Source organism: Pristiophorus japonicus, chromosome 10, assembly GCF_044704955.1.
Source record: "Pristiophorus japonicus isolate sPriJap1 chromosome 10, sPriJap1.hap1, whole genome shotgun sequence".
Classification (NCBI taxonomy): Eukaryota; Metazoa; Chordata; class Chondrichthyes; family Pristiophoridae; genus Pristiophorus; species Pristiophorus japonicus.
In genome coordinates, this window is record NC_091986.1 from 16,876,918 (window position 1) to 16,949,006 (window position 72,089).

The following is a 72,089-nucleotide window of genomic DNA, read 5'->3' on the forward strand; positions in this document are numbered from 1 at the left end:
CTGTATCCATACTGCCACTGTCCCTTTTATTCCATGGGCTTTAGCTTTGCTGGCAAGCCTATTATATGGCACTTTGTTGGTCAATATTTCATGAACTTTACCCCTTTTACTGTTGGTATGTATCTTACTTATATCCAAATTCAAAAGGGAATTGGATAGATACTTGAAAAGGAAAATAATTCAGGGCTATGTAGAAAGAGCAGGGTTGTGGGACTAATTGGATAACTTTTTCAAAGAGTCGACAGAGGAATGATGGGCTGAATGCACTCCTTTATTGCTGTGGGATCCTATGATGCTAAGTGAATTAGTAGGTTTAATCTAAAGTGGGCCTTAATAATTGGCAGGTTTGTGATTATGTAGATGATAAGAAGTAGCAGAAATTTAACCAAAACTCATATTTACATCAAAAACTTATTGTTCGACCAGGGACACAATGTGCTGATGGTCACATAATAAGCTGCAGCTTGCGTGACAATGTAAGAATGAGAAACATTATGAAGGTTTACTGTAATTGTTCCCTTTGGACATATCATAGAAATTAGTCACAAGTCACCTTGTCATTGTGAGATTGCTTTGGCTTTTACCATTGTCACACATCTTTCATTAGATCTATATAGCATTCCACAGTAAAAAAAAGTAATTTTTCCTTCCATCATTATCATTAGTCACAATCATTTTCTCCATGAGTGTGAGAAAATATTTACGACACAGATTGCTGTTTATTTTATAGTTTCTGCAGAAAGTTATATTCCACTTGACAATAATTTTTAGGTCAATTTAACACAGGGTCTATAATGATTGTGATGGCATTAACAACGGGCCGAAAATTCCAGTCTTGCCGGGTGCATACAAAGTGCGCATGGACCCGACTAGGCCTCGCAAAAGCTGGTTTTCGGGCGAGATGCGCATGTGCCGAAAACCGGCTTTTCTGATCTGTCGCGATTTCTCCGTACAGATCCTCCACATCCCCGGGAGAAGGACATCCACGGGGCAGAGATTGGGCTATTTGCCCAACTCATGCCCAGCGAATGTCCTTCAAACTTTTGCGCCTGGTTAAAGCAGGCGCATGGCTTACTTTGATCAGCGTAAGAGTTTTAATACATATAAGAACTATATTTAATCATTCATTTTTATGTTTAAAAACTCTGTCCATTAAAGTAAGTTTATTTTTAGCCGTATTAAAACACATTAAAAACATTTCCAAAAAATGTATATTTTTTCTAAAACATTTTATTACATTTAATTTAAATTAATTTTAAATATGTGAGGTGTTTTTTAATTTATTATGCTGTGTTTCTTGTTATAGGAGTATTTTCTCATTGATAGTAATGGGAACTCATAAAAACGGAGTTCCCATTTCTAACAATGGGAATACTGCATGGTGATTGGTGGTCTTGGCCCACATGACGCCCACATTTCCGTACGTACGGGGAAGTCCTCTTTCCGTATGCTGCACGTCGAATGAAAGCCTCCGACCGCAATCGAAGGCGCCTCCGTGACCACCAGTTATTTTCGTACAATTTTTGGGGGTCGGAGGCATTCATCCGAAGGAAGCCTCATACCGCAATTTCCCCCCCGTAATGAATTTGGGTGATACTTGCTTTCACTTTCATATTGCGACCACTGGTTTATCGTAACAGTAAACCTTTTACACTGGTGAAATAATTAATTTGTTTTAAACAATCCGGGAATTTCCTTGCAGCTGCTCCTGACATTCTCCCACATTTCTGGCAAAGTTACAGCCATGGTGTAGGAGTAACTTTGAGGATATACCTGATTTAGCTTCAAAAGTTTCCTGTTATTGACAGATGGGATCGGTGCATCTCACGTGTGTTTTTCTATAGCTGTGATGTGGGAAGAAGTGAAATCATTCTCAGGGGTCTAAAAGACGTCTGCAATTGATTCCCCAGCAGTTGAACAATAAACTGTAGTTTTCCCCAGACAGTTAAGTTTCACGCTTGGAAATTTCATTTAAATTATGCATCAAGCAAACACAAGCTGAAAGCAAAGTAAAAGAGAAATCCCATTCTCCGTTCAGATCCTGAGTCATCAACTAACTCTTAATTCCCCTAAGGAACAGTAAAGACTTTAAAAAAATGTGTTAGTTCACGGGATGTGGGCATTGCTGGAAGTTCGGCATTCACTGCCCATCCCTAATTGCCCTCGAGAAGTTGCTGCAGTCCGTGTGGTGAAGGTACTCCCACAGTGCTGACTTTGTTGTAGCGGTTTGGTACTGAGTGGCTTGCTAAGCCATTTCAGAGGGTATTTAAGAATCTGGAGTCACATATAGGCCAGACTGAGTAAGGACGTCAGATTTCCTTCCCTATGATGAAGGATCATCGATTCGAAACGTTAACTCTGCTTTCCACAGATGCTGCCTGACCTGCTGAAATTTCCAGCATTTTCTGTTTTCATTCCAGATTCCAGCATCCGCAGTAATTTGTTTCCTTCCCTAAAGGTCATTTGTGAACCAGATGGGTTTATCCGACAATCCGGTCGTTTCACGTTCACCATTACTGATACTTTTACTTAATTTAATTAACTGAATTTAAATTCCCCAGCTGCTGTGGTGGGATTTGAATTCAGATCTCTGGATTATTAGTCCAGTAACATAACCACCAAGTTACCGTACCATACTTAATACACTCTGGACTACAAAGAAGCTATTTTATTTATCTACAGTACAATTATCAATATAATAATCACAAACATAACAGTAAGGCACAATTACCAGAAGTACAGCTGCTCAATCCTGGATCAACTTAACATAGCGTGATAAAATGTAACTTTTGCAGTCAAAATATTACTATAACAAAGCATTCGACTGTCAATATTAACTTTTCAAATTAAAGGGGACAATAGGAAAATGTGCAACAAACATTTGTCATAATTTTGAGTTATTAAAGAATAGTCTTTTTCAACAATCTAATGATGTTCATGTAAGTGGACTTATGATCCAGAAGCTGTAACCTTCTCAAGTCTGTTGTCATAGACATGGCTATCTAAGCAGTCCGAGACTGGGGGAATATGGTGATATCAGAGCTGCATTGATCAGACCAACAGTTGTCAGAGGGGTTTTTATAGCCCAAGGGGAACACCTATGTGTTGTACATTTTATTTATTTTTCTCTCTTTACTTTTGCTTTGCTCTATCCCCATATAGTGCAGCACACAGGGTTGGAAATATATAACTTTACAATGGCTAAATTCAAAGAAATTAGGTAATTAAAACAAATGGATTTGGGAGAAGGTTGTTCAGGAGAAGTAATGGCATAATGTATAGTAAGCACACCCCTAAAATCAACAAGCTCAGGATGATGAAAATTGTCAAAAAATGTTAATAAACAAATTAATGGTGAAACAAAGAGGAAAAATAACCTCTACAAATCCTGCAGGGAGGCAGGGGAAGAGTTCATTGGGATGAATATAACAACATGTCAAAACATATTAATAGGGTGATCAGATGGGCAAAGAGGCTAAATGTAACAGTAAAGCATGCTTTCAGTCCTACAGCAGTAAGAGGGCAGTCAGGGAAAAGTAACACCGATGAAAAACACAAAATAGTAAATATTCCAAATGATGACTTCCGCCACATATTCACAAGGGAAGATATGAGCAGCATGCCCTCCCAAAACAGGGATAACCTAACTAAGGTTAGTGATTTTGATAGAAAGAAGATGGAAGTCCAAGGTAAGTCAAAATAGCTCAGAAAAAAATTTGTATGGGATAGATGGTATTTATCCCACAAAGAAAACACTACCATTTATATATTGCCTTTGGTGACCTCGTGATGTACCAAAGAGCTTTACAGCCAATTAAGTACTTTTGAAGTGTAGTCACCATTGTAATATTGGGAAACATGTCAATTTGCACACAGCAAGGACCCACAAGCAGTAATCAGTTAAATGACCAATTAAACAGTTTTTAGGTTGAAGGACAAATGTTGGCTGGACTCCAGGAGAACTCCCCTGCTCTTCAAAATAGGACCATGGGATCTTTGGCATTCATTTATTACAAATCCATAAGTCTCAGTTTCTTTCATGTAAAATAATGAAATCAATTATCCGAGTATCTGTACAGTATCAGCTATGGGGATTATCTGTAAAATAATAACATAATAAACAACATTCAATATGGATTCTGAAGATAAAGTTTCTGCTTGAGTAACTTGTACAATTTCTCTGAAGAATGAACAAACTAGGTGGATTGTAGAAAGCCCTATAACATGACGTATGTAGACTTTCTAAAGGCATTTGACAAGTTTCACACAAAAGGCTATTATTGAAACTAAACTCAAAGCTGTGGGGTTTCAGCATGAAACTTGGAAATGGCTAAATAACTGGCTGAAGAGCAGATAACCACAGATATTCATTAAAGGAGTAATGTCTGGATGGGAGGAAGTACTGAATGAATTTCCCTTGGGTTTCTAACATATATAAATGACCTGGATTCAGAAACCCAATGTAACGTGGCCAAATTCACATACGAAAGGAAACTAAAAGGGTCACAGGAAGAAAGCTGCTTAGAAATTACAGAATAAGTTTGACAAAAATATATAAGTGGCCAGAACAATGGCGATGAAATGTAATGCAGACAATTGTAAACTACTGTACATGGGAAGAAAAAGCAGGTAGCACACATGCTGCATGAATGGTGTTGAAATAGGTAAGGAGGAAGCTGAAAGAGACCTAGGAATCTTCAAAGATTTGACACTAAACATAATACAAACGCAAAATACTGCCGATGCTGGAAATCTGAAATAAAGGCAGAAAATGCTGGAAACACTCCGCAGGTCAGGCAGCATCTGTGGAGAGAGAAACAGAGTTAACGTTTCAGGTCGACGACCCTTTGTCAGAACAGCTTGACACTAAACACGTCCAGCCAATGCAGAGCAGCAATCATCATACCAATAAAATATTGAGCTATTTGGCTTTTACAGTAGAATACAAGTTGGAAGAACCTGCGATCTAAGTGTAGAGAGCTCTGGTACAACGATATTTTAAGTATTGCATTCTAATTGCCGAGATATAAGAAAAACATTGATGGACTGGGAACAATGAAGAGAAGAGCCACAAGACGGTGGGGTGACTTTAACCCTACTCGCTCAGCAGAAACCTGGCGGACGGGCAGTTAAAATCACCCTGGCTCTTGCCTGTCCAAAAGTCCCATGATTGCAACATCTGCATTTTAACCTGCTCTCTCCTGAGCAGGCAGCAAGGACACACAGCCAGAGTCTGCAGGGTCCTTCTTTACATGTACATGTTGCGGCCCGATGACATCATTGAGGCCCGACTGTAATTCTAACTCGGGTCTGAGCGGGGAATCCACCTGGAGTTAAAATTGGGGCCAGCCAAAGGTCTCAGTTTTGATGAAACACCGTACAGGCCTTACCTTTCCTGCCTGGGAAGAAGGCACCTGAACTATCAGTCAGCAAAATAAATGGAAAAGGAAATTATATGTAATATTAATTTAAGTTAAACTGCGAGAGCACAACACGAAGGTGCTGGTTCAAACCAGTAAAGGTAAAGTGAGGAGGATATCTTGAAAAGCTCCTTCACAAAAATAGTGATCAGTACAGGGAACGGACTTCCAGATAGAGTCGTAGGGATGAAAACCTTGGAATTATTTAAGAAATAATTTGCAATAGAGACGAGGATCTTTCTGGGTGGACGGAGGGTTGGATTAAGTTGGGATAAATGGCCTTTATCATCCATAATGATCTTGTTATGCCACCAGGCCTCCTCTCATTGGAACAAAGGAATGGACAGGACTGGAAAAAGCCATTTTGACAGACCTGGCCAGCCTCAAAGTTCAAAAACTGCTTATATCGCTCAATTGGTTTTCCTGCCTATTCATGTCCTTCATAAAATTATTGATGTTAACTGCCTCTGTCACCTTTCTGGCTTCTCCCTTTCAATCATTCAGCACTCTCGGATCTATCAACTCACTTTACATCATTTGAGCCCTTGTTGGCATTCTTGGGGCGATGTTAAACAGTTTCTCAGATTGCAAATTATCAATATCCTTGAGGATCTTGGATAACTCAGGCAATTTCCTCCCCGTCTTCTCTCCACTAGTGTAACCAGACTCACATTATGCATTCTCTTCTTGTAGCTCATGCACCTGATGCCATGTCTCAGACAGTTAGCCCCTTACTGCACCATTCCGAGTACCACAGTGGTGCTGTAAATTCTACTTACAGAAGCGGTGACTGTTGTGCTGCAAGATTTGGATCACAGATCACACACAGATTACCCAGAGGGTCTTAGGAGTTGTAAGGCATTTTATTAAAGAGCGGCAGTTATAAGCATAATCAGATACAATACGCGATTAAGATAGATACAGTGGACATACAACCTGTGATAGATGAGAACGATCTACGGCTCCGAAATGGAACGGACGGACATTGAGGCAGAACGATGGTCTCGGAACAGATCCCGAGATGCTGGAGGGGTTAGACTGAAGCCAGAATGGGGTCCATCTCAGAGGTTTGAGCTTGACCAAGGTGTTAGGCCAAAGCCTGCAAGAGATCCACCTTGAGCAAACTCTCGCCTCAGCCTGCCTGTTTCTCTCCCTCGGTTGCCCGTTTTTATACCTTATTTCGATGGGATGGTAGATACCTGGTGTCAATCATTTTTACCCAATCCCTGGTCCAATTACAAGGGAGCAGGTCCTTCTGACAACTCCCTCCCATCCTGCTGAGATCAGCCTTCCCTTATCTCTGTTCTAAGTGTCTTTCTAAAGATATTTTGTTTTATATCAAATTCATATCATACCAATAACAGTGTTTCAAGAAGTTCAATGACCTCACATGAGTGGTCAAGGTCAGTGAATGCTTCTTCAAATCCCATATCCTACCAACTGCATCAGTAGCCTCAGCCACTGCTGAAATCACCACACCACCATCACTCACCTAACAACAATTTCCATCAATCAGGACTCAAAGCTAACATTCATCTGTATCACCTCACCCTCACACACTTCGCAATGATGCACCAGTTTGTGCGTGTGCCACAGACACCATTTTGGAGCTTCAAGGCCACTCGTTGCACCCAGCAAATGGGCACTAATGAGCCCAATTTCTCACCGATTGACTTCACAGGTTTCTTACCTGGCAGTCATCATCAGTTGTCCATCCGTAAACCTTCAACTGCGTCCAAAATTGGCAAAAAAATATGTGTCATGCGGCCATAATATTCCGTATGTCATGGAATGAAAATCTCTCCTGTTCAGTTACACGTTAATATTCTCTGCAGGTACACCTGTGGCGCAGTCCGTAACAGCTCTGGTGCTGTTACAAAATGTCGAAAAGCTAATACTGCACTGCATCTCTTGAGCAAGGTAGTAGCAACTTGAGAAATGGCTTTGGACAGTACTAATTGACTGATGCCGCAGTTGCTGCAGAGGTGGTCTGACAGATTCTGCTCGTAAAGCAGGTAAGCATTGCATTTAGCTTCAGTGGTGCTGGAAGTATCCAATTTATGTGGACATGACACTTCTAATCCTTTCGTTACTCCTCACACAGTATTTGCTTATTATATTTAAATCCTCAAACTGTGCATGACAGGCAAATCTATAAAAGTATTGTGATTTCCATAAGTTCTAAGAGATGTCTTTTTGTTCAAAATTTGACCTGGTTTCCACAACCAATATCCGCCTGCTTTTATTAAGTCATACAAATTACTTCAAAGGCAGTAGCCACTTATACTCCATGCCATTATTTATGCCGCTTCAGAACAGCATAAACATTGGTGAAAAAAATTTATATTCTTAAAACAACAGATTTTTTTCAATGTTGTCATGAATTACACAAGATTATTCATTCATTTATTAGCGATTTTTACAGTCTCTCAACTCAACTCTCTGTGGATATGGTTGCACACCTGTTTTCATTACTGTTGTATATGCAAACTTGTATATACCTTGTACAGCCACCAGAGGGCTCATCCCCTGAAGTCCCAAGGGATCACACAATCCCTTGGGAGCACAGATACTTAAGGAGGCCTCATAAGCTGAAGTGGCACTCTGGAGACCTGCGATAAAAGACATAAGTCACACTTTACTTTGGGATCACAGTATCCAGTCAGACTCTTTATTCATACATAACAACTGGCGACAAGATACAGATGACAAACACAACAATGCAGAGAGCTGTGGGCATCCTGGAGAAATTCTCAGAGGGAGATGATTGGGAAACCTTCGTAGAGTGACTCGACCGATACTTCATGGCCAACGAGCTGGAAGGAGAAGCGAACGCTGCCAAATGAAGGGCGATTCTCCTCACCATCTGCAGGGCACCAACGTATGGCCTCATGGAAAATCTGCTTGCTCCAGCAAAACCCACAGAGAGATCATACAATGATTTGTGCACACTGGTCTGGGAGCATCTGAACCTGAAGGAAAGCGTTCTGATGGCGACGTACCGGTTCTACACCTACAAAAGGTCTGAAGGCCAGGAAGTGGCAAGTTATGTCGCCGAGCTAAGACGCCTTGCAGGACATTGCGAATTTGAAGAACATTTGGAGCACATGCTCAGAGACTTTTTCGTACTTGGCATTGGCCATGAAGTGATACTTCACAAACTTTTGACTGTAGAGACCCAACCTTGAGTAAGGCCATAGCGATAGCTCAGGCGTTCATTACCACCAGTGACAAAACTAAACAAATCTCTCAGCACACGAGTGCTGCTACAAGTACTGTGAACAAAGTGATGTTGTTTTCAAATCACAACGTACAGGGCAGGCCCCACATGCCTGCAGCTGCACGTTCGCAGATGTCTCAGAGTCCACCATCAAGGGTGATGAATGCAAGTCCATTAACACCTTGTTGATGCTGCGGGGGGTGATCATTGTTTCCATTCATGCTGCTTCTAAAGGTACATTTGCAAGGGCTGTGGAACAATGGGACACTTCCAATGTGTGTGCAGGCGAGCTGTAAACCCTGTTAATCCTGCAAACCACCATGTTACATAGGAGGACAGATCCACGGCAGACCATGATAAACCAGAGCCTCAGACTGAGGAGGCAGAGGTATATGGGGTGCACACATTTATCACAAAGTATCCACCGATAATGCTGAAATTTGAATTAAATGGACTCCCGGTGTCAATGGAGCTGGACACGGGCGCGAGCCAGTCCATTATGAGCAAAAAGGCTTTTGCAAAATTGTGGTGCAGCAAAGCCTCAAGGCCAGTCTTGACTCCCATTCGCACAAAACTGAGAACTTACACAAAGGAACTGATTCCTGTAATCGGCAGTGCTACTGTAAAGGTCTCCTACGATGGAGCAGTGCACAAGCTATCACTCTGGGTGGTACCGTACAATGGTCCCATGCTGCTCGGCAGGAGCTGGCTGGAAAAAATACGCTAGAACTGGGACGACGTCCGAGTGCTCTCGTCCATTGATGACACTTCGTGTGCCCAGGTCTTAAACAAGTTCCCTTCGCTGTTCGAACCAGGCATTGGGAAGTTCCAAAGAGCAAAAGTGCAGATCCATCTAATTCCGGGGGTGCGACCCATCCATCACAAGGCGAGAGCAGTACCATACATGATGAGAGAAAGGATAGAGATCGAGCTAGACCGGCTGCAAAGAGAGGGCATCATTTCGACGATCGATTTCAATGAGTGGGCCAGTCCGATTGTTCCAGTCCTCAAGGGAGACGGCACCGTCAGAATCTGTGGCGATTACAAAGTAACTATTAATCGTTTCTCCTTGCAGGATCAATACCCACTACCAAAAGCTGATGACCTTTTTGCTACGCTGGCGGGAGGAAAGACGTTCACGAAGCTGAACTTGACCTCGGCCTACATGACGGAAGAGCTGGAAAATCATCGAAGGGCCTCACCTGCATCCACATGCACAAAGGTCTCTTCATTTATAACAGATGCCCGTTTGGAATTCGATCAATCGCGGCGATATTCCAGGGAAGCGTGGAAAGCTTACTGAAGTCGGTCCCGTGCATGGTGGTCCTCCAGGATGTCATCTTAGTTACAGGTTGGGACACAGTCAAGCATCTGCAGAACCTGGAGGATGTTCTTAGTCGATTCAACCGCGTGGGGCTCAGGTTAAAACGCTCGACGTGATTTTTCCTGGTGCCTGAACTGGAGTTCCTGGGGAGAAGAATCGTGGCGGATAGCATCAGGCCCACCAATTCGAAGATGGAAAAAATTAAGAACGCACCGAGGCCACAGAACGTGACGGAGTTGCAGTTGTTTCTACGACTCCTGAACTAATTTGGTAACTTCTTACCGGGTCTTAGTACACTGTTAGAACCACTGCACGCCTTACTGCGTAAAGGAGATGAATGAGTATGGGGCAAAATCTAAGAAAATGCCTTTGCAAAAGCTAGAAAATTGTTATGCTCAAACAAATTGCTTGTGTTGATCCATGATCCATGTAAGCGTTTGGTACTAGCATGTGATGCGTCATCATATGCATCGGGTGTCAAGCTAATGAATCTGGGAAATTGCAACTGGTTGCTTATGCATCCAGAAGTCTGTCTAAGGCTGAGAAAGTCTACAGCATGATTGAAAAAGAAGCATTAGCGTGTGTCTATGGGGTTAAGAAAATGCATCAATATCTGTTTGGGCTAAAATTTGAATTGGAAACTGACCATAAGCCACTAAAATTCCTGTTTTCTGGGGGTGAGCGGATAAACAGGAATGCATTGGCCCGCATCCAGAGATAGGCGCTCACGTTGTCCGCATATAACTATACCATCCGCCACAGGCCAGGCACAGAAAACTGTGCCGATGCCCTCAGTAGGATGCCGTTGCCCACCACGGGTGTGGAAATAGCGCAGCCCGCAGATTTAGTCATGGTTATGGAAGCATTCGAGAGTGAGCAATCAGCCGTCACAGCCCGACAGATTGGAACCTGGACGAGCCAGGACCCCTAACTGCCCCTAGTAAAAAATTGTGTGCTTCACAAGAGCTGGTCCAGTGTCCCAGTGGAAATGCAGGAAAAGATAAAGCCGTATCAGCGGCACGAAGATGAAATGTCTATACAGGCAGACTGCCTTCTGTGGAGCAATCGGGTAGTGGTCCCCAAGAAGGGCAGAGGCACTTTCACCAGTGACCTCCACATTACCCACCCAGGCATCGTAATGATGAAAGCAATAGCCAGATCCCACGTGTGGCGGCCCGGTATCGATGCGGACTTACAGTCCTGCGTGCACAGATGTAACACATGCTCGCAGTTAAGCAATGTACCCAGAGAGGCGCCATTACGTTTATAGTCTTGGCCCTCCAAACTGTGGTCCAGGGTCTGTGTCGACTATGCAGGCCCATTTTTGGGTAAAATGTTCCTTGTGGTTGTAGATGCATACTCCAAGTGGATTGAATGTAAGATAATATCGGCAAGCACGTCCGCTGCCACCACGGCCTGTCTGATGTCCTTGTCCTTGTGAGCGACAACGGGCCATGTTTTACCAGTTCCGAGTTCAAAGAGTTCATGACACATAACAGGATTAAACATGTTACATCTGCCCCGGTCAAACCAGCATCCAATGGTCAGGCAGAGCGAGCAGTGCAAACTATCAAGCAGGGTTTGAAGAGGGTAACTGAAGGCTCACTGCAGACTCGCCTATCCCGAGTCCTGCTTAGCTACCGCATGAGACCCCACTCGCTCACTGGGATCCCACCTGCTGAACTGCTCATGAAAAGGGCACTTAAGACAAGGCTCTTGTTAGTTCACCCTGATCTACATGAACAGGTAGAGAGCAGACGGCTTCAACAAAGTGCATATCATGATAGCGCAAATGTGTCACGTGAAATTGAAATCAATGATCCTGTATTTGCATTGAATTATGGACAAGGTCCCAAGTAGCCTCCCGGCACCATTGTGGCCAAAGAGGGGAGCAGGGTGTTTCGGGTCAAACTTTCAAATGGACTCATTCACCGGAAACATTTGGACCAAATCAAACTCAGATTCACGGACTATCCTGAGCAACCCACTTTGGACACTACCTTCTTTGACCCCCCAATATACACACCAGTGGCAACCGACACCACGGTTGGCCACGAAGCAGAACCCGTCATCCACAGCAGCCCAGCAGGACACATCACAACAGGCAGCCCTGCAAGGCCAGCTGCACAGCAGCCCAGCGAGGGCCCAACAAATGATTCACCAAAACCAGCATTTGCACCGAGACAATCAACCAGGGTAAGAAAGGCCTCAGATCGACTCACCTCGTAAATAGTTACACTGTTGATATTGGGGGGAGTGTTGTTATATCTGTAAACTTGTATATACCTTGTACAGCTACTGGAGGGCTCATCCCCTGGAGTCCCAAGGGATCCCACAATCCCTTGGGTGCATAGGTACTTAAGGAGTCCTCACAGGCTGGAGTGATACTCTGGAGACCTGCAAATAAAGACGAAGGTCACACTTTAATTTGAGCTCACAGTATCCAGTCAGACTCTTTATTCATACATAACAATTACAAATTGCAGACAAAATGTTTGGCGCATTTGGATGAAACACAAGCAGTGTAACTGAGACACAAAAAACAGTTCAGCAGTTACTATAAAAGGCTACCTTCCAACAACACTACAACCTCGAAATTCAGGGGCTTTAGTGCCGGCTGTTAAAGCCTCATTCAGGCAAAAAGAATGATGGCTGACACACTTCCCCCTGCTGCCAGTGGGTCCCGCCGCGGCCGCCATTTTTGGCTGGGCAGTAGCACTGCCGATGTGTGCGCTCGCTATCATTATGGAGATTATGCAGATCGCGGCATCAGTAAGTGTGCAACGCTCACTTGATACCCAATCTGCCATTTTATAGTGTGCCCCTTCATTTATCAGCCTGTCTCAATTGCCACCAGTTGAGCAATGATGACGAGCAGGAAGGAGGAACCTGCAGTGTTATTTAGAGCGATCATCAGCAACAACTTACAGCTGACATGTTGCTTCAGTTTGACTTGCTCTGTGGAACTCTCTGCTACTCTTGGAGCTTTATAAACTTCTTTCAAGGTCTTAAGTTGACATGGAGTGTTGGGGCAAGTGGAGAATGCCTTTGTTTTGATTTAAAGGCTCCTGCTCACAACATTTGCTCACAGTCTTGAGGGCTCCACTGGCAGTCCTCCTCGCGCTCGAGTATCTTCGGGAGAAGATGCGGAGACAGCGAGGAAGAGGAGAAGGTGCTCGCAGAAGAAGAAGGAGGAGGTGGGCCAGCGGGATTCTCAACAGGAGGCCTTACCCACTTCGGGTCTTCTGAGAGCACTTCTCTTATCTCATCTTAAGCCAGGAGCAGTGCATTCGGAGGCTCCGCTTCAGCCAGGAGGTGGTCACAGAACTCTGCAACCAGACCTGCAGCCTGAGTGCAGGGTGACCCAGGGTCTCCCAGTAGCCGTCAATGTCTCTGTGGCCCTCAATTTCTTTGCCAGCAGATTCTTCCAGTCTGCAACAGGAGACATAGTGAACGTCTCACAGTTTGCTATCCGTTGTCGCATCCAGGATGTCACAGAAGCTCTCGACACCAGGAGAAGGGTCTATATTTCCTTCCCTCGGAACAGAGAGAAGCAGGACAAGCATGCATGTGGCTTTGCCAGGATAGTGGGCTTCCCCATGGTGTCGGCACAAGAATTCTGATGAAAACCTAAAAAGGTATCTGAATACCTTTTGTAATCAGAGACAATTATTTCTATAGATGTGCTTATATTCAATAAAGTGGATTGCTGCTTGTAGTAAACACAATTTCCAATAGAAACAAAAATGTACTCCCTGTAATACTATAGATAATTAATATGTGTTCACCTTGGCTCAGTGGTAGCACTCTCACCTCTCTGTTAGAATGCTATTCTTCAAGCTCCATTCCAGAAATTCAAGCACATAATGTACATTTCAGTACAGTAATGGGGGACGCTCCACTGTTAGAAGTGCTAATTTCAGATAGACGTTAAATGTCTGCTGGTGGATGTAAAATAAACTACTATTGGATGAATAGCATGGGAGATATCTTGGCAAACATTTTTCCTAATATTATCAAAACAGATTGACGTACAAATACAACAATGCCAAAACAGGCATCGAATGCTTTTAATATGGCTTGCGGTATCTGCATGTACAGCCTGCATAAGAAGAGTGCCGCCCAAGGCTTCAGTATAAGCATCTGGGGCCCCCATCTGAAACCTTGTTAGGTCCTTTGGATGCACAATTCGGGAGCATCATGCCTGTTTGAGGGAATGCTTCCCGAGTTAGGCTGCCCTGAGTGCAGACTGTGCCGGGCCCACTGTGTTTAGGATTACCAGGTCTACCTGCAACCTAGCCAGTGATCCTTTAAGGGACATCTGGAGGCGATCACCAAATAGGTGCGTTTTAAAAAAACTATGGGCTCAATTTTCCCCAGTGATTCGCGCCGTTTTCTTGGCACGCGCCGCTTTTTTTGGCGTAAGCTAAAAAATGTAAGTTTCCCCAAGGAATGTGCGCCAGCGTAACTCAGTTAGTTACGATTTTTTTAGGTTAGTTTTTTTTTTGCTTCATAGGGGCATAACCTGATGTCTGCGCCAGCTTTTGTCAATTATGAAAGTTTGCCCTCTCAAAATTTCTTCCAGGTCGGCGTATGTGATCACTCCAGAAAAACCTTCGGGTGGGTTAAGAAAAAGCAGCGCGCATAGACAGATCGGCGCAGAAAGTCGCCATTGTTTTTCAGCCAGCGAAGTTTTGGAGGGAGTCAAGAAGACTTAACTATGCATAATAAAGATTTTTCTTTTACCTTATAACGTAGTAAATGGAAGTTTGATGGAATTCTGTAACCCTTCATATTTTTTCAACTGACACGCCACCACCGAACGTCTGCAAACAGGGCTGAAGGGTCAGAGCATCGGCTGGCAGAATCAGTCCCGCACCTGGACACAGAGGCTCGGGGCTCGGCTGAAAAACAAGCCCGGGGAAGGAGGTGGGGTTTGTGGAAGGCGATCGGAAGGCATCAGAAGCCTGCACTACCCATCAAATCAAATCCGGAGGTTTGCGGGGCGGGGTGGGGGTGGGGGGGAGGTGGTTGGGGGGGTTCCCGATCACTGCGCCTGCTCAGACCTTGGTGTGGTCCATACAGACCTGTGGGGATTGAGAACAAAGAACCTTGTCCTGCCTGCCTGCCATTTTGAGCTTCTTGCAAAGGTAAAATTTAAGGATGGGGGCAACACTGACAATGTCATACCTTGTGCAAGCCTTTTGCATGATGGTGCTGCGGAGGAGACAATTGATTCGACGTCATCACATGAGGAACCTCAGAGCACGTAGGGTGATGGGCAGGAGGCCTTACCCACGTCGGGTATATCGAGACAGGTAATTCGTACCTGCACCTGAGTGATGCAGACTGTGTCAGAAGGCTGCATTTCTGCAAAGAAGTTGTAACCAAGATCTGTGAGTTGGTCAAAGCTGACCTGCAACCTAGAAGCATCAGGAGGACTGCTTTGTCAGTTGAAGTGAAGGTTACAGCTGCACTTTCATTCTATGCATCTGGATTATTCCAACTACAACTGGGGATGTGTGCACCATTTCTCAACATGCAACACATGTCTGCATTCGGCAGGTGACTGCTGCCCTATATGCCCGGAGGAATGACTATATAAAGTTCCCCATGACCGCCCAGGCAATGTGTGACAGATCTGTGGGCTTCTCCAGGATTGCTGGCTTCCCAATGGTACCGGGCTGCATTAATTGTACCCACATCGCCTTGCGAGCACCTGTGGAGGATTCCGAGATGTACAGGAATAAAAAGGGCTTCCAGTCCATTAATGTACAGCTCGTGTGTGACGACATGCATCGCATCAGGTCAGTTGATGTAAGATAACCTGGGAGCACCTATGATGCATTCATCCTACGCGAGAGTGCTATATCTGCCATGTTTCAGCAGCAGCCAGAAGGGCAGAGCTGGCTATTGGGAGACAAAGGGTATTGGCCTCACCACTTGGCTCATGACGCCCCTACACGTAACCCGGATGGAAGCTGAACTTGAATACAACATATCGCACATTGCGACGCGCAGCATAACAGAGAAGACAATTGGCATTTTGAAATAGTGTTTCCGATGCCTGGACCATTCCAGATTCTACTTGCAATACTCTCCTGAGATTGTCGGTCAGTTCACTGTTGTGTGCTGCAAGCTGCATAACTTAGCCATCATGAGGCAGCAGCAGCTGGTAGTAGAAGATCCACCTGAGGTGAGAGTGGCTGATGATAATGGGGAAGATGCAGATGATGAGCAGGAGGACAAGGATGAGGATGAGGAAGCCATGCAACTACCTGAACCCGGAGCACAATGGCGGAGGAGGGCGGGCCGTCATGCCCCTTTAACGATTGCTCGAGCCTTGTTCCAGCAGTTCATTCATGAACGCTTTGCTGCCTGAAGGCTCAGTGGACCATGTTTACTGTTTGGACCTGTTCCATAATGTTGTTTTGCGTTACTGGAACAAATGGCGAAAATTATTCTTGTTTACTTCAAAAGTTGCGTTAATAATCGAACAAATAATGGAAATGATTCTTGTTTAGTTCTAAAAGTTGTGTTAATAATGGAACAAATAATGTAAATGATTCAGTTATAATTAAAAAGATATTTTATTTAAAAGTTTAACAAATATTTGTTTGTACTTTAATAAAAAATATTTTTGTATCAAACTTTAAAGTTTTCACTTAAGATCACTTACAAACTCTAAGATCACTTATTCACTTTTAAACTTGTAAATTTACATAACTTACAAAAACCTTTCATTTGAGAACTGGTACAACAGTAACAACAACAGCAACAGCAAAGAAAGTCTGCACCCATCTCTCCTTCACCTTATTCTAAGACCACCCGTTGCACTTGGTCTTGGTGACTCCACCCCTGCCCACAGGCGGTGGCACAGCATTTCCCGGGTTGGTACCAAGCTTATTCTTTCGAACATCTCGGATAATGCGCACTTCTTGATGGGGAGTACGGAGAGGCAGTAATGTGGAAGGCCTGGCTTGGGCCTCTTCAGAGGCTGGTCTGGAGATTGGAGTGGGAGTGGCAGTTGATTCGATCAATGGGCAAGGGGTCTGGGCGTGTTTCCTTATTACAGCAGCTACCTGTGACCAAAGAGTAGCTGACAGAGACATCCCCATGAGCCGAAGCATGGCTAGCCCACGCAATACTTAACATTTAGGAATGCCAGACTGTGGAATTTGTAGGACATGCCCTCTCCCTTGAGTGTGGGCTCAGCTTGTGCAGTGGTTGCTTTTCTCCAGGCACGACCCATCAAAAAAGCATCCCTGTCATCCAAGGGTGTCAGTGGGTGCAGATTTGCCAGGCCTCCTCCTGTTCCAGTTTTTTCTCATTTGTTGTGTGCCACCTTCCTCTGTAAAGATGAAAATATAACTTTTTAGAGAGGGTGTATTTCTGCTGGGTGAGACATGTATGGATGGTCACATTTGCAATTGCAATTCCATTGAAAAATGAAAATATTATTTACACTAACTACTTGACCAAGGTCCTGCCACTTTTTGCACTGGCCTCCAGACCTCGGGGTGGTCATCATTGCACAGTAATCTTCTGCAAGTTGGCTCAGCGTTTCTTCATTTCTTTGAGTGAAACTTTTATGTGACCTCTGCTCCTGCCATCTGCCCTCAATCACAGTAACTAGTGCTTCCACTTCATCCTGTAAGAAATTCTTGCTCCTTGCACCAAATTGCATCTTGTATTGCAGCTCTGATTTTTCCAATAAGAATTAAAGTTCTCACACACAACTGGCTCTTTAAAAATGGCCGATTGCAGACCGGGAGCTGTACTGGGCATGCATGCCCATTGCAATCACGTCAAAAACATAATTTTTCTTTTTGCGCATGCGCAGAAGGGGTGCTATCGTTTTTTCAGCGCAGACAGTTGGCTCCAACCCCCGAGGCTACAAGACAGGCGCGGCACCAATTTTGAAAAATAGAGTGGGGAAACTTGGCACATTTATTTTTGGAGTAGTTCTGGCCTCAAAAAGGGGCACAATTCTGACAATACAGCAAAAAATGGCTTTGGGCAAAATTGAGCCCTATATTTATCTGAATGTGAAGTCGGGAGGAGCATTATATGCAGTCTCAAACACCATGTACTGGCCAATATTTATCCATCAACCATCATAACAAAAACAGGTTATCTGGTCCTTATCACATTGCTGTTTGTGGGAGCTTGCTGCGCACAAATTGGCTGCTGCGTTTCCTATATTAGAATAGTGACTGTACTCCAAAAGTACCTCATTGGCTGTAAAGCGCTTTGAGACATCCGGTGGTCATGAAAGGCGTGATATAAATGCAAGTCTTTCTTTCTTTACTGTCGGCCCCAGCTCGGCTCCATCACAATCACACTTTTCCCCCATTCTAGTCGGCCCCTGCCTCCTCCCCAATAGCTCCTCCTCCCTCCTGATCACGCTCCCTCCCAACTTCATGATTGTGGAACCACTGAAATGCATCTGGATGACCAATTGGCATCCGCAGCTTGGCAGCAATGTGCTGATGATGGTCAAAACCCAATTTTGGGTGAGACTTGGGCCTGCAACTTCTGGTGTTAACTCCTACCCAGCATGCCACCTATTTCAGGGTCGAAAAAAATTTCCATCCCATTATCTGGTCAGTTATCTCATTACTGTTTGAGGAACCTTGTTTTGCACAAAGTGGCTGCTGCGTTTTCTTACATTACAATAGTGACTACACCTTGAAATATCCTTCATTGGTTTTGGAGTGTTCTGAGGCCAAGAAATATGCTATATAATCAGAAGTTCTCTCTTTCATTATTGTGTATAATCTCTCTGCTGCTGCTTACTTGCATAAATTCAGCTGTGCCAAGTTTGCTGTAGCTTACTTCATATCATTGTATTTGCTCTGTACCCACAAAAGCATGATGCAGTGTTTCCTCAACTGGGCAGTTGTATGCCCAGTTTGTCAGCCATAACACATCCATTGTTTTAGCACTGCAAATTCTAACTTGTGCCTTTTGAATAAAACAAAGCATGTAATTAATGTCACACTTTATGTCCATCATGCTAGACTACCTGAACAGACTTTATTTCCAAGTATGAGTTGCCAATTCTGGCAAAAACATCAATTGAAACAAATGGTGATTGTATGTCATCATTTCCATTTATGTAACAGCCTTAGCTAAAACCACAGTAGGATTGTGAAATCTAAAACTGGAAGCTCCAGTATCTGACACAAATATAGAACAATTCTTAAAACACCTTTTAAAGAGAAGTAGGCTCCTCAAATAGCTCAATGTGTTTATCTCATGAATAGTTGAGTTGTACAAGTTCAGACACTGAGCTGTTTTTGTTAGCTTATTGAAGCTGGGGTGGCGATCGAGCTCTGCCTCTCACCTCAGCATCCCTGGCCTGGGCTGGAGAAAAAAGATCTGATTGCCATCCAGGGAGCTGGATCCGAAGTTTGCATGTATCAGTATTGTGTGAGGAAATTACATTCCAACAATGACAGCACTTCAAAAGTAATTTATTGGCTGCAAAGCGCTCTTGGATGTCCTGAGGTTGTGAAAAGTGCTATATAAATCGGTGTTTTTCTCTTTTCTTTTTAAGGAACCAAACTTTTCTGTGACACTTCTTGCATGCAAAGAGGCAGACAATACACATTGTAAGACTCACATCTGAAAATTAGAGCGTTGCTTGCAGCTATGGGCCTAGAAATTCGATGATTTAGCGCTCTCCGCTAATGCCCTTCTCTTGAAAAAATGGCAGCCGCTTCATTTCCGCCTCCTCTGGCACGGGACTCGGCGGCCACCATTTTTGTGCAATACAAATCAGCAGAGCGGAGCCTCAGTCTGCGTGCAATGCCATCGTGATGCCACGCTATGTAAACTTTCACCTTTGTGTTGACTTTAACGCTGGGTCCTAAGCACGCTCAGAAAAGCCAGCGTGCAGCAGACCGTTTCTCTTCTTCTTAGGCGATCCCTTGTATTGAGGGTGACTTGCTTCCACACCAAGTTAACAAGTGTTTCACTGAAGGATCTAATATTCCACGTCCCGAACTACATGTTGAAGGGTGGACGATGCCTGTGGATTTTTTTAACGTATGGTGACCGTTGCACACCAGCCACCACACGGGTTGGACAGAGCTAGGTCTTGGTCCAGTGGCAAGGATTACCCAAGACAACTGGAGACCAGCTCTGCTGCACGGACCTAGTGCGCACACATTGCGCAGTGCGGGCTGGCCCGTGCTGCTCCTGGGCCCTCGCCTGTTCTGGGCCCTGAACTCACGCCTCTCCTGGTGCCCGATCACGTCGCTCTGAAATCTCTCTCTGCACATTCGCCCCGACCTCACCACTCCTCTGCTGTTTGCCGCCTCTCCTGCTGTACTTGACCGCGCTTCAATCTGTGACCTGGGTTTAGGTGACATCCAATTCAGTCGCCCTCTTCACAACCGTTGCCCTCCCAGACCGGCTCGCGCTGCACCTTTTATTGGTATGCCACCACGCTGCTCCTCATTTGAAGGCCCCGACCTGCCACTTGATGGTCTCTCCCTTAAAGGGGGGGTGGACACCTCTCTCAGGTAAGTTCGGATTTAAGCTTTTGGACTGGATTTTATATATTTTATTGAAGTAGTGGCTTGGTGCAATAGATTTTAAAAGTTTTTAATGTGTGCAGGGAGTGCGGCTGGACACATGCAAGGCTTTGTGTGGTAAAGGAAGGCCTCTGAGAAGAAAAAAATGCTGCTAATACTCAGAAGGTCAGATAGCATCCATGGAGAGAGAAACAGAGTTCATGTTTCAGGTCAAGATGCTGCCTGACCTATAGAGTATTTCCAGCATTTTCTGCTTTTATTTAAGATTTCCAGCATTTGCTCACAGAGAAGAGAAAGAAGCAGAAGAGGAAGATGCAAACGGAAGAATGCAGCTCAGACAACACCTTTCCGGCCGGGATATCCGTGGTGGAATCGAAACATAGAAACATAGAAAATAGGTGCAGGAATAGGCCATTCGGCCCTTCGAGCCTGCACCGCCATTCAATGAGTTCATGGCTGAACATGCAACTTCAGTACCCGATTCCTGATTTCTCGCCATACCCCTTGATCCCCCTAGTAGTAAGGACTACATCTAACTCCTTTTTGAATATATTTAGTGAATTGGCCTCAACAACTTTCTGTGGTAGAGAATTCCACAGGTTCACCACTCTTTGGTCCTAAATGGCTTACCCATTATCCTTAGACTGTGACCCCTGGTTCTGGACTTCCTCAACATTGGGAACATTCTTCCTGCATCTAACATGTCTAAACCCGTCAGAATTTTAAACGCTTCTATGAGATCCCCTCTCATTCTTCTGAACTCCAGTGAATACAAGTCCAGTTGATCAAGTCTTTCTTGATATGTAAGTCCCGCCATCCCGGGAATCAGTCTGGTGAACCTTCGCTGCACTCCCTCAATAGCAAGAATGTCCTTTCTCAAGTTAGGAGACCAAAACTGTACACAATACTCCAGGTGTGGCCTCACCAAGGCCCTGTACAACTGTAGTAACACCTCCCTGCCCATGTACTCAAATCCCCTCGCTATGAAGGCGAACATGCCATTTGCTTTCTTAACCGCCTGCTGTACCTACATGCCAACTTTCAATGACTGATGTACCATGACACCCAGGTCTCGTTGCACCTCCCCTTTTCCTAATCTGTCACCATTCAGATAATAGTCTGTCTCTCTGTTTTTACCACCAAAGTGGATAACCTCACATTTATCCACATTATACTTCATCTGCCATGCATTTGCCCACTCACCTAACCTATCCAAGTCACTCTGCAGCCTCATAGCATCCTCCTCGCAGCTCACACTGCCACCCAACTTAGTATCATCCGCAAATTTGGAGATACTACATTTAATCCCCTCGTCTAAATCATTAATATACAATGTAAACAGCTGGGGCCCCAGCACAGAACCTTGTGGTACCCCACTAGTCACTGCCTGCCATTCTGAAAAGTACCCATTTACTCCTACTCTTTGCTTCCTGTCTGCCAACCAGTTCTCAATCCACGTCAGCACACTACCCCCAATCCCATGTGCTTTAACTTTGCACATTAATCTCTTGTGTGGGACCTTGTCAAAAGCCTTCTGAAAGTCCAAATACACCACATCAACTGGTTCTCCCTGGTCCACTCTACTAGAAACATCCTCAAAAAATTCCAGAAGATTTGTCAAGCATGATTTCCCTTTCACAAATCCATGCTGACTTGGACCTATCATGTCACCTCTTTCCAAATGCGCTGCTATGATATCCTTAATAATTGATTCCATCATTTTCCCCACTACCGATGTTAGGCTGACCAGTCTATAATTCCCTGTTTTCTCTCTCCCTCCTTTTTTAAAAAGTGGGGTTACATTGGCTACCTTCCACTCCATAGGAACTGATCCAGAGTCTATGGAATGTTGGAAAATGATTGTCAATGCATCCGCTATTTCCAAGGCCACCTCTTTAAATACTCTGGGATGCAGACCATCAGGCCCTGGGGATTTATCTGCCTTCAATCCCATCAATTTCCCCAACACAATTTCCTGACTAATAAGGATTTCCCTCAGTTCCTCGATCTTACTCGACCCTCTGACCCCTTTTATATCCGGAAGGTACTTTGTCTCCTCCTCAGTAAATACCGAACCAAAGTACTTGTTCAATTGGTCTGCCATTTCTTTGTTCCCCATTATGACTTACCCTGATTCTGAATGAAGGATACCTACTTTTGTCTTTACTAACATTTTTCTCTTTACATATCTAGAGAAGCTTTTGCAGTCCGTCTTAATGTTCCCTGCAAGCTTCCTCTCGTACGTTATTTTCCCTGCCCTAATCAAACCCTCTGTCCTCTGCTGAGTTCTAAATTTCTCCCAGTCTGTTAGATCTCTTAATTTCCAATGAAATACGAACTCCGATTGTAGTTTTAATTTCTTTATTTTGGCAGACAGCAGTAACAAGTTCTTGGCTTTAAGCCAGGTCTTTGTCCTTCTGAGACCACATGGTCAAAATGGCTGTACTTATACCTGGATCAATTTACAGAAAATAACTTGCCTTCTTTGACCTTATTGGCTCAATTAATAGTCTTTTAACCTTTTAATTGGCTCGCTACCCAAGGGTCCTAAAATGTCAAGTTGATTGATGACTTAATACAACATGCTACCACTCACGTAGCATCTCTGACTTGTTGTCTGTGAATTTTCACAGCCTGTCTAAATGCAGCCTGTTTGAATTCTCTATCAATCACCCCTTTGATTCTTTCACAAACTGAATCCTAAAACATCAGGTATCACTGGTTAAACATTCTACAAAATAATTTCATACATGTTAATATAGTTTCCTTCAAAAATTTGTTGATGTGTTTCGCCACATGTCCGGACTAGTAGCTTCCACACAAATTTACACCAACCCGAGTTCCATGTGGCCACAATGGAAGTCTGGTTTTAGTAGGTTAATTAACCATATTCCAATTTAATCCAAATCAATATCTTAGTTCAACCAGTAAACAACCTTCCCTTAAGCATAATATACCCCTGTGCCACGTACAGACGGTCTGCTGGGACCTGCAAGGTGTCTCACCTGTGGGACAGCAGCTACAGCCGACTGGTCGCAACAACATTTAATCAACATAAACAAACAATATAAAAGTAAAATAATTACAACAAATAGAATGAAACCTTGCACCAATGAAGTTCCTATTGAACCTAGCCATTCAGTGGCTCCACTCCACAAAGTGAATGATGGGGGTTGCTTAAATTTTTCTACCTCCTTTTGGATATGCTCCGCTAAGTGGGTAATTTCTTCGGAGCTATCTGGGATATACATGCAACACTCAGTTCCGAGTAGGGTGCAAGTACCTCCCTTTTCAGCCAGGATGTAATCAAGGGCCAGTCTATTCTGTAGGGCTACTGTGCGGATTGCTACCATTTCTGCATTGATTTTAACTAGGGCCTCTGAGGTATCATTGGCTCTCCATTCCACAATGGATGCCATATTAATGGATTCCCTTGCCAGTCTGGCGGTCACATACCTGGGGATCAGAATGGCAAAGAACCTCTCTGTTTCTGTGATAGCTCTCTTAGGACAGTGTAAATGTTCCGACAGTGACTTTATATGATACATATATGGCACAATATAAGCTAAATAGCAGGATCCCGTCCAATTCTGGGGCAGCCAAGGATAGGCCTTGTGGCCACACACCCAATAGGTGCCATTATAGGCAATGAATGTTAGCTGTTTCTTTGTCAGCCACACTCCGGGGCCTTTCCAGGCTTTTCCATCTGTTTTATTCAGAATCCCCGTTACATTAAGAATTACCACATCAGCCCAGTTTGGACGGTTCCGTGGCTTGATTATGTTATAATTCCGGGAGCAGTTACTATACCCCATATTTTGGCCTCCTTTGATGTTTCTAATCAGACAGACCGATTCCCCCGGTCTTCCTATTCCCGTTGTATTAGTGACAACAAAAAATGGGGGCCATTTGGAATTATTGTAGCACGGTTGGTATCCCCCTTCAAAGGTAGTCATATTGTAACCTGCTGACTTCCATTTACGTGCCCAGTTTTCCGTATCCTGAAACGCATTGCCTGTTTTGTTTTGATTAATTATCCACTCAGCCATTTCCGAGATATTCAAGGGAACTGGCCTCAAGGGAATCCCTCCCTTTGAGTGAATAGGAATATGCGCACACACCCAACAACTAGAAATGTTACCTTGTTTGGCATAAATGTATGACATATATAAAAAGGTATCTACATGTAATTCCCTTGCTACCCTACTATTTCCCTTTGGTGCAGAGGGTCGGCTCGTAAGAAGTAGGCCTATTCCTAGAATAGCTACAATCAATAATACAGTAAATTTATATATTTTCGCAAAAAGTAATTGTCCTTATTAGATTTCAGCTTCAGTTACGGGTGCTCGTTTAACATGTGAAGCGTGGATCCAGGCTTTCTTTCCTTGGACTTTAACAGCTGCCTGGGTGGTCAATAACACTTGATAAGGTCCCTCCCACTTGGCACCCAAAGGTTCTTTATGCAACTTTTTCGCAGACACCCAGGCTCCTTGGATGATGTCGTGTCCTCCTTCGGGTGGATTACCCCAAGCTGCCGATACCTATCGGGAAACAGGACTAATAGCATTGGTTAACTTCTGACAGTATGATAACAAAGTGTCACTCATTAAGTGAACATCAGTTTTCCGTAAATCAATAGTTCCTGGCAGCGACATGGGTCTTCCTGTTATAATTTCAAATGGGCTTAAACCTGTAGTTCTGTTCGGGGTTGCCCTAATACTACATAGCACTATTGATAGTTCCTGGGGCCATGTGTTCCTTCTTGGTGATATTTGGCAAGCCGGTGTTTCAGAGTTCGATTCATTCGTTCTACTTGTCCTGATGATTGTGGATGATAAGGACAGTGTAAATCCCGCGTAATGTTCAGTAACCTACAGACTTCTTGGCAGACAGCACCTGTGAAGTGTGTTCCCTGATCTGATTCAATGCTACTCGGGACTCCCATTGGGGAATGTAATCCTTACACAAGACCTTTGCAGTGTGATTGGCTGTGTGTCCTTCTGCTATTCGACATGCTTCTGACAGGGCCCATAACTCGGCCTGTTCTGACCTTCCTGAGGGTAAACATCCTTTTGCCACTACCTCATCTAAGGTTGTAACTGCCCATCCTGCTTTTCTGGTACCATTGTCAACAAAGGAGGAACCATCTGTAAACAGGATGAGGTCTAGGTTGTGCAGAGGCTCCTCTGCTGCTAAGGCTGCTTCTTCTGTTTCTTTTAAAATCTCCACGCAGTCATGCTCTTCACATTCTCTCCCCTCTTGTTCCCTCGATTCTGACATCGGGAGCATAGTTGCGGGATTAACCGAGCTGGCCCGGACGATATGGAGATTAGGAGCTTCCAAAACTGCTGCCCAGCGGGTCAAGCTTGCTGCCGTCACCTGAGACATTCTATTCATAGACAACAAAACGTGTACGGTGTGGGGACACTTGACAATCAGCTTTTGGTCGAGGACTAGACCTGCAGTGATCATTACCGCTCGATATGTAGCTTCCATGGCCCTTAGGCAACTTCCCCATCCGAGGACTACCGCATCCAGTTTTGCTGAATAATAGCCAATAGGTCTTTGCCGATCCCCATGTTCTTGTGTCAGTATAGCTGTCATATATCCTTCTTTCTCATGGACAAACAGGGTAAATGGCTTACCACTGTCAGGGATTCTCAGAGCCGGTGCCGAACACAAAGCCTTTTTCAAACTCAGGAAGGCCTCTTGCTGTTCCTTAGTGAGGGTGATGGCTTCTTTAGAGGCACGTTTCCCCTTTAAGATATCATTCAATGGCTGAGCAAGCTGTGTGAAGGAGTCAATCCAATTTCTGTTAAAGTTACACAATCCCCAAAAAGACCTTAATTCCTGAATAGTGGTGGGTTTTTTAGCAGCCCGAATGGCTGCAGTTCTATCCTAGGTAAGTTCTCTCTTTCCTTGTGAAATCTTTTGTCCCAGGTATACAACCTCTTCTTGGGATATTTGTGCTTTGTCGATGCTGGCTTTATGTCCTTTCAGCCGAAGGTGGTCCAGCAAAGCTCGTAAATCTTGTTCATGCTGTTCTTCTGTGTTTGAAGCTCGCAGGATATCGTCTACATATTGGATGACTGTGGATGACAGGGAAGGTAATTCTCGCAAATGGCTTTGTAAAGCCATGTGGAATACCGTAGGGCTGTTGTGGAAACCCTGCGGTAACCGGGTCCAAGTATACTGTTGTCCTTGGACCGTGAAAGCAAACCACTGTCGAACCTCTGGTGCCAGAGGCACAGTCCAAAATCCGTTGGCCATATCTATAACCGAGAAATATTTATGTTCCGGTTTGAGGGCATTAAACATGGTGGAGGGATCTGCGACCAAAGGTGCTTTTTGATCAATACACTGGTTAGCTTTCCCATAATCGACAGTCAAACGCCAAGTCTCATTAGATTTCTGTACCGGCCACACGGGGCTATTGGAGGAGCTATGCGTTTTAATAAGCACCCTTTGTTTCTCCAATTATTGAATAACTGGTAAGATTCCCACGATGGCAGTTGAACTGATGGGATACTGTTTAGTGCCTGGAGGCTTGGTCCCGGTAAATGACGCAGTCTCCATCTGGAGTAGGCCACAATCGTTCCTATCTTTAGCCCATGTCGGTTGTTCCTTCAATTCTTCTTTCTTCAAAGTTCTAATTGACCATATCACCCGACCATTCTCGAAATGCAACGATGAATCTATTTGGATTAAAACGTCCATTCCCAAAAGGGGTTGATCTACTGGGCCTATCCAGACCGGCGTGGTTAGTTCATGTGGACCCAGCCCTATAAGTATCGGTGTTGTCCTTTTAATTTCCATTTTATGGCCCCCAACGTGCCCTACCATCCAACTGCAAAAAGTCTCCATATTGTAGGGGTAAGCATGTTAATTCCGCCCCGTGTCTAAAAGACAGTCCACATCCTTATCGCCCACCCTCACAGTTATATATAGCCCATCTCCCCTCTGTTGTATTATTGCGAGGAGGGGGGCCAGGGTGGGCTCTAACCGTTGTTTGCTATCCCAAGTAACTCCTTCTGTTGTTGTATTGTCAGTCGCTTTAATGCTTCTATGAGGTCGTTATCTTGTGACAAGCCTGGTTTGTTGGCTGAATTGTATCCCTGGCTGCGTCCTCTTCCCCAGCCACGACCTTTCTGTTTTGCCCTGCACGTCTTGGCCCAGTGACCTTCTTTCCCACAATAATGACATTTTCCGGGTAATTTTTCTAATGACTGTTTATCGGAATCCTGGGATTTCCATCCCATAGCCTGTACAGCTCGGACTTTAGCTCCCATATCCCGATCTAATTGGTTACATCGATCCACCAATGCTGCAAAGGTAGTTCCTCTACCTTCCCAGTCCAGTAACACTACCTTAAGCATTTTGGACAGTTCTGGCTTTAGACCTGCCACAAAAGCTGCTTTCAGGGGTCCAAACACTTGTTCATCTATTTCCTCATCCGTATTATTCATACCCGAAAGTTCTAGCCACGTGCATCTAAACCACTCGTCATACTCCAGGACCTCCTCTGTTCCTTTCTGTTGGCAGGCTGCAATTTTTCCCCAGTCTGTCTTAGATGGACTGAAGGCTTGCAGCCAGTGTTTAATCGCCTCCCATCCTGCATCTAGTTCTTGCTCATCCTGCCCCAAAGCTTCTTCTACCTTGTCGTGCAATTTTCTTCCCTGTGTTTTTGGCACCATTATGGTCAAAATTTGCACTCCATCCCAGGGATGAAGTTGATATATATTTCTTAAGCGGTCCAATTGGTCCCACATTTTTACTCTCCCTTTCTTTGATTGGGCAATTCCTTGGACCATTTATCAATTTTCTCTGGGTCTGCCGGATCATGAAATAAGTATTCTGCATACACCGTTTTCCTCGTTTTTTTGGTTCCGCCCTTATCCGCAGTCTCTTCTGATTTGACTACAACTCGTCTTTTTTTAAACTGGGCAAATCGCACCCCTAATTCTTCATCCTCAGACCCTGTGTCGTCGGAGGATTCAGAATCCGTATCTATTCCTCGGTCCTGTTTGTGCTTTTAATTTATCCAAACATGGGTACCCTGGGAATTGACCGACACATTTTCCTTTTCCTATTCCTGTCTCTTGACCTAATGATTTTTTCCATTCTTTAATTTCACCTTTAAGATCTTTAACTTCTGCTTCCAGCTTTTCAAGTTCAAGCTTTTTCTGTCGCAGCTGTGCACAAACAGCTTGCAATTGATCCTTTGTACTGGTCAGGTCCCTATCATGTTGGGAACGCATTATAATTTCTGTGCTGGGGCCCCAGCTGTTTACATTATACATTAATGATTTAGACGAAGGGATTAAATGTAGTATCTCCAAATTTGCGGATGACACTAAGTTGGGTGGCAGTGTGAGCTGCGAGGAGGATGCTATGAGGCTACAGAGTGACTTGGATAGGTTAGGTGAGTGGGCAAATGCGTGGCAGATGAAGTATAATGTGGATAAATGTGAGGTTATCCACTTTGGTGGTAAAAACAGAGAGACAGACTATTATCTGAATGGTGACAGATTAGGAAAAGGGAAGGTGCAACGAGACCTGGGTGTCATGGTACATCAGTCATTGAAGGTTGGCATGCAGGTACAGCAGGCGGTTAAGAAAGCAAATGGCATGTTGGCCTTCATAGCGAGGGGATTTGAGTACAGGGGCAGGGAGGTGTTGCTACAGTTGTACAGGGCCTTGGTGAGGCCACACCTGGAGTATTGTGTACAGTTTTGGTCTCCTAACTTGAGGAAGGACATACTTGCTGTTGAGGGAGTGCAGCGAAGATTCACCAGACTGATTCCTGGGATGGTGGGACTGACCTATCAAGAAAGACTGAATCAACTGGGCTTGCATTCACTGGAGTTCAGAAGAGTGAGAGGGGACCTCATAGAAACGTTTAAAATTCTGACGGGTTTGGACAGGTTGGATGCAGGAAGAATGTTCCCAATGTTGGGGAAGTCCAGAACCAGGGGTCACAGTCTAAGGATAAGGGGTAAGCCATTTAGGACCGAGATAAGGAGAAACTTCTTCACCCAGAGAGTGGTGAACCTGTGGAATTCTCTACCACAGGAAGTAGTTGAGGCCAATTCACTAAATATATTCAAAAGGGAGTTAGATGAAGTCCTTACTACTCGGGGGATCAAGGGGTATGGCGTGAAAGCAGGAAGTGGGTACTGAAGTTTCATGTTCAGCCATGAACTCGTTGAATGGCGGTGCAGGCTAGAAGGGCTGAATGGCCTGCTCCTGCACCTATTTTCTATGTTTCTATGTTTCTATGTTTCATTCCGGTTTCTGATCTTTCCTACTGCTAGGGACCATCTAGTTCGCTCTTTATTTTTCATACGGGTCGTTTTTCCCCAGACTTTTTAATCTCGTCCACGGACCATTGTCCTTTGGAGGTTCCGTACTTTTGTTCGATCTTAATATAGGTTTTAGTTAAATTGAATTGTTGCTCTATGTATTCTTTCAACTGTTCGAGAATTAAATCTAGCGAAACCTCAGGTGGTGCCTGCCCACCTTTAACAGTTGTAGGCAATTCTTTGCTCTTATCTCCTGCTGCCATTATACTGATTTCTTTACTGGGGTCTCGAGTCGTAGCCTTTCCAGCCGATCAATAGGTCGGTGATTAATTAACTAACACACCGCCGAAGTTTAGATGTCTATGGGACCTCGAGCCGACTACCAACCGGAGGGTTCGCAAACCGGAGGCTTTCGGAATCGCTTAGAAGGAGAGGCGAATTTAGATTTTTGACCGAGGACTTTTTTATAAAGAGGAGTCCTTACCTCATTATGTAGGTCCGATGTTCAAAATTCAGTTTCTTTCCTCAGCGATCGTGTTCGTGATGCCAAAATTGTTAGAACTCTTAATTTCCAATGAAATACGAACTCCGATTGTAGTTTTAATGTCTTTATTTTGGCAGACAGCAGTAACAAGTTCTTGGCTTTAAGCCAGGTCTTTGTCCTTCTGAGACCACATGGTCAAAATGGCTGTACTTATACCTGGATCAATTTACAGAAAATAACTCGCCTTCTTTGACCTTATTGGCTCAATTAATAGTCTTTCAACCTTTTAATTGGCTCGCTACCCAAGGGACCTAAAATGTCAAGTTGATTGATGACTTAATGCAACATGCTACCACTCACGTAGCATCTCTGACTTGTTGTCTGTGAATTTTCACAGCCTGTCTAAATGCAGCCTGTTTGAATTCTCTATCACAGTCCCTGGGTCCGCTGCTATTTCTGGCCACGTTGTATGCCACTTCCTTGGCTTTAATACTATCCCTGATTTCCCTTGATAGCCATGGTTGAGCCACCTTCCCTTTTTTATTTTTACGCCAGACAGGGATGTACAATTGTTGTAGTTGATCCATGCGGTCTCTAAATATCTGCCATTGCCCATCCACTGTCAACTCCTTAAGTATCATTCGGCAATCTATCCTAGCCAATTCACGCCTCATACCTTCAAAGTTATCCTTCTTTAAGTTATGGACCATGGTCTCTGAATTAACTGTTTCATTCTCCATCCTAATGTAGAATTCCACCATATTATGGTCACTCTTCCCCAAGGGGCCTCACATAACGAGATTGCTAATTATTCCTCTCTCATTACACAACACCCAGCACAACACCCCCTAGTTGGTTCCTCGACATATTGGACTAGAAAACCATCCCTTATGTACTCCAGGAAATCCTCCTCCACCGTATTGCTTCCAGTTTGGTTAGCCCAATCTATATGCACATTAAAGTCACCCATGATAACTGCTGCACCTTTATTGCATGCACCCCTAATTTCCTGTTTGATGCCCTCCCCAACATCACTATACTGTTTGGAGGTCTGTCCAAAACTCTCACAAATGTTTTTTTCCCTTTGGTGTTCTGCAGCTCTACCCATATAGATGCCACATCATCCAAGCTAATGTCCTTCCTAACTATTGCATTAATCTCCTCTTTAACCAGCAATGCTACCCCACCTCCTTTTCCTTTTATTCTATCCTTCCTGAATGTCGAATAACCATGGATGTTGAGTTCCTAGCCCTGATCATCCTGGAACCACGTCTCTGTAATCCCAATCACATCATATCTGTTAACATCTATTTGCACAGTTAATTCATCCAGCTTATTACGGATACTCCTTGCATTAAGACACAAAGCCTTCAGGCGTGTTTTTTTAACACCCTTTGTCCTTTTAGAATTATGATGTAGTGTGGCCCTTTTTGTTTCTTGCCTTTGTTTACTCGGCCTTCCACTATTGCCTTTTTACCTTTCTACCATCTGTTTCTGACTCCATATTACTTTGCCCTGTCTCGCTGCATAGGTTCCCATCCCCCTGCCATATTCGTTTAAACACTCCTGAACTGCATTAGCAAATGCTACCCCTAGGACATCAGTTCCAGTCCTGCCCAAGTGCAGACGGTCCCTTTTGTACAGATCCCACATCCCCCAGAACTGGTTCCAATGTCCCAGGAATTTGAATTCCTCCCTCTTGCACCACTGCTCAAACCACATATTTATTCTAACTATCCTGCTCCCTCTACTCTGATTAGCATGTAGCGCTGGTAGCAATCCAGAGATTGTTACCTTTGAGGTCCTACTTTTTAATTGAACTCCTAGCTCCCTAAATTCAGCTTGTAGGACCACTTCCCACATCTTACCTATATCGTTGTTACCTACATGTACCATGACAACTGGCTACTCACCCTCCCTCACCAGAATGCTCTGCAGCCGGTCCGAGACATCCTTGACACTTGCACCAGTGAGGCAACATACCATCCTGGAGTCTCGGTTGCGGCCGCAGAAACTCCTATCTATTCCCCTAACAATAGTGACCCCTATCACAATAGCTCTCCCACTCTTTTTCTTGCCCTTCTGTGCAGCAGAGCCACTTCTGTGGTGCCATGAACCGACTGCTGGTGCCTTCCCCTGGTAAGTCATCTCCCCCAACAGTATCCAAAACGGTATATCTGTTTTGGAGGGAGATGACCTCAGGGGTTTCCTGCACTACCTTCCTGCTCTTGCCTTGTCTCTTGGTCACCCATACACTATCTGTCCTAACTCTTACCTGCGGTGTGAACAACTCACTAAATGTGCTATCCACAACATTCTCAGCATCGCACATGCTCGCGGCTGAGTCCATCCACAGCTCCAGTGCCATCATGCGGTCTGTCAGGAGCTGCAGCTGGACGCACTTCCCGCACCCACCTGCGGTCCCAGTGATCACAACCCCAATTCCTCTTTCAACATTTGTCCCACACCTTCCCTTCCCTCTGTTACTGACCATCACAGTGTCCTCTTGGCCATGATGCTGAAATAAAAGCCACCACAAAGCTAACTTTCCAATCCAATTCAGTATCTTTATATTTTCTCTTCATGACTGTTTTGTGTATGTCTTTGCCAATCCTACTGATATCACACATTGCTACCACAGTGGCTGCAGCATGGCTGGTGGTAGGCTGCTGCCTTTCATTGAGGAACACTGCCAATGGCCTTGTGGTTGACCTTGAGGAACTGGTGGCTGGGAGTGTCAAATCTATTGACGGTGTTGTTTTGTTTTTCTTCTTCTCCTTCTTCTTATCCCTCATCTTAGTCAACCACCAGCTGGGCAGGCTGGATTTCTTGGATGTGTGAAATGAGTAAAGCACAAAGGTGGAATTGTGGAAAGCAAGAGGTGCACATGAGAAGGAAGATAACGTTTGAGGATACCAGTATCTTGTATCCTTTCAGCCCCACTGCTGGTCGATAGCTCAACCATATCAGGGGGTCGTACAATGAGCAATGTGTGAGACTCATGGCACAGTTGGCTTTTGAAGATGCATTCACTGATATTGACTGAAATATATATAGCGCCACTTGTGGACAACTGTGGCACTGCAGGCAGTGCTGTTTACAACAATAAAGAGGGAATAGGTCACCTGACTAGAGTTCTTGATGTTGGAAGCCATTTGAAAGCTTTGTGTGTTTGTGTGTTGTACTGAAGATATAACAAATGGCAACAAGGATGGGATAAGCAGAATAACAAAGCCGACATTTGTGTTGGTAGATGATTCAGCCAACTGACAGAGAGACTTTGAGAGCTTCTCTGTTTGATTAACAGCTACAAATCCAAGGTAAATTACAAGCACACTTGTCTGAACTGCCAGAGTCTAGATGGCTGCACCTATGGGAATAATAGAGCGTTTGGGGGATTTTCAATGCGACCGTGAAAGTTTCAGAGCATATGTGGAGCGGCTAGAAATGTTTTTCACCGCAAGAAATATCATCAAAGTCTCCAATGATGAAAATCATAACTGGGTGTTGTTGGAATGACAAAGGGCTATTTTCTTAACTGTAGCAGGGACCAAGGTGTATGAAACCCTGAAAAATTTGCTTGTGCATGTCAAGCCAAAGGACACATCTCTTAAGCAGTTCCTAAGGTAAGTTAGAACAGCACTACAGTTCTGAGCGCCTGGAAATTGCTGAAAGTTATCATTTTGGAATAGGAGATCAGTTAACCAAAGAAAATATCAATGAGTACATTGTAACATTAAAAAAGCTATCAATTCACTGTAATTTCGGAAACTTTTAGGACCGACCATTGTGTGACCGCTTTGTTTGTGGGCTGAAAAATGATGTGATCAGAAGAAAGTTACTGACAACTCCTAACTTGAATTTTGATTTAGCTTGACAGACAGCTATGTCAATGGACATAGCCGACCAATATTCCCTAGAATTTCGTAACAATTCCAGTCATCAGATAACCGAGATGAATTGCCTGAAGGTTAAAAGTAAAAGGTAGTTGTGCCCCAAGTTCTCAGAAACTGACAATGGTAACTGAGCATTGAAGTCCTGCTATCAGTGCCTGGGACAACACATTGCTCAAAGTTGTGCATTTGTGAAGGCAGAGTGTTTCATCTGCACAAAAACTGGGCATCTTGCGAAGGCAAGCCGATTGAAGGGTAAACCAGCTTTCAAAGCTATAAATAGAAATCTCCAGAGACTACATAGCATGGAAAAAAAACAACAGGATGAAGAGGTTTTAGAGTTACACAGGAGCATGAGGTTAACTAACAGCGATTCAAAAAGTATCATCATCAATATAGATATTCCAAGATAACCATGAAAATCGACACTGGTGCATCCATGAGTATAATACCGGAGTCGCTATACCTCGACAAATTGAGTGATTTCCCATTGGAGAAATCCAAGATTGAGCAGCGAGGCTGCTCGGGAGAGAACATTTCTGTGGTAGGTAATATCACCGTACTGGTATTTCAATGCTCTGTTACCATTGTCAGGATCAATTTCAGATCTTGCCTCCATTAGTAGTGGCAGGAGACAAGCTTGCCTTGCTAGGAAGAAGTTGGTTGGGATCACTGAAGCCGGATTGGAGATAGATTTTTCGTGTTGAAACAAGATTTGCATCAAAGGATGAAGTCATCCAGAATTATCCGAAGGTGTTCTGCAAAACAGGCAGTCCGATCCAAGGCTTCAAGGCGAGTGTCAGGGTATAGAAGGATGCTAGACCAGTTTACTGCAAAAGCCACGTCCCATACCATATGCACTCAAGGAGAAAGTTGAGCAAGAACTCAAAAGACTAGAGACTGAGAACATTATTTCTAAGATAGATCGATGTAATTGGGCTACACCCATTGTTGTTGTACCTAAGTCCGATGGTAAGGTAAGATTGTGTGGTGATTATAAAGTAACCGTAAACCAGGTTGGAGAGGGTAATCTCCCCAATACATTGCCAAATTTCGAAGATTTGTTCACAGAGGTCTCCTGAGGTAATCGCCCTCCAAAACAGATATACTGTTTTGGGTACTGTTGGGGGAGATGCCTCATTTCAAGAGATTGGTGTGCAAAATCAAAGCACATGGTATTGGGGGTAATGTACTGACGTGGATAGAGAACTGGTTGGTGGACAGGAAGCAGAGAGTTGGGATAAACGGGTCCTTTTCAGAATAGCAGGCAGTGACTAGTGGGTGCCGCAGGGCTCAGTGTTGGGACCCCAGCTCTTTACAATATATATTAATGATTTGGATGAAGGAATTGAGTGTAATATCTCCAAGTTTGTAGATGACACTAAGCTGGGTGGCAGTGTGAGCTATGAGGAGGATGCTAAGAGGCTGTAGGGTGACTTGGAGTGGGCAAATGCATGGCAGATACAGTATAATGTAGATAAATGTGAGGATTTCCACTTTGGTGGCATACAGGAAGGGAGAATATTATCTGAATGGTGACAGATTGGAAAAGAGAGGTGCAACAAGACCTGGGTGCCATGGTACATCAGTCATTGAAAGTTGGTATGCAGGTACAGCAGGCGGTGAAGAAGGCAAATGGCATGTTGGCCTTCATATTTAGAGGATTTAAATATAGGAGCAGGGAGGTCTTACTGCAATCGTACATGCCTTGGTGAGGCCTCATCTGGAATATTGTGTTCAGTTTCGTCTCCTAATCTGAGGAAGGTCATTCTTGCTATTGAGGGAGTGCAACAAAGATTCACCAGACTGATTCCAGGGATGGCAGGACTGACATATGAAGAAAGATTGGATCGACTTGACTTATATTCACTGGAATTTAAAAGAATGAGAGAGGATCTATGAAACATATAAAATTCTGACGGATTTGGACAGGTTAGATGCAGGAAGAATGTTTCCAATGTTGGGGAAGTCCAGAACCAGGGGTCACAGATTAAGGATAAGGGGTAAGCCATTTAGGACCAAGATGAGGAGAAACTTATTCACTCAGAATATTGTGAACCTATGGAATTCTCTACCACAGAAAGTTGTTGAGGCCAGTTTGTTAGATATATTCAAAAGTGAGTTAGATGTGGCTCTTACGACTAAAGAGATCAAGGGGTATGGAGAGAAAGCAGGAATGGAGCACTGAAGTTTCAAAAATGATCAGCCATGATCATATTGAATGGTGGTGCAGGCTTGAAGGGCCAAATGGTCTACTCCTGCACCTATTTTCTATGTTTCTATGTTTCTATGTTTCTAACACTGACAGGTGGTCAGAACTTCTCAAAGTTGGATCTTACGAATGCCGACTTACAACTTAAATTGGATGAGGAGTCCCAAGTCATGCTTGACTATAAATACTCATTTAGGCCTATATCAATTTAATAGGCGACAATTTGGAGTGTCTTCTACTCCTGCCATATTCCAAGGGGTGATGAACCAGATTTTGCAAGGCATTGAAGGGGTAGTATGGTATTTGGATGACATACTAATTTCAGCACCAAATAGGCAAATTCATAATAACATATTGAATTAAGTCCTCAAATGGTTAGAGAAGCACAGAGTACAAGTGACTTCTCACAAGTGTGAATTATTTCAAAACTCAGTGGAGTACTTAGGGTACAGCTTGGACAAAGATGGTTTACATCCAAACATGGAAGAATTGGATGTGATCAGAAATGCACCCACTCCCAAGAATGTCACTGAACTTCGATCATTTTTGGGTATTTTGAACTATTATGGGAAGTTCCTACCAAATTTGGCTACAGTATTACATCCACTGAATGAACAATTGAAAAAACAGGTCCATTGGAAGTTGTCAGAATAATGTGATACAGCTTTCAAGAAATGTAAAAGCAAATTTGCAGAGAGCACCATTGTTAGTTCACTATGACGTACCTAAGGAGATCAAGCTAGCATATGATGCCTCTCCGTATGGAGCTGGGCAGTGATCCCTCATGTAATACATAGTGGGAAGGAGAGACCAATTGCTTTTGCTTTGCGCACTCTCAGTAATTATTCTCAAATTGAAAGAGAAGCTTTGACATTAGTTTTTGGGTCAAGATGTTCCACAAATACTTGTATGTTCGTAAGTTTACCATTGTTATGGACCATAAGCCCCTGACAGCAATCCTCCATCCAAAGTCCCCAGTACCAACATTCACTACAGCCCAAATGCAGAGATGGGTTTTGATTTTGTCAGCATATACATATGATATTGAATACAGACAATCAGCTGATCACAGTAATGCTGATGCTATGTCTAGATTGCCTTCTCCATCACAAGTTACACCCGATAGGGAAGAAGTGTTCTATTTTTCATACATTGATGAACTGCCAGTCACAGCTGAAGAGATTTGTACAGCAACCAAATGTGACCTAGTTATGTCAAAGGTGTATGATTATATTGCAAATGGCTGGCCAAACCAGGTAACAGACAAAGATATTCATCCATTCTTCTTTCATAGGAATAAATTATCAGTTAATAAAGATTGCATCATGTAGGGTGCAAGAGTGGATATACCAAATAAATTCAGGTCCAAATTATTAGGAGACCTTCATGACCAGCACCTGGGAATGTGCTTGACCAAGAGTTTTGCAAGCAGTTATTTATGGTGGCCAGATCTAGATAAAGATATAGAGTACATTGTCAGTCAGTGTATGACATTGCAATCGGTAAGCAAGAAACCACCATCAGTACCATTACAGCCATGGAAATGGCTTCCCAGGGTGTGGCAAAGGCTACATATCGATTTTGCTGAGTTAGAAGGACAACAGTTGTTCATTGTGATTGATAGTCATGTGAAGTGGGTTGAGGTGTTTCCAATGTGGAAAATAACACAAGTAAAACATTGGACATTTTACAAAGATTATTTTCTTTATTTGGTCTCCCAGAAGAAATTGTTTCTGATAATGGATCACAATTTTGTTCAGAAGAATTTGCACAGATCACGAGAAAAATGGTGTGAAACATACCAAAGTTCCACCGTACCACCCTGCTTCAAATGTTGCAGCAGAGCGCACAGTACAAATTGTAAAACGTGCCCTCATCAAACAAATGTTGGATCCAAATCCAAAGAAACGTCAGTTGTCATTGGACCACAAAATGGCTAATTTTCTAATTATATATCGTAATACTCCTCATACAACTACTGGTAGAACATCAGCAGAGTTGTTTCGCAAACGACAGTCATGAACCAGATTCTCGTTGTTAAAACCAAACTTGACACAGTCCGTAGAAGAGAAACAATTAAGACAGAAAGCGAATCATGTTAGAGGTAGAGTAAAAGAGAGAAGTGTGAAATTAAATCAGAAGGTGAGAGTGAAGAACCATCACCATAAATGGTTAAAGTGCTTACCAGATGTGAAAATATGTGGTCCTCGCATATATTTGGTCAAGATGTTTCATAATGGACAGGTTAGGTTTGTTCACATTGATCATATTTTACCTACAGATGTGAAAGTAGTTGAAGGTTCGAATGATTCGATTAGTTCTGACTCATCAGATAGTTTTGATACAAGTAAAGTACCAGTAGCATATCCTACATCCAATGTACTGGAAACAAATCCAAGAGAAAGTCAGAATTTAAGTCTGAGTCAGGCAGACAAACAGTTTGAAGTTAGAGAGAGTTCAAATGGAAATCAAGGGCATTCTTGCAGGAAAACTTTCCTCAGGATCAGTCTCAAATGAGTTTAAATCCGACACCATGTTTGGAAGGTTCTGTTCAAGAGCGAAGGTATCCTCTTCAAACAGAAAACAAGTGGTTAAGCTTGATTTGTAAATATGGCAAAATAAGTCCATATCTTTTGTTATATATAACCATGCAAGTTATGTATGATGATTATTTTGTTATAATTACTTCTTCATTAAGGAGGGAGAAGTGTAATATATACAGCTCCACCTGTGGACTACTGTGGCACTGCAGCCAGTGCTGTTTACAACAATAAAGAAGGAACAGTTCACCTGTCTAGAGTTCCTGATGTTAGAAGCCATCTTAAAACTGCATGTGTTTGTGAGTTGTACTGAATATATAACATTGACTACTGGTCTGAGGTCACGAAGCTTCTTTGGGCGCTCGATCCAGGTCGTGGAGGCAACACCACTGGCAGTTACAGCCTCGGTAATCTGGTTCCACATCCTTCTTTCTGGAGGGCCTCCTGCCCCCTGTGGGTAGAGAATCTCTCTTGCAGTGTTTACCCCCTGCACAAAGCTGGAGTGCTGCATGTGAGACCCTGGGTGCCCCTTCCCTGGCTTGCTGAGCCATTTGTCTTCGTGCTGAAGCACTTTTCCCATTTATTTTAGGTGCAGAAGGCAATTCAGCTTTAAGAGCTGAAGACTGCCATTTGGGAATTCTTTTTAATGTTTTTTCAGAAAGCAGTTGAGCTGTAATAGCTAAAAACTGCCAATTTTTAATTGACTTTTGTTTTCCTGAAGGGTCCGACATAGCTTTTTAAAATGACAGCCTTGCTTTAAGAGATGGCTGATCTTGTTCCAGGGATGCGACAGCCCCTCTGCATTGGGCCTCCTGCTGAGAGAAGCTGTGGAAAAGGGAGTAAGTTTGGTGCTGCGATAATTTAAAGTAGCAGGCAGCAATAAAATACCCGTCCTGCCTGCGCTAATAAAAAGAAAGACTTGCATTTATATAGCACCTTTCACAACCACCGGACATCTCAACATGCTTTGCAGCCAATGAAGTACTTTTGGAGTGCAGTCACTATTGCAATGTTCAAAAGGCAGCAGACAATTTATGCACAGCAAGCTCCCACAAAAACAGCAATATGATAAGACCAGATAATCTGTTTTTGTTATGTTGATTGAGGAATTAATTCAAGCAGCTCAGGGTGGCATTGGCAGGTTTTCAGCATATTGGAATTTCTCGGCCAAGGAACCTTATCTCAGCAAGGAGTCAGCATCTCTGGGGGAGGGACTAAGGGGAACATTTGTGAATAAATGTAAAGCTATTTAAAATATTAACTGCAAAGGAAAGCTTGGGTACGCAAGTACATTATAAATTATTATCCATCACCTCCATGTCATCTGTACACTTAGAAAATAAAATGAAGAATTTGTCTTCTACGTGGTCGACAATATTCCCAAGTTAGTAAGTCACTTTGTCGCCCATGAAGATCTGTCATTTATAGTGACTTACTTGAATGTCAATTCTTTGACGCAGCTTGGATGCAAACCTGGAATATTCTCCCATTCTCGGTCGCTGGCTGGTGCTTTCCTTGGATCACTCAGCTAAGATTGAAATGGATTTATTTCTAACCCCTCTGGAGCATGTCACTTTACAATGCGAACATACTGGCTGTTTTTTTTTTAATTCAGCATTATCACTCATTCAATGAGCCAATTTCACTATAAAGGAATAAAGCTAAGTTAGATCATACACCCATTACATTTGTAACTTATATCATCAGAGCAACTCTGGCAAAGTGAATACCCAAAGTGATATGCCTCCTGTGACAATGGAGGGAAAATTGCGGTCGGAGGCTTCTTTCGGACGAACGCAGCCGACCTGAAAGAAATCTACGAAAATACTTGGTGGTCCCAGAGCAATGTACGATTGCGGTCGGAGGCCTCCATTTGCTGTGTAGCGCACGGGAACATGTCCTCCAGGTAAGGATGCGTATCCCGGAATCACAAGGGCCTGGACCACCAATCACTGTGTAGTATTCTCATTGATAATAATGGGAGCTCTGTTTGTACGGGTTCCTATTACTATCAATGAGAAAACTCCCCTAAAACAAGAAACACAACACGATAAATTTTAAAAAACACCACGTATTTAAAATTAATTGAAATTGAATGTTTTGATTTTTTTTTAACGTGTTTTAATAGGCTTCAAATAAATGTAGCTTAATGGACAGGGTTTTTAATATAAAAATGAGTGATTAAATTTAGATTTTCTATGTTTTAAAACTTTTATGCTGGTGAAAGTAGACTATGCACCTGCTTTTACCATGCGTAGGAGTTTGAAGGACATTCGCTGGGCAAGAGTTGGGCAAAAGGATGTCCTTCCTGCAGGGCAGATTGGAAAAGTCAGTTCTCAGTGAGGCCTTGCCGGGTTCATACGCAATTTTCAGCCCATTGTTTACATTTTTTATCCCGTTTCAACTTGGTGACCCTCCCTTTAAATCTAACCTCTACTTTTGAGCTTATCACCCAAAAATGGGTGTTATTTCTGGCATGGGCGATAAAAAAGGGTTTTTAGATCAGCGGCTTCTCGCCCATTCTCAAAACACCTTGTTGAAGGGCGTTTTCCATAGAGCAATGGCACCAGTGGCATAATGTTAGAGTTAATATATATATGTAATGTTAGAATTAAATATGTGTGTGTGAAATGGTGGCAGGATATATATAAAGATGGCTGCCAGTGGTTCAGCAAAGCACTAAGGGAGTACAGCTAGCAGAATTGACCACATTCCTAGTTACTGATAACTGCCGTTCCTCACACAGGAATACACAGAAAAGACGAGCTCAGCAGATGTGTTTAATCAACAGGCTTCCAGGCCCAGACAAGATGTCCCGGGAGAGTGATAGAACAATAGTACTCCTGTAACAGGATTGAGATAAGGAAACTACCCAAAGACAGCACCCAAGGACAGTAAGATAAGGGGGGGCAGGACAATGTCACAAGACCATGAGTAACCCTTAGCAACACATGAGGTGATCACGCAGCCACCTGATGTTTAGAGACCAATTCTATTGGCCTAATTGAATCTATATGTAATCTATAATCAGTATGATTGGATATGTCCAGCCGAAATGGGCTGATGTAACTGTAGTAAACTGTTGTAAAACATATAAATATCCATGAAATCCTTTGTTCAGTGGAGAGAGGTGCCTGGATGAACCAATGGCTTCATCTCCCCACCAGCGTAATAAACCGTTTTGATGTATGGAACCGTCCCGGAGTGATGAGTGATTCTTCCAGAGAACATTCGCGCTAACATACCTCGTCTCCATTTTTGAAAATGGGCGTTACCGCGAGCGATATCAAATGGGCGGTAGCGTTAAATTTTTCTTACCTTCTGCCGTAAAGTGTTGCCGTCCTTAGCAATGGCATGGCAACACTCAATTCCTACGATTCAGGAGGTCAAGGGTCATCATTACATGCGCAGAAGAGGAGACAGAGAGAGAGGGAGATCAGAAGGCCTGAAAGCGTGTGGCGGTGGTGTGTGCTTGTTTGGCTGTTGTGAGAGGAACGACGGGGATTCACTAGCAGCAAAAAGCCCACTAAGCACTAAGAACATAGTTGGAACCGAGTTTTTGTCCAACAAATAACATATAAAATGGAAGGGATGGAGGAGGCCCTGGAGCTAGTAGCCAGGAACACTGGTGGCAGAGGACTCCCAGTGATCCCGGAGTGCAGCACTGCACCCCAAGGTGACGCACCCCCATTGCCAACCACACATGAGAGCCAGCAGCAACATCTTGCTTCTGGCTCGGAGCACGTTCCCACCTCGGGACTGTCCTCTCCCGTATCCGTCCAAACAGTGCTTCGGCCGTTCCCCCCCACCCACCCCAATGAAGCATCACCTGAGGACCTCCTCGGCCAGGCGGCTTGGAGTCAGGAAGGTAAGGGGTAGGGGTAGAAGTGGGGAGGAGAAGCGGGAGGGGGGGGGTTGGTGAGGGTTGGTTTGTACAGAAATACTGATGATTTGAGACTGATGTTAAGTTTAAATGTTTTTTATTTTACAAAATCTTGCAGCACATTGGCTCAGATAGATCCACCATTACACGCTGGTGATTCCTTAACATCAAAGGGTATAATCACACTTAACTTCAATCAATGTAAACTTTAACGGTCACCAAGGTGATGTCCACCATTCATATATGACCTGCACACCCAGCAGTGTGTCAGCCTTGTTAATAACACCAAAGTTTTTTCAGGCCAAGTGATCATTGATGAGCTCCTGATGTAATGCTCTTGCAGCTATCATGCCACCACAGGCCCTTTCATGTGATCTACAGAGGGGCGGGGGCATGGCTTCAGTGTCAGCCTGATTGACTGGCCCGATGTCAGTATCCACCTCCTCGTCCTCATCTTCCTCTCTCTGGTGAGGTGGTCTATCAGACTCATCAGTCAATTCTTGTCCCCTCCTGAGAGCCAAGTTGTGTAGCTTGGAGCAGATCACCACAAATTGAGTGACCTGCTCAGGGTGATATTGGAGCTCACCTTCTGAGTGGTCCAGGCATCTAAAGTGCTGCTTCAGCACTCCAATGGATTTCTCCACAATATTGCGCGTTGCTCTGTAGCTCTTGTTGTATCGTCTCTCGGCCTCAGTGTGGGTGTCACGCAGGGGGGTCATCAGCCAGGTGGCGAGGCCATATCATTTGTCACCAAGCATCCAGCATTGACCTTGTGGCTCATTGTTAAACAAGTCAGATACAGTGCTCTCACGCAGGATGTGAGCATCATGGATGCTGCCCGAAAATTGAGCATTCACAGCCAGTATAATTTGCTGGTGATCGACAACGAGTTGGATATTCAGGCAGTGGAATCCCTTGCAGTTCCTGAATACCTCAGCATCCTGAAAAGGTGCTCACATCGCGATGTGCATACAGTCTATTGCTCCCTGCACCTTGAGGAAGTTTGCAATTCTGGAGAATCCTAGAACCCTCTCACTCTGTGCCTCCCTGGTCATTGGGAAGCTGATCAAGTCCAGCCTGCATGCATACAGGGCTTCAGTGACCTGTCTAATGCAGTGATGTGTGGCAAGCTGAGAAAGTCCGCAAATGTCGCCAGCTGTGGCCTGAAAAGAACCCGAGGCATAGAACGATAGTGCCGTGATGATTTTGACCTCAACGGACAGTGCAGTTCTGATGGTGCTGGCAGGCTGAAGATCTGCCCTTATCTGCTGGCATACCTCAGTGATAACCTCTTTGTGGAAGCACAGTCTACGAAGGCAGGTTATCGAGCAAGTCGAGGTTAGAATGCTTCTCCTTGTACTTGCGGGGGTTGTAATGTCTGATCCTCCTCATCTGTCTGTCACTTCGTTCATTGGGCACATAATGCAGTGCAGTGTTTCTTAGGCGATGTCGAGTCTGCTGCAAGTATTTGGTCACCAAGAGAGGTTGGGAAAGGACAGGCCCCATTGCAGTACTTTCCGCACAGAATTAACGCCAAGATTCAACATTATCTGTTTTCCACTGATTGCTCCCAAACAAGGAATGTCCCAACGACCACACCTCTTCAATTTCAATCGGTCACAGTGTGGTCAAGATGTTTTTAGAGATGTTCACATCAACTCCAATGACCTGCAGAGTACATCGAACTCCACAGAGGTTGTAGCACTGCAGCCTTTTAAAGGACGTGACATGTGATCTACAACATGCCGTCCATAACGCTGTGATTTGTTCCGTTTAGTTCCACTTTTTGTGGGCAGTTTTTTGAGCAAGCGATATTGTGGGTGATATGTGTGAGGTGGTGAAATTGATGATGAGTGATCTCCATGGCCGCTAGTTTGGGTAAATATGCTCCTTATGACAAAAAATAGTCGCCGGGTGTTAATATTGAATCTCAACGTTAATTCCGTGCAGAAAGTAACGCTGGCCGATATTATGGGCGTTGAATTCGCCCATTCTGCTGATTCCGCCCAAAAAAAGTGGGCGGGCGGTAATATTTTTTCTTGGCGTTAAGCACATGGGGAAAATAACGCCCGGCGATAAGTTTCTGAAAAATGCCCGTCAGTTTCCATTTTGTGCCAAAATGGGCGATTTCTGGGTGTTACATGTCATTTCAGCGGTAAAATGGACGTTAAGCATGCAAAAAAAGTGGAGGTTCTAGCCCATAAAATGTGACAACTTTCTCGCGGTTTCTCCTGATCAGCTGTTCGAACATCGATGGAAACCCCATGTCCAAGTGTTTCCAAGGATTCTGCCAATCTTCTGTCAAGGCCATGACAGTCAATTGAAAAAGCCCCTGAGAAGATTTCTGAGGAAGAAGTTTTCAAAGTATAGCTGCAGTCAGAAACTCTATCCCAGCCTAAATCAATGCACTAGCGAGGTATTGTCAATGCGTGCAAGGTTTGAGAAATGAAGCAAGCTACAAAATTCAATTATGGGTCTGACTGGCAGCTCTTTTCTGAATTGAGTTGTCAATTATTTAAATTCATAAACCTTTTCAGGAATAGTTAAGTAAGGCGAATTGTTCCATTTGTTTCGAACTTTCCAAAGTTAGGTATTAATAGGGTCACATAGGATTACATAGGATATACGGCACAGAAACAGGCCATTCAGCCCAAACAGTCCATGCTCCACTTGAGCCTCCTCTCGTCTTTCCTCATCAAAATCTATCCACACAACCTTACTAGTCCCTTCTCTCTCATATGCTTGTCTAGCCTCTCCTTAAATGCAACTATACTATTTGCTTCAACCAATCCCTGTGGTAGCGAGTTCCACATTCTCACCACTCTTTGGGTATAGAACTTTCTTCTGAATTCCAGTTTTGATTTCTTGGTGACTATCTTATATTGATGGCCTCTAGTTATGCTCTTCCCCACAAGTGGAAACACTCTTTCTGTATCCACTCTATCAAAACCTTTCATAATTTTAAAGACCGCTATTAGGTCACCCCTCAGCCTTCTTTTTTCAAGTGAAAAGCAACCAAGCCTGTTCATCCTTTCCTGATATGTATACCTTCGCATTTCTGGTATCATCCTTATAAATCTTTTCTGCACCCTCGCCAATACTCTTTATAATTTTTATAATATGGTGGCCAGAACTGTGCGCAGCACACCAAGTTTGGTCTAACCAAGGATCGATACAGATTTAGCATAACTTCCCTACTTTTTGATTCTATACCTCTAGAAATAAACCCTTAGTTTGCCTTTTTTATGGCCTTGCTAACTTGTGTCGCAACTTTTAGCGATTTGTGTATTTGTACTTCAAGATCCCTTTGTTACTCTACCCGACCTAGATTCTCACCCTTCAAGTAATAAATGACCACTCTATTCTTCCAATTAAAATGTAATACCTCACATTTATCTGTGTTGAACATTTGCCAATTATATGCCCATTCTGCAAGTTTATTAATGTCCTCCTGTAATTTGCTGCAGTCTTCCTCAGTATTGACTATCGCCCCCAATTTTGTGTCATCTGCAAATTTAAAAATTCTGTTTTTGATTTCAAAGTCTAAATCATTAATATAAATTGTGAACAACAGTAGTCCCAGCACTGATCTTTGTGGAACACCACTACCCACCTTCTGCCATTGTGAATAAGCTACCTCTTATCACTAGGTTAAGCCAGTACATTCCCACAGTGGTGAGAAAAGAAGAAAAAGAATCACCATGCATGAAAGATGATTAATTCAAGAAGCAGTACTTTAGTGTACAGCTTGCAAACATGTATTTTCCTCTTGAAGAGCTGGATAGTATAATTTCTACTCTAAAGATAGATGCCATATTGCATCAGAACATCAGAACATAAGAACATAAGAAATAGGAGCAGGAGTACGCCATTTGACCCCTTGAGTCTGCTCCACCATTAACCCTTGCCTCCCTTACCTTTCAGAAATCTGTCTCTCTCCACTTTAAATACATTCAATGACCCAGCCTCCACAGCTCTCTAGGGTAGAGAATTCCAAAGATTCACGACCCACTAGGAAAATAAATTCCTACTCATTTCTGTTTATATGCGCGACCCAGTATTCTGAAACTATGCCTCATAGTTCTAGGTTCCCCCATGAAGGGAAACATCCTCTCTGCATCTACCCTGTCAAGCGCCCTCAGAATCTTATATGTTTCGATAGCATCACCTCTCATTTTTCTAATCTCCAATGAGTATAGGCCCAACCTGCTCAAGCTTTCTTCATAAGACAACCCCTTCATTTCAAAAATCAAGCTCGTGAACCTTCTCTGAACTGCCTCCAATGCACGTATATCCCTCCTTAAATAAGGAGATCAAAACTGTATGCAGTACAGTTGTAGTCTTACCATTGCCCTGTACAGTTGTAGCAGAACTTCCCTACTTTTATACTCCATCCCACTTGCAATAAAGGCCAACATTCCATTTGCCTTCTTAATTATTTGCTGTACCTGCATACTAACTTTTTGTGTTTCATGTACAAGGACCCCACAGATCCCTCTGTACCACAGCATTTTGTAATCTCTCCCTATTTAAATAATAACTTGCTTTTTTATTTTTCCTACCAAAGTGGATAACCTCACATTTTCCCACATTATATTCCATGTCAAATTTTTGCCCACTCAATTAGCCTGTCTATATCCCGTTGCAGATTCTTTGTGTCCTCCTCACAATTTGCTTTCCCACCTATCTTTGTATCATCAGCAAAGTTGGCTCCATTACACTCGGTCCCTTCATCCAAGTCATTAATATAGATTGTAAATAGTTGAGGCTGCAGCACTGATCCCTGTGGCACTCCACTAGTTACAGTTTGCCAAACTGAAAATGACCTATTTATCCCGATTCTCTGTTTTCTGTTAGTTAGCCAATCCTCTATTCATGTTATTATATTACCTGCAACCTCGTGAGCTCTTATCTTGTGCAGTAACCTTTTATATGGCACCTTATCGAATGCCTTCTGGAAATCCAAATCCACAACATCTATTGGTTTCCGTTTATCCACCCTGCTCGTTACATCCTCAAAGAACACATCCTCAAACATGATTTCCCTTTCATAAAACCATGCCTGCTCTGCTTGACTGTATTATGATTTTCTAAACGTCCTGCTGCTGCGTCCTTAATAATGAACTCTATGTTCCCAATGACAGAAGTTAGGCTAACTTGTCTATAGTTTCATGCTTTCTGTCTCCCTCCTTTCTTAAATAGGGGCGTTACATTTGCAGTTTTTGAATCCACTGGGACCGCCTCAGAATCCAGGTAATTTTGGTAGATTACAACCAATGCATCCAATATCTCTGCAGCTACTTCATTTAAGACTCGAAGATGCAGGCCATCAGGTCCATGGGACTTGTTCACCTTTAGTCCCATTAGTTTGCCTAGTACTTTTTCTCTTATGATAATGATTATTTTAAGTTCCTCCCTCCCAATAGCTCCTTGATTATCAATTATTGGGACGTTTTTAATGTCTTCTACCGTGAAGACCGATTCAAAATATTTGTTCAAAGTTTCTGCCATTTCCCCTGTTTGCCATTATTAATTCCCCAGTCTCATCCTCTAAGGGGCCAATATTTACTTTAGCTGCACCCTCCCATTTGTAGAAGCTCTTGCTGCCTGTTTTTATATTTCTTTCTAGATTATTCTCATAAACGATCTAATTATCTTCTCTGTCTTTATTATTTTTTTAATCGTCATTTTGAAACATAGAAACATAGAAAATAGGTACAGGAGTAGGCCATTCGGCCCTTCGAGCCTGCACCACCATTCAATGAGTTCATGGCTGAACATGCAACTTCAGTACCCCATTCCTGCTTTCTCGCCATACCCCTTGAACCCCTAGTAGTAAGGACTACATCTAACCCCTTTTTGAATATATTTAGTGAATTGGCCTCAACAACTTTCTGTGGTAGAGAATTCCACAGATTCACTACTCTCTGGGTGAAGAAGTTTCTCCTCATCTTGGTCCTAAATGGCTTACCCCTTATCCTTAGACTGTGACCCCTGGTTCTGGACTTCCCCAACATTGGGAACATTCTTCCTGCATCTAACCTGTCTAAACCCGTCAGAATTTTAAATGTTTCTTTGAGATCCCCTCTCATTCTTCTGAACTCCAGTGAATACAAGCCCAGTTGATCCAGTCTTTCTTGATATGTCAGTCCCGCCATCCCGGGAATCAGTCTGGTGAACCTTCGCTGCACTCCCTCAATAGCAAGAATGTCCTTCCTCAAGTTAGGAGACCAAAACTGTACACAATACTCCAGGTGTGGCCTCACCAAGGCCCCTGCCCCTGTACTCAAATCCCCTCGCTATGAAGGCCAACATGTCATTTGCTTTCTTAACCGCCTGCTGTACCTGCATGCCAACTTTCAATGACTGATGTACCATGACACCCAGGTCTCGTTGCACCTCCCCTTTTCCTAATCTGTCACCATTCAGATAATAGTCTGTCTCTCTGTTTTTACCACCAAAGTGGATAACCTCACATTTATCCACATTATACTTCATCTGCCATGCATTTGCCCACTCACCTAACCTATCCAAGTCACTCTGCAGCCTCATAGCATCTACCTCGCAGCTCACATTGCCACCGAACTTAGTGTCATCCACAAATTTGGAGATACTACATTTAATCCCCTCGTCTAAATCATTAATAAACAATGTAAACAGCTGGGGCCCCAGCACAGAACCTTGCGGTACCCCACTAGTCACTGCTGCCATTCTGAAAAGCAACAATTTACTACTACTCTTTGCTTCCTGTCTGCCAACCAGTTCTCAATCCACATCAGCACACTACCCCCAATTTGCTGGTTTCTAAAAATTTCCCAAATCCTCTGTCCTTCCCCTAGTCTTCGCAACGTACTATGTCTTTGTTTTCAATTTGATACCATTCTTTGCCTCCATAGTTAGCCACAGATAGTTCCTCCTTCTCTTAGCATCTTTATTTCTCATTGGAATATATCTTTGTTGAGAGTTATGAAATATCTCCTTAAATGTTTATCGACAGTCTTACCCTGTAATCTATTTTCCCAGTCCACTTTCACCAACTCTGCCTTCGTAATTTTGTAATTGACTTTTTTTACGTTCAGGACACTAGTTTGAGACCCAAGATTCTCACCCTCAAACTGAATTTGAAATTTTACCATGCTATGATCACTCTTCCCACGAGGGTCATTTACTATGAGATCATTAATTAATCCAGTCTCATTACACATTACCAGATCTAAAATAGCCTGCTCCCTAATTGATTCCACAATGTATTTTTCTAAGAAACCTTCCTGAATACACTCTATTATCTCTTGCTCAAGGCTACCTTTGCCAATTTGATTTGTCCAATCAATATGAAGTTTAAAATATCCCATGATTATTGCGGTACCTTTCTTACAAGCCTCCACTATTTTTTGATCTATACTATTTCCTACAGTGTAGCTACTGTGAGGGGTCCTATAGACTATTCCCATCAGTGACTTCTTTCCCTTATTATTCATTACCTCCACCAAACTGATTGTACATCTTGATCTTCTGAACCAAAATAATTTCTCACTACTGCACTGATCTCATCCTTTATTAACAGAGCTATTCCTTTTCCTTTCTGCCTATCCTTCCGAAAAGGCAAATATCCGGAATATTCAGTTCCCAGCCTTGGTCACCTTGCAACCACATCCCTGTAATGGCTATCAGATCATACACATTTATTTCTAATTGTGCCGTCAACTCATCTATCTTGTTACGAATGCTGCATGTATTCAGATAAAGAGTTCTAATGTCGTCTTTTTAGCATTTTTCCCGACTCTGACCCCATTTTCCGATGCACTCTTATGTTTATATGCTCTGTCCCTTCCTGTCACACTCTGGTTACCATTACCTCTATCACTACCCTGTTCTATTGCCTACTCCTTTCTCTTTGACTTTTTAAATTTCCACTCATCTGATTCCTCCTCCCATTATTTAGTTTAAAGCCCTATATACATCCCTAGTTATTCAATTCGCCAAGGCACTAGTCCTAGCATATTCTAACTGGAGCCTGTCCCGATGGACAGCTCCCTCTTGCCCCAGTACTGGTGCCAGTACCCATGAATCAAAACCCATTTCTCCCACACCAATCTTTGAGCCATGTGTTCGTCTCAGTGATCTTATTTACCCTATGCAAATTTGCTCGTGGCTCAGGTAGTAATCCAGAGATTATTACTTTTGTGGTTCTGCTTTTTAATTTAGCTGTTCATACTCCCTCGTTCTTTGTTCTACCTGTGTTGTGGGTACCGGCGTGGACCACAACAACTGGATCTTCCCCCTCCCACTCCAAGTTCCTCTCCAGTTCCGAGGAGTTGTCTTTAAACCTGGCATCGGGCAGGTACTGTTATTTAGTTGTTTGTTTATTTATTGTTAAATATAGTTTAAAAACCCTGATAGTTTAACTACCTGAGATCTGAGCTTGTGATATTTTACTGATTTTCTTAGCTGGAAGAAAATTCCGATGAAGGTGCAGACTATTAAAGCAATTAACAGATAGGTTTTGCTGCCATGGGCCTGCTGACAGAAACGTACCTAGATATCAGGGCTACTGAAGGTACTCTCCAGCCTGTAAGGAGCTAAGAGCATTGGACTAAAAATTTTGGTTGGGTAATACCCGTTGTGCGGGCACTATGGCTGCCGAAAAGACCCAAAATGGCGTGAGAGCAACGCGTGCACACTTCTGATGCGGGCCATGCCAGACGCCATTTTGGTGAGGGGGTTAGTGTTGGCGCTGGGAGCATGCGCTGTAAGTATGCAGATTAGGTAAACTGTGACATCAATCTGCCCACCTCCAATCCCGCACTCGCAGGGCTGGAGAGATTCCGGCCCCTGTGGGGAAGCCATGCTCAAAGGGAGTATGTGTTGCAGATTATAGCATTATAGATGCCAGTATCTCCTGCAAGCCTGTTAGAAAGGTGATAATCACTGTAAACATTCTATGTTAAAATGCTTTTTTTAATTAGTTATCGCTTAAACTATGCAACAAGGACCATCACACTTTTCACATTATTTCTGTTCCATTACAGACAAGTACTGAGAACTACCCCCTGTTGACAGATTTCATTCATTGAGCATTGATATGGAAGCAAATATGCAAATAAAAGCAAACATTCTGCTTCCCTCTTCCATTGTGAGATGATAAGTGATGTCCCAACCCCGCACTTTAACATCCAGATTCATTCATCTCTTCAAGCGGATGGATTTTAATCATGGAGCAAATTATTGGAAGTATTTGTTGCATATGGACACTTTGTGTGAAAATAGTTGTTTCAAGTTGGTTCCCAGTACATATTGTCCTTTAGTGAACAATTTGGTTTATTTAATGCTCTTTTTTATCACTGATAATGTTGCCTGGATTTTCCAACCACCTTCGATTGAGGCATATCTCCATCAGGGAGGGACTTCTGTTTGTTATGGAGATGCACCCCTGACCTGAGGAGCCAGAATATGGGGGTGCCAGTGGCCCTCAAGTTGCCAGTAAAAAGGCTAATTGAGACAAAACTTCCATCCCCTAGACTGCAGTGTGAGCCATTGCTCTGAGATTGATTGCACAGGTCTTAAAAATAGGAACAAAATTCCGAGCCCTCCCACCCACCAACCTCGTACACTGGATGCTTGATCTTAACCCGTATCCTTTGCATCCTGCGTTCAAATGATGTCAATGATAGGACATTTATTGGAGGACATACTTCTCTCATTTGCAGCTTCTTTTCAGACGCCCGCCCATATTAAGGATTCACCATTCTGCACCATCATCATCATCATAGGCAGTCCCTCGGAATCGAGGAAGACTTGCTTCCATTCCAAAAATGAGTTCTCAGGTGGCTGAACAGTCCAATACGAGAACCACAGTCCCTGTCACAAGTGGGGCAGATAGTTGTTGAGGGAAGGGGTGGGTGGGACAGCTTTGCCGCACACGCTTTCCGCTGCCTGCGTTTGATTTCTGCATGCTCTCGGCGATGAGACTCGAGGTGCTCAGCGCCCTCCCAGATGCACTTCTTCCACTTACCATCAATAGCCCAGGCACCAACAAAAGTGGAGGGATTGCAAAGAAGCAAAGTCTTATGTTTCTGAAAACATTTCTGTTCCCACCCAGCTTCGGTCCATTGAAAAATTGATGGCAAACTGGCAGGAAGTCAAGACCTGTATGTGTAGGATAGGGTTGAAACTCCCATTTTGTTTGGTATTTCAGAATTCTTCAAAGAACAGTTTGTGCCTGTGGTTTAAAGATTCATCATCATAGGCAGTCCCTCGAAATCGAGGAAGATTAGCTTCCACTCTAAAAGTGAGTTCTCAGGTGACTGAACAGTCCAATATGGGAATTACAGTCTCTGTCACAGGTGGGACAGACAATGGTTGGAGGAAAGGGTGGGTGGGGAGTCTGGTTTGCCGCACGTTCCTTCCGCTGCCTGCACTTGGTTTCTGCATGCTCTCGGCGATGAGACTCGAGGTGCTCAGTGTCCTCTCGGATGCTCTTCCTCCACTTAGGGCAGCCTTTGGCCAGGGACTCCCAGGTGTCAGTGGGGATGATGCACTTTATCAAGGAGGCTTTGAGAGTGTCCTTGAAATGTTTCCTCTGCCCACTTGGGGTTTGCTTGCCCCCCCTGCTTGCTTTGCAGGAGTTTCGAGTAGAGCGCTTGCTTTGGGAGTCTCCTTTCGGGCATGCGGACAATGTGGCCTGCCCAATGGAGCTGGTCGAGTGTGGTCAGTGCTTCGATGCTGAGGATGTTGGGATGATGGCTCCATTGCATCAGCGCAGCCTTCGGCCGCCTGAGGAAGAGAGTGTTCGAAGATCAGGCCCTCAAATCTGGCACCAAGCTTAAGATCCTGCTTAAAGATTACTGACACGGGTGGTAAGCAAATGGTCAAATCTTGTGCATCTGAAACTGATAAAAGTACTTAATGACAACATTGTGCCAGGTAAACCTTTGATTTGAAATACCTTAAAATCAGATGCAATAGAAAATTTCTATGTTCCAAGAAAATCTCATAAGCAGCAATGATGCAGTTAGAGTTTTTCCATTTATATCTGGATGACTAAAGGGGTCATTTGGCTCTCAAGCTTAAGGCAAACAGCAATATTTAGTGGATTTTTTGTGAATTCCTGATTAAAGAGCCTTATCAACTACATAGGGACATCTTGGGGTAATAAATAAAGGCTTTCTCCCAGGATGGTTGTCAACTTTAATGAAGCATAACTGAAGGTTAAGAGTTAGCAAGGTCAAGAACATTTTTCCAAATTCATCACAGCTACATAACAAAGGCTGTAGTGTTTTGATCGATGGTTCTCGATAGGTTAGAAGGAATAGTAATCTCGTCCTGATGAAGAAATGATTGATAGGTCATATTGCCTGAAGATTTCTTTGATGTTCAGGGATAACCAGGGTAGCTTTACTCCAGATTTTCAGTATTGGAGACTCGAAATCACAGAGGCAACAAGGGAGGCTAAAAGTTACCTGAGGAAAGTGCAGCCTTAAGGAAGAAAGTAGAAAAGTTATTTCACAACTCGGTAAGTGGCAATCGCAGGAATTGCACCTTTGGAGATTAGTCAATGAGAAATCATCGGTAATGGCCCAAGATGTGCTCCCTGCAAGTGCTATTCCCTGCTGGGATCACCGGTTCATAGTCAGAGTCCTTGGGAGTAAGCCAATTCAGTTCAGAATGAAAGGTCCAACAAAATAGTGAGCAGTTAATGAACTAATGTAGGTTCCCAAGGTATAAGAAGCATAAGGTGATCTTATGTACAAATGCTTAATGAGTTTATATCAAATTCCTCTCTCTGCTATTTTAACAACGGTATTAACTTATTCTTCAGTAATTTCCGGGCTACAACATAAACTTATGACTATATGATTCAGGTAAGCTGAAAAAAGCAAAGCGGATTCCCAACAGACCCAAATGAACGTCATTATGAAGGACTTGCTGAAGGCTTAACCACCTATTGGCGAGAGACAATGCAAATACTTTCTATGCACAGAGATTGCAAGCCTTATTACTAATATAATAGACTTAACTTAAAGTATCTGACTGCTATCGGTTAAGCTGCTTTACAAACTACTATAGGGCAAATTTTTTTATGCTTTGTGCTCAGCAAACACTTATTTCTCAGGTGTAAATTAAACAAGAAAGGAGGGGAGGCCTGTGAAAATAGGTCTCCACTTCCTTTCTGTTGGTCAGGTACCTGAGGGCGTGAGTTCTCTTAAGGCGGTGGGGGGAGGGGGACAGAATTGAAGCACTTGCACCTACACCAGGCATAAGCATTGAAATGATATGGAATGAAGCGATAGCAACATCAGTGCTCTTCACCTTATTTTCCTGGGTCGTTTCTTGCTGGACACCCCCTCAGAGCTTCAATGGCAATAAATGGGCCTGATGGGTAAATGGGAAACTAAAACTAGGGGAGATAGTCTCAGAATAAGGAGCTTCCCATTTAAAACTGTGATGAGGAGGAATTTCTTCTCTCAGAGGGTTGTAAATCTATGGAATTCTCTGCCCCAGAGAGCTGTGGAGGCTGGGTCATTTAATATATTTAAGGCGGAGATAGACAGATTTTTGAGCAATTGGGGAGGAAAGGGTTATGGGGAGGGGCAGGGAAGTGGAGCTGAGTCCATGATCAGATTGTGTACAGTTTTAGTCTCCTAACCTGAGGAAGGACATTCTTGCTATTGAGGGAGTGCAGCGAAGGTTCACCAGACTGATTCCCGGGATGGCGGGACTGACCTATCAAGAAAGACTGGATCAACTGGGCTTGTATTCACTGGAGTTCAGAAGAATGAGAGGGGACCTCATAGAAACGTTTACAATTCTGACGGGGTTAGACAGGTTAGATGCAGGAAGAATGTTCCCAATGTTGGGGAAGTCCAGAACCAGAGGTCACAGTCTGAGGATAAGGGGTAAGCCATTTAGGACCGAGATGCGGAGGAACTTCTTCACCCAGAGAGTGGTGAACCTGTGGAATTCTCTACCACAGAAAGTTGTTGAGGCCAATTCACTAAATATATTCAAAAAGGAGTTAGATGAGGTCCTTACTACTAGGGGGATCAAGGGGTATGGCGAGAAAGCAGGAATGGGGTACTGAAGTTGAATGTTCAGCCATGAACTCATTGAATGGCGGTGCAGTCTAGAAGGGCCGAATGGCCTACTCCTGCACCTATTTTCTATGTTTCTATGTTTCTATGATCTTATTGAATGGTGGAGCAGGTTCGATGGGCCAAATGGCCTACTCTGCTGCTATTTCCTATTTCTTATGTTCTTATTGCTTATGACTAACCTCTCAGACTAGAGGATCTGAGCAGGTGCAGATGACAAGCAGAAGGTCCAAAAAGGTCTCACCTTTTTTCCGAGCCAGCAGAAAGTGGATTGATTCTGAAGCCCTTCTGGCTGAAGTTGATGGCCAAAATGTTCTATTTGTACTGCTAACTGACAAAATTTCATGCCATGGCTACAAATTCAGGAAATTTATCCTGCAGTGGTATGCTACACATAGCTAAGACTATTTTACTCTCAAGCTTTATGTCATGAAGTATGCCATATCAAGTTGAAACCCGCTGATGCAATAATGTTGTAATTTAAAAACCTTGTTATTATACTGTTTGTGTGACTACTCTGATAGCCATGTTGTCTTTGCATGCATAGAGCCAATAAAAAACATACAGTGCTGTCAGAGATATAACATAGTTTGGCTGTTTAATTTTTGAGCTCTGGTAAGTGAAGAGTTAAATGGTTTTCAACCAATGATGCACTTTACTCAGGCTGTTGACTGAAAGTTTTCTCATTGTTGTTCGGGTTAGTTTAATATAGGGCAACTCAAGGTGGACTAAATATGAATTCATGGGGTAAAGTTTCATCTTCATCGCATGGGAAAAAATCTGGTGGAACAATCCATTCACACATTACAGAATGCACCCGACCTCCCAAGTTTTATTCCATCGATTTCAATGGAATGAAGATTTGATGGGTTCTATAATGGGTTTTGATCTGTTCCACTAGTTTCATCATAGGCAGTCTCTTGAAATTGAGGAAGACTTACTTCCACTCTAAAAGTGAGTTCTCAGGTGACTGTACAGTCCAATACGAGAATTACAGTCTCTGTCACAGGTGGGACAGACAGTCATTGGAGGAAAGGGTGGGTGGGGAGTCTGGTTCCCCGCATGCTCCTTCCAATGCCTGCGCTTGCTTTCTGCATGCTCTTGGTGACGAGACTCGAGGTGTTCAGCTCCCTCCCGGATGCTCTTCCTCCACTTTCACCAGGGACTCCCAGGTGTCGGTGGGGATGTTGCATTTTATCAAGGAGGCTTTGAGGGTGTCCTTGAAATGTTTCCTCTGCCCACCTGGAGCTCGCTTGCCATGTAGGAGTTCTGAGTAGAGCGTTTGCTTTGGGAGTCTTGTGTCAGGCATATGAACAATGTGGCCCGCCCAATGGAGCTGGTCAAATGTGGTCAGTGCTTTGATGCTGGGGATGTTGGCCTGATTGAGGGCAATAATGTTGGTGCGTCTGTCCTCCCAGGGGATTTGCAGGATCTTGCAGAGACAACGTTTACAGCACTTATAATGAGATGAAAATTCACCCCCATCTGTTAAATCATAGACAATATTTCCAACAATAATTGCAGGTATTGTCATGTCAGGATTTTATAGCTACTAATAGACGCTTGGGCCCAGTTTTCTGATTTCCAATCTTAATGGGGTCTGGATCTGAGATGCACCTTAATCGTGCCTAAGGTTGACATAAGTTTTGGTTTTCAAGCAGTTACTTTGTTGACATGGATTAGATTTTCCTCAAACTTCAGTCACTCACCAAATTTGCTGCTTCTGTCCTTTTTCAAATTTGCCAAAATGGTTCTTCATTTTTTTTTAAATATCTAGATAAAGGTAAAATGTTTTGTACTGAAGCTTATCTTCCCAGGGCTGGAAATCGCGTAGTGCTCCGTTTGGGGCGATAACTTTTACGGGAACGCCAAACTATTGCCAGGCGCGACACAGTTTATTCCGACGCGAACTTCCGATGTAGTGCTCCAAGAGGAAAGTGGAGCGCTAAATCAAGTGCTACCACTTTCCTTAGAGCGTGAAAGGAAGCGAGAGGCGTGGTCGCGGCCGAGCGCTGAACAATGATCCGTGCAGCGCTGCTGGATTCACAAGCTCCTTCCCTCCCTTAAAGGGAAGGGCCAATGCTGAGGTCATCGGAGGCTAAGGCTGGGAATGGTGGGTGATAGCGATCTGCGAAAAGAGAGAGCTAAGCGAGAGCAGGGCTGATCAATCGCAGTGTGGCATAAATCAAAATACAGCACACTGGGGACGTGAGTAAATTTTGGCCTACATGACCACCACTGCCTTTAATTAGCGTTCTCCTGCAGCTGACGCTTTTGATGCTGGGCGATGCTGCGGGGGACGGATGCAAATTTTACGTCTGGGGCGATAACGGGGCACTGCGCCTGACGGTGACGTCACGATCTCTGAGTGCAGGAGAGCGAGGCGGTAAGTTTTAGCGCCAGTGCTAACCCGCCATAGAAGTTCGCGGGCGTCGGTGATTGCATAGCGCCTGGTTAGCAAGCATTTAGTGCCCCATTATCGCCCCCCGGAGGTGCTAATGGGAAGCACAAAGGAGGCCAATTTCTCCTCCCTTGACTTTCATTTGGGGGGAGCACTCTCACCTCTGGTCAGAAGGTTGTAGGTTCGGTTCCCACTCCAGGGACTTAAGTATGAAATTTAATCTAACACTATCGGTAAATGCCATCTAACAGATGAGCTGTCAAACCGAGGACCCATCTGTCCTCTCAGGTGGACGTAAAAGATCCCATGTCATTATTTGAAGAAGAGCAGGGGAGTTCGCCCTGGGGTCCTGGCCAATATTCATCCCTCAATCAACACGTAAAACAGATGATCTGGTCAATTATCTGTTTGCTGGTTGAGGGACTTTAGTGTGTGCAAATTGGCTGCCGCATTTCCTACATTACAATGGTGACTGCATTTCAAAAATGCCTCTAAAGTGCTTTAGTACATCCTGATGTCATGAAAGGCACTATATAAATGCATGTCTTTATTTCTTTTACCCTCTTACCAAAGATGGTTTTAAACTGCCATTGTAATAAAGGACAGTGCCTACCATCTGAAGCAGACCAGAGGCTGCACTAACATTAATGTATACAGAGCTTTTCCACAAAAGTACAATTAAGAGGATCAGGAGATCCAGTCAAACTTTTGTCCTTGTGAAGAGATTAGGTCAGCCTGTCAGCAAACAGAGTACGACTGAAGCTTTGAAATTATGCTGTGCGGAGATAAGCATATAAGCACTTAACATATTTGTATGCCATGCCTTTGTCCACTATTTTAATGCAGGCATTAATCCCGGTTAAATTTTATTGATAAAAATGAGATATGGTGACAGATATTAATGTTACAGACTTATAGGCCTGCATCCTGCTGAGAAGGTGTTACAAGCTGCACAAGCTAGATACTGATAAACAATACTTTGTTTAGTAGCAAAACATGTTTCATTTTACTAGCACAATGCATTATTACTGACTAAATAACTTTAAAAATATTTATAGATTTTAGTTTTAGCACTGACGGTCCTTTTTTTTCCAGAGAACCTTCTAGCGTTTGACTCAGCAAATAGATTGCTAAACATCTGAAATATTTGTGAGCTATTAAACGAAAAAGAAGTAAGGTCAGTTCAGCTCAGCATATTGAATTCTTGCCATGCAAAATGATTTTTGTGCCTAAAAGGCCAAAGCGTTATTGAGCTGCAGCTTTAGGGGTGATTTAATTTAACCCACCTGGCAGGAGAGTGACAGAATCAGATCAGTTGCCTGATTTAACCTTCCGTAGAAAGTAAAATAGGGTAGGGGAGGAAATAAAACAGGCGTCTGACCCAATCCTGCCAGTCTCCTGCCAGGTGGGTTAGATTAAATCACCCCCATAGCTACAGCTGTAACGTTAAATTGACCCTGTTCTTCCTGGTCTTTTGCCATTAACAAATAGAACTATACCATGGATTTAGTTATTAAAGACACCAATCATGCAATTGAGTATTAGGAATGAAACCTAGTTGAAGCTGAATACAATCCAGCTCCCTCTAGATTGCAGATCACAGCACTGAGATGCCCTCTAATTTTGTACTAACTAGCACTCAGTTGGCAATTTCATAATGTGGGAAAAATTATGCTGAGGCTCCCCGAATTTGTTGCTGAGGTACATTGTTTCACCTGTGTCCCAAGAGCCCTGCACTGTAAACAATAGAATCATATTGAAGTTTTCAGGGTTATTAAGGAGATTTGCCAAACTCGACACCTTATTCTCTTTGTGAAGGAGTCAAATACAAAGGGGTGAAGTTTAACATGGTGGAACGTATGGGTTTGGTTGCGGGTCGGGGGGTGTGGAGGGCGCGGGGGGAGGGGCGGTTTCACAACCAGGGAAATTGACAGTGCGCCTGGTTGGCAATTAACATATGTTAATCGCTCAATTAGAGCGATATTCACACAGACTTTTGAGTTTAACGCCAGGTCCACGGGTTTTCTGGGCTTCCTGAAACTTGCCAGTGAAACTCACAGCGACAATTGAGAGGGCTGACTCAATCTCAGGGAAAGATGGCAATAAAGAGACAATACTCATATCTGCCTTCTTACCTGCTTGTGGGAAAGGGTTTGTTGATGGTCATTTTTCTGAGAATTGACTCTCTACACCGTGGAGCTTTCTTCAACACTTTGGAGATTTGACCTACGCTTTGACGATTTGTTCTATCACATCAGGATGGGTGCGGCTTATGTTGCCTTAGACTGGACCTCAGATGAGGAGCAATATGAACAGCAACAGTACTAGCATCAGCACAGATCTGGTTACAGATCTGTAGCTACACACCAGAGAGGGCAGCACCAGAGAGGGGACCAGTAGAGAGGGGAGCAGTAGAGAGGGGAGCAGCAGAGAGGGGACCAGCAGAGAGGAGACCAGTAGCGAGCAGACCAGTAGAGAGGGGACCAGCAGAGAGGGCAGCACCAGAGAGGGGACCAGTAGATAGGGGACCAGCAGAGAGGGCAGCACCAGAGAGGGGACCAGTAGATAGGGGACCAGCAGAGAAGGGACCAGCAGAGAAGGGACCAGCAGAGAGGGGACCAGTAGAGAGGGGAGCAGCACAGAGGGCAGCACCAGAGAGGGGACCAGTAGATAGGGGACCAGCAGAGAGGGGACCAGCAGAGAAGGCAGCACCAGAGAGGGGACCAGTAGAGAGCGACCAGTAGAGAGGTATAGCTCGTAGAAAACACTATCCGCAAAACAGGGTGAACAGGCAAAGGCTGAGTTTGCTTGACATATCTGAACACCGGTGTCTTAGGAGGCTCAGTTATCATGTCAGGCGATGGCAGACATCTGTACCCTTCCCTGCTGGACATGGTGGCACACATTACCAATGTCTCTTAAAGTCACTGCCACACTCAACGCTTTTGCCTCCGTGTCCTTCCAGGGCTCTGCCGCAGGCATATCGAGGATCTCCCAGTCAGCAGCCCACAAATGCATAAGACAGGTGACTTGATGTCTTGTTTGCCAGGGCCGACAATTGAGTCAACTTTGCCTGCGATGAAGCCAGTCAGAATGACTGGGCGCTCGGGATTGTAACTCTGGCATGCCTCCCACAGGTGCAGGTCATTATTGACTGGGCACATGTGCCAATCCAGGCAAACCTAGAACAACCAGGAGCATTCGTCAATCGCAAGAGCTTCCATTCCATCAATGTGCAGTTGGCGTGCAACCACAAAACGATCTTTATACAGGTGTGCGCAAGATTCCCGAGCAGCTACCATGATGCGTTTTTTCCGGAAGCAGCGTTTCCCTGATGTCTTCGGAGCTGCAAGCAGATGTATGGGGTGGCTGCTAGGCGACAAGGGGGACCCACTTCAAAATTGGCTCATGACACCCATCCAAAACCTGACCAATGAAGCCCAACAGCGCTACAATGAATGTCATCTCACTAAAAGATGTGTGACTGAAGAGGCCATCAGCATGCTGAAAATGTGCTTCAGGTGCATCGACAGATGTCCTTTAGCACACACCATCCAGGGTCTCCAGAATGGCTGTGGTTTGCTGTGCTCTGCACAACATTGCGTAGCAGCGAGGCTTGGATCTGCAGAAGCAACTAGGCAAAGAGCTCAGATCCTCCTCGGATGATTCGGAGGAGAGGGAGGTGGTGGGGGAAGGAGGAGGAAGAGAAGGGTGATGAGAGTAAAGCAGCCCCAGCTGCTCACATTGTTGCCCGGGATCCTAGCTATGCCCTTCTTAATACAAAGTTCACTTATGTTGTACCAGTGGACCCATGTCACAAGGAAATACAACGGCTACTCTTTCCAGTGCACCGCCCTCCACCCCCCCGCAATGCCACTGACACTGAGCTGTCCTGCAACCAACCTACTGACCCTTGAACATCCCTCCAATGGTCCCCATCAATTCATGTCTTCCAATTTGAAGTGGGGCTATCGAGCTCTCCTATAATTAAAGGGTTAAGAATGGACCTTGGAACTAAAAAGGGCTGTTGTGGTGGTCAACTTTACAAGCTGTGTAACCTGAGGACAATTACAGATAGCAAAACTGTTGAACCACAGGAGGTCCAGAGGGGCAGCTAAACAGAGCATGGGGTCAGAAGTAACGTGTTGGAGAAACTCCATTTGGTATGAGGCATAGGCCAATGATTGTGTTACGCGAAAGAGAATTAGTTAATCAGCAATTGTGCACACGACTTTGGGCAAATTAAACGGCATAGGGGGATCGTGCACGAGGCTGACATGCATCATTATGTATATAAAATATAAAAGGTTGCTTGGAACTTTGTATTATTGGAAAGGCCAGGCTACAGAGAGAGAGCAGGCACCAGCGCAAAATAAAGACTACCTGAACCTTCGAACCCAGACCTGGTGTTGAGTATTTATTTTAAATACTCCACGACACCAGTCATCATCAAACAAGTTAAAAGACCATTTATCACCCAGCACACAAGAATAGACAAGATGTGAAAGTGGTGAAAAAGAATAACATTTAAATAAACAACAGAAACTTATCAACACAATACTTTCAAAGACCTCCATGTGCATGCCCTGTTGCAACTACAAAGCCTTAGTCTTCCTTGTCCTATTACTTTTACGCGGTGCAACGTGTGTGGCTTCAGCGGAGGTCGAGGCTGCTGCTCAGATCCCGGCTCTGACTGCTGAGATGCTCTTAGCCGAGGACCTCTGGGTTTTGGAGCCCGTGAGGGGCCTGCCAAAGACTGCTCCATAACACCTGTGCAGGGGCAGACTTGGCCATCGGGAGATGAGGCAGACTGAGAGGGGGCAGTGGGTGAGAAGTGGAAGCGCTTTGTGATGATGGAGATGGAGAGAGGGAATTGAGGAATGCGGTGAATAGGAAGATACGCGCGGTTAGAATTTATCAAATCGAAACTCACGAATGGGCTTTATCTATTCCTTCACAATTCTTGGGTTCTTCTGATTGGAATATGGCAAGCTCCAACTTCATTTTCAGAATTTGCAGCCAGTTTATAGCCATGAACTGCTACTTTTCAGCGTGTAGTCTGTTATGTTCCCATACTAACGAAAATTGTTTTAATAAACGTATTTGTATTTCTTTCACATTCAGCTGGTATGGTGCATTGCATGTTTTTCTTTTATTCAGCCAACGCTCGCTATTGAAATTCTGTCTGGTGAACGTATGTTCCTGACACTGTACAGTCTTAACTGAGTTAGAACAGTACTGATCATAAGATCAAAGCAAAAATTGGGATACATGTACGAACACTGGAAAAAACAAAGTAAGCATATTCCATTATAAATGAAGAAAGCCTGCACCAAAGGAATACCAATGCAATACTAATTGAATATTGATACAGTCACTGCAGCTTTGTCATTTATCATTACATTAACATTCATAAACTGTCCTGGAAAACTGCACCAAAGTACAATACTGAACATTTTATGATTTATAAAGCTGATAATGAACATTTCTTTATAATACATAAGAACATAAGAACATAAGAAATAGGAGCAGCAGTAAACCATTTGGCCCCTCGAGCCTGCTCTGCCATTCAATAATATCATGGCAGATCTGATCATGGATTCAGCTCCACTTCCCTGCCTGCTCCCCATAACTCTTTACTCCCTTATTGCTTAAAAATCTGTCGATCTCCGCCTTAAATATATTCAATGACCCAGCCTCCACAGCTCTCTGGGGCAGAGAATTCGATAGATTTACAACCCTCTGAGAAAATAAATTTCTGCTTATCTCAGTTTTAAATGGGTGGTCCCTTATTCTAAGATTATGGGCTAGAACCACCACTTTTGTGCTTATTGCCCGAAAATGGGCATTATTTCCAGCGTGGGTGGTAAAAAAAGGTTTTCAGATCATTGGCTTCTCACCCATTCTCAAAGCACCTAGACTCCATTTTTGAAAATGCGTGTTACAGCGAACGATATGAAATGGGCGGCAGCGTTAAATCTCGCTGACCTTCTGCCGTAAAATTTGGCCGTCCTTAGCAACGGCATGACAACGCTCGATTCCCACAATTCAGGAGATCAAGGGTCACCATGACATGCGCAGAAGAGGAGACAGAGAGAGAGGGAGCTCAGAGGGACTGAAGGCGTGACTGGGTGTGGTGTGGGGCTTTGGGAGGAAGGAGGGAGACTTTAGAGCTTCACAGCAAGTAGACAAACAAAAATTAGCTGTTACCAATCACATATTTGCCCAAATTTGGCCTATAATGGAGAGAGAGGAGGAGGCATCATCGCACACTGTGGAGACTGAAGCTGGAGAGAGCAGTGAGGTGGGAGAGAAGCACATTGGAGGGCGCAAAAGAGCCAGGAGATTCTCAGATGAGACAAATTCCTCCCTCCTGCAGGAGGTCGAGTTAGGCTGGAGTGATTTGACACAGGGAGGGCGTGGGAAGCCCACCCCAAAGGCTTACAGATGATATGGACCGAGATAGCAGAGGTGATCTTGTCGGCAACCTACGAGGTTCGTGAGGGCAACCAATGCCGCAAACGATGGAACAACCCTGTGGGATCCGCAAGAGTAAATATTACACTGATTTACATGTACTTATGTATTTATATAATTTGATTTGTAACAGTCATGAATGACTATCATCAGATGTGAGGTCTTTCACTTTTACCGGGAATGTTTTACTCAAAGCCTGCGGTCACGGTTTAGGTAAAGAATGATAATTTTCATAATAATCATGATTATATCTGTCGGTTATGTATTGTATCAGTCTCTGTGTCAGTACCTAGCAATGATATCATGCAATGATCTCATGCCATGTCGTCCTGTCACATTTACAGAAGAAGCTATCGAAGATGAGGTCCATGCAGAGGCGAATAGGTGGGGGGCCACCAGTCCCCAGCGACATCACTGACATGGAGGAGCGAGTGCTCGCATTCGTGGGGAAGCACACCTGGACAGCCACGGACGCATCTACAGACCCTGAAGTGATGCCACGTGAATAAAGCTTACATAATTGCGTGATGTGAAGTCAATAGATGCCACACCCACTCATATCCGAGCAATCATATATGATAGATGATTTCTAAAATTGTCATAGAAATAATGCTGGCCTAATGAAAATCATTGCAATGCAAATGTGTTGATGGTCATGAAATGTGATGCCTGCGATGATTTTGAGAGCGGTGGTGCTTTTGTCGTGCATATGCTGTGTGTAGCGCTGGACACACCTTTTGACCCAAGCACCCCTTCTCCTCTAATGACCTCATTTGTGTTTTGCAGCTCAGCCAGCAGCACGTCCCAAGGCAAGACCACAGAGGCCAGAAGGTCGGGGCGCGGGGTCCGACTCTCCAGACGATCCTACATCTGATGTTGAGGAGCTCCGATTCTCGCCCGTCAATCCACTGGGTCTGTTCTCCATGGATAAGAGAGCGGACTTCGAAGAACCTGCATCGCCACGCTCCAGAACCCATTCTACTCCAAGGCCATCTAGTCGTCCTCCGGTCATTCCTGCCTTCACTCTGGAGGTACTGGCCCCAAAAACCTCACCACAGGGCACCCCATTTCTCCCCAGGATGGTGCCGACCCTGCTGAGGTCTCGTGGACGCAGCAGGCCTGTTCCACGAGCGCCACATGAGAGCGAAGCGATGGTACAGTTGTCCAGGAGGACTGTAGACATTGGTGACCAGCTCATCGAAGCATTGGGGGGCATATCCCGACAGCTGGCCACCAAAACCGAGTACATTCCGCAGATGGCGGAGGCCCTGGATGCGATAGTCAGGAACACTGCTGGCACAGGCCTCCCAGTGATCCCCGAGCCCGGCACTCCACCCCTAGGTTCCGCACCACCACTGTGAACGACAGATGAGAGCAAGGACCAAGATCCTGCTTCTGTATCGGAGAATGTTGCCCCCTTGGCACCCACCGCTCCTGTACCTGTGCAAGCAACGCATCTGCCTTCATCCCCCCCAATGAGGCACCGCCTGAGGAGTTCCTTGGAGCGAGGTGAGGAAGGGGTAGAGATGGGGAGAAGAAGGGGAGGGGAGAAGAAAGTGAGGTGCATGTGCGCAGGTGATGGCTGTGTTATATCTCCATCTGGGTGTATGCAATTTGTTGCAATGTCTGGGGGCTCGGGACCATGCTCCTGCTTTGCCTTTGTATTCTGTGTTGCTGGACATGTTGAACATGTGATTGATGTCAATGCTGGAAAAAGTGGGGTAAGGGCGGGGGTTGGGTGTTATTGCCAGTGATACTTATGATTTCAGACCAATGTTGGTATAAATTTTTTTTTATTGAACATAACCTTGTTGCGCATTGTCTCAGATAGCTGGACTGTTACACACTGGGTGATTCCTTAACATGAAAGGTTTAAGTACAACTTAACATCAATCAACATAAACTTTAACTGGCACCAAGGTATTGTGCACCATTGATGTCTGAGATACACACACACAGCTGTGTGTCAGCATTGTCACTCACATCAACGCTCTTTCAGGCAAATCATTCAGATCTCAGCTCCTCACGTAAGAGTCTTGCAGCTATGTAGCCACCACGGGCCCTTTCCTGCAGTCTGGAGGGGTCGTAGGCATGATTGCATAGCCAGCCTGCTTGTCTGGCCTTAAGTCAGCATCCAGCCCCTCGTTGTCCTCTTCATCCCTCACCTGAGGAGGAGCATCAGTGCCTTCTGGCAATTCTTGGCCCCTCATGATAGCCAGGTTATGCAGCATCGAGCACATGGCCATAAATTTACCTACTTGCTCAGGGTTGTATTGTAGCTCCCCTCCTGAGTGGTCAAGACATCTGAAGCGCTGCTTAAGCACAGTTATTGTTTGGTGGCTCCATTGCATTGAAAGTGTAATCGCGATTGATCAGAAGCAATGATTTCCTCACTAAAATACACCTGGAGTAAAGCCCCAATAGTCCAGAGTCTGAAAATATGTCTGTTGAGATGTTGACTTCGCCTGAGAAGAACTCCAGAGTCAATGCAAACTCCCCCGAAGTTGAGGCAGCCTTTTGAATGAAGCGACCTGCGATTTAAAAAATGCCAGCCACACCGCTGGCATTCGTTCATAACAGTTCCACTTTTGTGGGTGTTTTTTGGGCGAGCGATATTGTGAGCGATATGTGTGCGAGGTGGTGAAAGTGACGCTGGGCGATCTCCTAGGCGTTGATTTTGCCAAATGTGCTCTTTACGATAAAAAAAAGTGGATGGGCGGTATTTTTGAATCTCGGCATTAATTCCCTGTGGGAAGTAATGTTGGTCGATATTATGGGCGTTGATTTCGCCCATTCTGATGATTCCACCCAAAAAAAGTGGGCGGTAATATTTTTTCCCAGCGTTAAGCACATGGGGAAAGTAACGCTTAGTGATAAGATTCCTAAAAATGCCCGTCAGTTTCAATTTTGTGCCAAAATGGGCGATATATGGGCGTTATACGTCATTTCAGCGGTAAAATGGGTGTTAACCATGCAAACAAAGTGGAGGTTCTAGCCCTATGTCCCCTAGTTTTAGTTTCCCCCATGAGTGGAAATATCCTCTCTGCATTCACCTTGTCGAGCCCCCACATTATCTTATAAGTTTCAATAAGATCACCTCTCAATCTTCTGAACTCCAATGTGTTGAGGCCCAACCTACTCAACCTATCTTCAGAAGTCAAACCCCTCATCTCCAGAATCAACCTAGTGAAACTTCTCTGAACAGCCTCCAATGCAACTCTATCCATCCTTAAATACGGAGGCCAAAACCGTCGCAATACTCTAGGTGTGGCCTCACCAATACTCTGTAGAGTTGTAGCAGGACTTCTCTGCTTTTATACTCTATCCCCCTTGCAATAAAGACCAACATTCTATTTGCCTTCCTGATTCCTTGCTGTACCTGCATACTCACTTTTTGTGTTTCATGCATAAGGACCCCCTGGTCTCTCTGTATTTTGACAAATAGAAATTTTAGAAAGTAAACTTTATGAAATAATTTGAGAATAACACTGCCTAGAAATTTAATCAAGGCTCCCCATTTTTCAGGCATGAAGTGGGTGCTGAAGGGTCCAATATGGCAGGTGCCCCTCCAGCACCAGAAATGTGCCGCCTATCTTATTGGTTCAAGCTCCTGCGCACTTGCTGGAATGGTTCTGTAAGTTTGTTCAGGAAATTGCCCTGCCCCAGTGCCTGACTCACCATGTGACCAGTCACATGATAAACTCACCGAGCAACTCCTGGTCAGCAAGGGATCTGCGGGAGCACCATTTACAGGGCTCCTCCCCTCTATACAGCCTTGTTTGCTGCTTTGTCCTCTTAAGCTATTGGTTCATTGCAAAAACCTTTTATTGGCTATTTTCTACCCTCCGCAAATAAATTCTGACTTCAGCGATCGACTTTGTGCTGGTGATTTGTGTGAACCATCCTTCCCATCCCATATATCAACAGTCCCGCAATGCTTACCACCTCCGACCTTAATACCAACATGCAATTGCCTTCCTTCAGTGTGGTCTCATGGACTAGAAATTCAGTTTTGGTCGTTATTTTGTTTTTAACGTCATTTTTGGGGAAAAAATAAGAATAAAAATTTCGCCCTTTTTTAAGGGGGTAAAATTGGCACAAAAATACGCTTGTCGATAAAAAATCGGCATTGCACGAGGATTTGCAGTGGAAACTGCGATCTCGCCAACGTTAGCCCGAGGCCTATCAACGGCAAAAATACAGGCCCAGGGAGGGGAGAAAACACGTTAAAAAAAAATTGCAAAAATAAAAAAATAAAAGATCAGAAAACAGTCACAATACACTTGAGGAATGAATCGCTGAAAAAGAATTAAAAAATAAAAACTTCAACTTATCTTTTTTGTAGGTCTTCCTACTTACGGAGGTTTCTGAGGCTGCAATGCCTGCTTTTCTCGTGCGTTGTTTTTTCACCCGAGAATGGGTTCACCGAATGGCCAAATTTAGGCGGTCGTATTTTTTTTCCATGTTGCATTTTGGCGATCCGCTTTTCGCCGAAATTTCGAAACCGTCATTCTTAACCTTTGGGCAATTTTGTTCGGTTTCTTTTAACGCCATAAAAGCACTTCTAATGCAGAAAAAAAATTACGTTAAAACGTGCATTAGGCTACGCAAATATTTAGCCCCACATGTGTCTTGCCTCTGTAGTGAAAATTCGTATGAAACAAAAGCATGATATTAAATCGGCTCCACTATGTCTGAAGACAAACAAATCTTAAATGGAAAAGCAAAATACTGCGGATGCTGGAATCCAGAATAAAAACAGAAAATGCTGGAAATCTCAGCGGGTCAGGCAGCATCTGTGGAGATGAAGCAGAGTTACGAAACGTTAACTCTGCTTCCTCTCTCTCCACAGATGCTGCCTGACCCGCTGAGATTTCCAGCATTTTCTGTTTTTAAGTCTTAACTGGACATGTTGTAAATGGCCACATAGCAGAGGACAGATCACCATAGCAACAAGAAGGAGTCCCGTTCTAGGTTCCTATGACCAGCTGGAGAACATATGGAATATCAGCATGCGTCATTTTGTGGACGCAGAGAGACACCAAGTGCGCCAATAAATTGTGAGTTGTATTTGTATGAACCGATTGTTCACAAGCCCCCACCCCAGAGCTGTGGTTCTCGGTTAAAAAAGGTCTTTTAAAAAGTTAGACTTCTCTGAATGAGAAAGAGACAAAGGTCCGCCGCAAACTGTCCCAACCTCACTTTTAGATTTCTGTGGTTGCACCTCACCTGGTATCTTCCTGACTGCTTGCGACCTCACAGCTTTAAGCCTCTGCTGGTTTACAGATTGCCAGTGAAGCTGCTAACCTGGAGAAAGCCACGCTATATTACAAAGGTATCCATCCAAATACTTGGAATCTTCCCGATGAGCTTGAGCCGACTGTGAGTGTATAACTGTCGTTATGTGGTTAGTCTAAGATGGACCTTTGGGGGGAGAAATTTGGTCGCGCCTCTGTTGCATCATTAACACGGGCGGGGCGCGAAATTTTGCGGCGGGAAGTGATTTGCATCTCCCACCGCAGAATTCACCAGCTGGTCACTGAATGTGGAGCGCAGCGCGAAGGGAGGCGTTGCACACCACCTCTTTTAGGGCGCTAGGCCGGCTGAGCAAATGAAAATCCCGAGGTAAACAGCCGACCTCGGAGCACACTAAGAGTGGATCCAGTATAAAAAAAATCTGACAAAAACCCCCAACCAAAATAATTCCCAATGGTTCCCTCACGCCACATCCACATCAACCGTGAAAATAACAAAATAAAAAAACAATCACACTTACCTCAGGTAGATCATCATCATCATAGGCAGTCCCTCGGAATCGAGGAAGACTTGCTTCCACTCTAGAAGTGAGTTCTCAGGTGACTGAACAGTCCAATATGGGAATTACAGTCACCTTCACAGGTGGGGCAGACAGTGGTTGGAGGAAAGGGTGGGTGGGGAGTCTGGTTTGCCGCACGCTCCTTCCGCTGCCTGCGCTTGTTTTCTTCAGCGACGAGACTCGAGTTGCTCTGCGCCCTCCCGGATGCTCTTCCTCCACTTAGGGTGATCTTGGGCCAGAGATTCCCAGGTGCCAGTGGGGATGTTGCATTTTATCAAGGAGGCCTTAAGGGTGTTCTTGAAGCGTTTCCTCTGCCCACCTGGGGCTCGCTTGACGTGAAGTAGTTCCAAGTAGAGCACTTGCTTTGGGAGTCTTGTGCCGGGCATGCGAACAATGTGGCTCGCCCAACAGAGTTTCGAGTGTGGCCAGTGCTTCAGTGCTGGGGATGTTGGCCTGAGCGAGAACACTGATGTTGTTATACCTATCCTCCCAGTGGATTTTTAGGCTCTTGCGGAGGCAGCGCTGGTGGTAATCTCCAGCATTTTGAGGTGTCTGCTGTATATAGTCCACATCTGAGCCATATAGAAGGGCATTTATCACTACTGCCCTGTAGACCATAAGCTTGGTGCCAGATTTGAGGTCCTGGTCTTCAAACACTCTCTTCCTCAGGCGACCGAAGGCTGCGCTGGCACATTGGAGGCAGTGTTGCACTTCATCATCGATGTCTGCCCTTGCTGATAATAGACTCCCGAGGTATGGAAAATGGTCCACGTTGTCCAAGGCCGAACCATGGATTTTGATGACTGGGGGGGCAGTGCTGTGTGGCGGGGTCAAGTTGGTGGAGGATCTTTGTCTTACAGATGTTTAGCGTAAGACCCATGCTTTCGTACGCCTCAGTGAAGGTGATGCCGATGGCTTGGAGTTCGGCCTCTGAGTGTGTGCAGATGCAAGCATTGTCCGCAGACTGTAGTTCAATGACAGAGGATGGGACGACCTTGGATCTAACCTGGAGGTGACGTAGGTTGAACAGGTTCCCATTGGTTCTATAGTTTAGTTCCACTCCAGCGGGGAGCTTGTTGAGCATGAGATGGAGCATTGCAGCAAGGAAGATTGAGAAGAGCATGGCGTGATGACACAGCCCTGTTTGATCCCGGTCCGGACATGGATTGGGTCTGTGGTGGATCTGTTGGTCAGGATGGCTTGCATGTTGTCGTGGAGCAGTGGGTGGATAGTGACAAACATTTGGGGGCAGCCGATATGGAGGAGGACGCTCCATAGTCCCTCATGGTTAACAATGTCAAAGGCCTTTGTGAGGTCAAAGAAGGCCATGTACAAGGGTTGGTGCTGTTCCCTGCATTTCCCTTGTAGCTGTTGCATGGTGAAGATCATGTTTGTTGTACCCCGTAGTGGATGGAATTAGCATTGTGACTCTGGGAAGAGCTCTTCAGCCACAGGTAGATATTCCTTCCCTCACTGTGGCTGA